Below are 72,089 nucleotides of genomic sequence, written 5' to 3'. Positions count from 1 at the left end.
TTCATCTAAAGGTCGACCAAATAAAGACAGAAATCACCTTCTACAAATCGGCAAAGATGAACACATAATAATGCAAGAAGTTATCGAAAGTGATCCAAAAAAGAACCTGACGAGGTCTTAAGGATTGATAAAATAATAACTCAAAGACTGGCCGACGTTGAGAAGTCGGATCAAGTCAACCCAAGTTATCAGCAAATCCCTGGAAAGAGGTCTGGCCAACCCTATAAAAGAGGAATTGCTATAACTTAGAAGAGATTGACCTAACGAAGTCGGTCTCCTACAAACAAGTTATAAAAGTAATCCCTGGAAGAGACCTGACAAAGGTCCAAAAAAGAAGATTACGAAATAACTTAGAAGAGATCGACCTAACGAAGTCGGTCTCCTACAAACAAGTTATAAAAGTAATCCCTGAAAGAGACCTGACAAAGGTCTAAGAAAGATGATTACAAAATAACTTAGAAGAGATCAACCTAACGAAGTCGGTCTCTTACAAACAAGTTATAAAAGTAATCCCTGAAAGAGACCTGACAAAGGTCCAAGAAAGAGGATTACGAAATAACTTAGAAGAGATCGACCTAACGAAGTCGGTCTCCTACAAACAAGTTATAAAAGTAATCCCTGAAAGAGACCTGACAAAGGTCCAAGAAAGAGGATTACAAAATAACTTAGAAGAGATCGACCTAACGAAGTCGGTCTCCTACAAACAAGTTATAAAAGTAATCCCTGAAAGAGACCTGACAAAGGTCCAAAAAAGAGGATTACAAAATAACTTAGAAGAAATCGACCTAACGAAATCGGTCTCCTACAAAAAAAAACAAGTTATATAAGTAGTCCCTAAAAGAGACCTGACAAGGTCCAAAAAAAGAGAACTACAAAAATAACGGGAAAGAGGACCAACGTAAAGAAATCGGTTATACAAGCGAAAGCAAGAAACCGAGAAACAAGTTGGAACTGCCCATCCACAACCTCGAAAGATCCAACCCACAAGCAACAAGTGCAAAGCAATTCAAAGAGGCCGAAGGCTCCGACATTTTCAAAAAGTGCTAAGACAAGCGCAAACAAGTATGATATGAAATACAACATTATAAAAGCTTCAGGGTCAAGCCCAAAAGCTTAGAAGCTACTTGCTATTTTTCAAAATGAAAGTTGCTAAACAAGCAACCAAAAGAAATACCAACAGTCAGCAAAATATCCAAACTACAAATAAAGAATTTAAAAGCCCACAAGCCGGGCCAACTACACAAATATCCAAAGAGAAATCAGCAAAGATCGGGAGCCTTCCCGACAGCATCAATACGGGGAGAAGGAGGCCGAGTCTGGATAGGCACAGCATCCACAGTTCCATCATCCCGGTTCAGAATCTGGCAATCCGGATCAGACACAACCGGAGGAACTGAAGAGGTCGATACTTTGGCAGAAGATATAGGGGGGAGTTCAACATCATTATCATCCTGGTCATCAGGAACAATCTTACCATCCCTCACAACATTATCCAGGCTGAAGAGAGTAAGGTCGGCCTCGGGAGCAATAATCCGGACCTGCTCTTTCAGGTTCTCATAGGCAGCAGTTACGCTGCCAACAAGATGACCCTGGAGCTCGGAGTAATCAGCTCGGGCGTTCTCCAACTCCTCCTTCAGGCGAATTCCCTCCCGATAGGATGTAACATAGCTGTCTTTATGCCTCTGTGCCGTGTCCTCGGCCAGCCTCACAGAAGCCGCCAGAGAAAGGGAACTCGCATTCTCATTCTTCAGATCCTTTTCCAGTTTGGCTACCTTTACTTCAAGCTCCTCCTTCAGGCCCTGTTCCGTGGGTTACCTGAAACTGGAGGTCAATCTCGGACGAGATCTTCGGTACAGGTCAGAGATGATGTGTCCGGCTGGCTGGTGACGGCCGGAGCTGTTGTGTCCGACTTGTTGGACTGGCTGTACTGCTGATCCTTGGTCACCGGAGGGTGGGGGGTACCTGCAAGAGACTCTGATGCTTAAGTTAGCATGGGTATTAAGCAGGTTTTATGTAGAATCAGAGTATGAGTTATACCTGGGTGCTTCAGTGTATTTATAGTGGTTGTAGAGTGACCTTTCTAGATAAGATAAGTTGGTTATCTTATCTTATCTTATCTTCTGGTGAGGTCAGCTTATCTTCAATGGAACCGCCTTTATCTCTATAGGCTTGGATTGCCTTTGGATTTGGGTCGTGTTCCTCTATTTGGGCCCTTTATTAGGCTCTCCTGTTGATTTGGCCGACCTCTTTGAGAAGAGGTCGGGTAGCCTGACCTGAAGAGGTCGGTCGCTTTGTCGCCAATCATCCCAGGTCGGGTAGCTCGACCCAGGGTATGAACAGTGCCCCTGCTTGAGCTCGGTCTTTTTGTTGAGGTCGAGTCTTTGACTTCGGTCCTTCTCTGACGAAGCCGAACTCAAGCATTTTTTCGATTTCTTCCTTTTGTAGAATCTTTTGAATGTAGAACATTTTTCTCTAAAAGCGCGCGCTTTTATATCAGCGCTTTGTTCTTGGGAACGTGAGAGGGTTTAATACCTTCATTAATTGGTATTAATTGCCCCGTTTTCTCTTGGCTTTTTATTTTGAATTTCTCAATCAAAAATGATTTCTCTTCTTCGCTCTTCTTCGTAACTTCTCCCTTTACTCTCTCATTTTCTGTTTCTTGCCTGGAGTTCGTAGTTCCTTCCCGCAACGTCTGTTCTGCTACTGCTTTCTGTGGAAGAGGGGTGATTTCCAGATTTCTCCTTCCATCTTCGCAGTTTTCCGCTTCGAGGGGTGGCTTTGTTGCTTTTGCTCTTCAGCTTTCTTTCGAGGTTTTCTTCTATTCTCCAGGTTCAATTTTTTTTCTTTTGTTTCTTTATATGTCTATTTTTAGAAAGTTTGATTTTTGCTCAGAGAAAGTTTGGATCTTTCTGCTTTTACTGTGCCTGATTGTTGCGTGTTCTGGAATTTCTTCGTTTTTTGTGCGAATCTTTTTGCTTTTCTTGTTGCTTGAATCTTTTTTAGGGCTTTTGCATGTTGTCGCCGTTTCTGCTTGTGCCTTCGATGATGGTTTTTGCTTGAATCTGAAAAAAGTTGCGTCTTTGATGATTTTCTGCTTGGCATTTTTTATGTTTGACAATATTTTTTGCTGATAGACTGTAGAAAGGTAGTGACTTAGATGACTTTGTGTTTTTACTTCCTTTGTTTTATTTGAAACCTTATTTTCTTGTTTGATGAGTGCCGGGACGTAAGCTGTAGAAATTTTCTGAAACCTTGCTTTGTTACTGCCTCCAAAGGATGCCCCATGACTTTGGTTTGAGTCTTAGGGTTTTCCTTTTCTGTTTGTTCGCCCATATCATATTGGTCGAGTTGTTTTGCCCCTCGTCCGAGATGTTTTTGGTAATCCTGTCTTCTTTTCTTATTGTAGGATTAGTTGGTCTCATGTCTTCTCGTAATAACATTGTAGAGATGTCTTCCCAGGTTCCCGAGGGCATGGCTGATTGGGTGGACTCAATGGTTCTTATGTGTGTCTCTTTGGTTAATTCCGAGTTTTGTGCGCAGCTTAGGCAGTTTCATAGGGTCTGTAGTAATGCTGGTGATGAGAAGAATTATGAACTTGTCCCTCCCTCTTCTGACGAGAGAGTTTGTTTCTCTACTCGGGTTGTTAGAGATCGCCCTTTTTTCTATGCTTATGACTTCTTCTTTGGTCAGCTGGGTATCACCATTCCTTTCACTAAATTTGAGACCAACCTGTTATGGTCATGTAATGTTGCTCCCTCTCAACTTCACCCTAATTCCTGGGGTTTCATAAAAATTTTTCAATTGTTGTGTCATGGTTTTGGTATTCCCGCCTCGCAATCTCTCTTTTTCTATCTATTTGTCTTGACAAAGCCTGGAGTAGTAAAAAAGAAGGCGGCTTGGGTCTCCTTTCGATCTTCCCAGGGAAAGAAGGTCTTTTCCATGTTTGACGAATCGTTTCGTGATTTTAAAAACTACTTTTTCAAGGTCCGAGCTGTTGAAGGAGCTCGGCCCTTTTTTTTGGATGAGAATGATGAGCCCGCCTTTCCCTTGGAATGGCAAAAAGATGTGAGAGTATCCAGATATACGTGGGAAATGTTGGATGAAGCTGAGCGGGCTTTCGTGACTGTCTTGGAAGAACACTGGGGTCAACCTCCCCATCTTGATACAAAGAAATTTTTAACCAATCCCTCTCTTCTTCAAACTGAGCTGGGTATTTTGTGTTCCTGATTTTCCCTTTATTATCTGTTTATATTGCTCGTAAATGCCTTTCTGACTTGCAGCTTAATTTCTTACTGTTGTGTTTTATTTGCAGAGGCAATGAAGAATAATGAATCCATGAAGACTTTTAAAAGAGCACAGAAGGCGACTGCTGCTAAAAATATCTCAGCCAAGGCGGCCAGGGAGGGATCTTCCCAAGTGCGTATGAAGCCGTCCATGCCGAGTTCTCCTGGGGCGAGGAAGGTGATCCCCACTCCCCGAGTTCGTCTGGCTGACCCTCACCCAACTTCTGTCGCTCCTTCTGGCGCTCCTCCCAATAAGAAACAAAAAACAGCTGAGCCTTTCAACCTTGATGCTCCCGACTTTAATGCAATTGAATTTGTGGATCAGCAAATCGGTCCCTATGGTGCCCTTTCCATGGACGATGTGTCCATCCTTCATCATTTGGAATTTATGACCCGAAACAGCGTTAAGATGGCGTATATGGGGGCTGCTCTGTACCGAACTGCTCAGAATCTTCCTCTCCATGCCACTAAGGAATTTATGGAAGAGGCTAAACAGGAGTTCGACCGGATGAAGGGCCTGAAGGAAGAGCTTGAGGTAAAGGTAGCCAAGTTGGAGAAGGATCTGGAGAATGAGAAGGCGAGTTCCCTCTCTCTGGAGGCTTCGGTGAGGCTGGCCGAGGATACGGCTATGAGACATAAGGACAGTTATGTGACATCTTATCGGGAGGTTGTGCGCCTGAGGGAGGAGTTAGAGAATGCCCGAGCTGATTACTCCGAGCTTCAAGGTCATCTTGTTGGCAGCGTAACTGGTGCTTACGAGAACCTGAAGGAACAAGTTCAGGTTATTGCTCCCGAGGCTGACCTTACCCTCTTCAGCCTGGATAACGTTGTCAGGGATGGCAAGATTGTCCCTGATGACGAGGATGATGACGTTGAACCTCCCCATGTGTCCTCTGTCAAAGTGTCGACTTCTTCAGCTTCTCCGGTTGTAGCCGATCCGGATTGCCAGATTCTGAACCGGGAGGATGGAACTGTGGATGCTGTGCCTATTCAGACTCGCCCTCCTTCTCCTTGTCCTGATGCTGCCAAGAAGGCTCCTGATGTTTGTTGATCTCTCTCTGGATATTTATGCAGCTGGCCTGGCTTGTGGGCTTTTAAACTTTTGTTTTGTTAATTGCTAACATTTTCTAGTTTCTTGCCTAGCAACTTTTTCTTTGAAAAACAAAAGTAGCTTGCTAGCCTTTTGAGGTAAATTTTGGTGGCCTCTGAAGCTTTATAACTTTGTAGATTATATCATGCTTTTTGCGCTTGACTTGGTATCTCTTCTGTTCTCTGAGAGTGTTGGAACCTTGCGGCTCGACCTCTTTGGATTGCTTTGTACTTTATTGTTTGTAGCTTGGATCCTTTGAGGTTGTGGGTCCAACTTGCTTTTTCGGTTTTCTCGCTCTTGCTTGTATTTTTAGCACTTCATAACCGATTTCTTTACGTTGGTCCTCTTTTCAGTTATTTCTGTAATCCTCTTTCTTGGACCTTTGTCAGGTCTCTTTCAGGGATTACTTTTATAACTTGGTTTTTGTTGTAGGAGACCGACTTCGTTAGGTCGATCTCTTCTAAGTTATTTTTTGTAATATTCTTTTTTGGACCTTTGTCAGGTCTCTTTCAGGGATTACTTCTATAACTTTTTTGTTGTAGGAGACCCACTTCGTTAGGTCGATCTCTTCTAAGTTATTTTTGTAATCCTCTTTCTTAGACCTTTGTCAGGTCTTTTTCAGGGATTACTTCTATAACTTTTTTGTTGTAGGAGACCGACTTCGTTAGGTCGATCTCTTCTAAGTTATTTTTTGTAATCCTCTTTCTTGGACCTTTGTCAGGTCTCTTTCAGGGATTACTTTTATAACTTTTTCATTTTGGACTGACTTTGTCATGTCGGGCCCTTCTAAGTTAAAGTAATCCTCTTTAATAGGGTTGGCCAGACCTCTTTCCAGGGTTTACTTATAACTTGGGTTGACTTGGTCTGACTTCTTAACGTCGGCCAGTCTTTAAGTTATTATTTAGCAATCCATAAGACCTCATCAGGTTCTTTTCCGGATTGCTTTTGATAACTTCTTACATTATTCTGTGTTCATCTTTGCCGATTTGCAGAAAGTGGTTGTTATCTTTAGATCGTCTTTTGGGTGAATCGCGTTTTTACCTTTATCGGACGGTTATCTTTATCGTGATCGTGCAGTGAAATTGTTTTTCACTTTCTGCCGATCTGTTGCTTTATAATCGGACGATGAATGCTTCAGATTAATGCGTCTTGAAATCTTGTAGAATATCTAAAATATATTTTATTCAAAGGAAAGTGCAAATATACATGTGGGAATTTTTCATCCCTTTAAGTCGGATAGTGTCTAAGTCTCAACTTGGTGCCTCGTTAAAAAACCTTTTCAGGAAAAAGAGTGCATCCAATAATGAGGTCTTTTACTTTTTCTAACTGTAGTACCTTCTTAGGTTGCAGGCGTAGTAGCCCTTCCCAAGTACTTCTACAACTCGGTAGGGTCCTTTCCAGTTAGTTACCAGCTTTCCTTCTCCTGGTCAAGTTGTTCCAATATCATTTCGGATTAGGATGAGATCATTCTCTGCGAAACTTCTCGGCACTACCCTTTGATTATATCTGGAAGCCATTCGACGCTTTAGTGCTTCTTCCCTGATCCGAGCTCTTTCTTGGATTTCAGGTAGTAGGTCAAGCTCTTCCCTCTGAAGTTGGGAGTTTGCTCCCTCATTGTAATGAACCACTCTAGGCGATCCTTCCTCGATCTCCACTGGAATCATTGCTTCTATTCCATATGCTAGCCAGAAGGGGGATTCCTTCGTGGTGGAATGTGGCGTCGTTCGATACGCCCATAGGACTTGTGGAAGCTCTTCTGCCCAAGCTCCTTTTGCATCTTGTAATCTCCGTTTTAACCCAGCCAATATAACTTTGTTGGCGGCTTCGGCCTGTCCATTGGCTTGTGGGTGTTCAATGGAGGTGTACTGGTGCTTTGTATTTAAGTCGGCTACTAGTTTTCTGAAGCCTGCATCTGTGAATTGAGTGTCATTGTCTGTGGTTATTGAATATGGAATCCCAAACCTTGTGACAATGTTTCTATATAAGAATTTCCAGCTTCTTTGGGCATGGCGTTGGCTAGGGGCTCTGCCTCGATCCACTTTGTGAAATAGTCTACCCTTACTATGAGAAATTTAACTTGTCCTGACCCCTGGGGGAAGGGGCCGAGAAGATCGAGTCCCCATTTTGCAAACGGCCAAGGCGAAGTCATGCTGATGAGCTCTTCTGGCGGGGCAATGTGAAAGTTTGCATGTTTCTGACATGGTGGACATGTCTTTACAAATTCTGTAGCTTCTTTCTATAGAGTTGGCCAATAAAATCCCGCCCGGAGTACTTTTTTGGTGAGAGCTCGTGCTCCGAGATGATTACCACAAATGCCGCCGTGTACTTTTTCTAGCACTTTCCTTGTGTTGGAGGTCGGCACGCATTTTAGTAATGGTATTGAGATCTCTCTTTTGTACAGGATGTTGTTTATGATGGTGTAGTACTGTGCCTCCCTTTTTAACCTCTTTGCCTCCTTTTCTTCTGTGGGGAGTGTTCCAGCTTTGAGGTAGTTGATTATGGGGGTCATCCATCCTTGGTCCTGACTTGTTATGGCTAGGACTTTTTCCTCTTTCGAGATTGACGGGTTCTGTAGCATTTCCTGGATGAGGCTTCTATTGTTGCTCCCTGGTTTGGTGCTGGCTAGTTTCGAGAGTGCGTCAGCTCGGGCATTTTGTTCGCGGGGTATGTGGCAGATCTTATATTCCCCGAGTTGTCCGAGTTGTCCCTTGGTTTTATCCAAATACTTTTTCATGGTGGGATCTTTGGCTTGATAGCTTCCTGTTATCTGTGAGGTGACTACTTGTGAGTCACTGTAAATGTTGAGTTTTTGAGCTCCAACCTCTTTAGCCAGCTTCAAACCAGCTAATAACGCTTCATATTCTGCCTGGTTGTTTGAGGCCGGGAACCCGAACTTGAGGGAGAGCTCAACCTGGGTTCCTTGGTTGCTTTCTATTATCACACCTGCACCACTTCCAGTTTTATTTGAAGAACCGTCCATATAGAGATTCCATTCTGTGGGAGTTTCCAGGGCATTTGTGAATTTTGCGATAAAGTCGGCCAGATACTGTGATCTGATGGCCGTCCGAGCTTCATATTGGAGGTCGAACTATGATAACTCAACTGCCCATTGTAAAATTCTGCCTACTAAATCTGTTTTCTGCAGTATTCTTTTTATGGGCTGGTTAGTTCGAACCTTAATGGTGTGAGCATGGAAGTATGGGCGAAGTCGTCGAGATGTTAGGATGAGAGTATAGGCAAATTTTTCTATTTTCTGGTAGTTCAGCTCAGATCCCTGTAGCGCTTTGCTAATGAAGTAGACGGGTTGTTGCCCATTTTCGTCTTCTCTGACTAGTGCTGAGGCTATTGCCCGGCTTCCTACTGCGAGATATAATATGAGCGGTTCTCCTTCTCGTGGTTGAGATAAGATAGGCGGCCATCCTAAGAATTCCTTGAAGTCTTGGAAGGCTTGTTCACATTCTGTCGTCCATTCGAACTGCTTTCCCTTCCTTAAAGTAGCATAGAAGGGGAGAGATCTTATTGCTGCCCCTGCTAAGAATCTGGATAGGGCGGCCAATCTCCCGTTGAGCTGCTGTACTTCTTTGACACAGGTGGGGCTCTTCATGTTGAGTATGGCTTGACATTTATCCGGGTTTGCTTCAATTCCTCTTTGTGTGAGCATGAAACCTAGGAATTTGCCTGCTTCTACTGCAAAGGTGCATTTTGCGGGATTGAGTCGCATGTCGTGCTTCCTTATAGTGTCGAACACTTGAGCCAGGTCAGACAATAATGTATCTTCGCTTTGTGTCTTTATCAACATGTCGTACACATAGACTTCCATGATTTTTCCGATGTGATCTGAGAAGACTTTATTCATTAACCTTTGATAAGTAGCTCCTGCGTTCTTGAGACCGAAAGGCATCACGATGTAGCAGTAATTTGCTTTCGGCATTAAAAACGAGGTCTTTTCTTGATCTGGTGGATACATGGGAATTTGGTTGTATCCCGAGTATGCGTCCATAAACGAGAGGTATCTATATCCGGAGGAAGCATCTACTAGAGCGTCGATACTTGGGAGTGGGTAAGGATCTTTTGGGCAGGCTTTGTTGAGATCAGTGTAATCGGTGCACATTCGCCACTTCCCATTTGATTTTCTCACCAAGACGATGCTGGCTAGCCATAGTGGGTACTTGACTTCTCTTATGAATCCTGCCTCCAGTAGTGCTTGCACCTGTTCTTCCACAACTTGGGATCACTCTGGCCCAAGTTTTCTTCGTCTCTGCTGCACCGGCTGAGATCCTGGATAGACCGCCAACTTGTGGCACATTAGCTTGGGGTCTATACCTAGCATGTATGCGGCTTTCCATGCGAAGAGATCGACATTATCTCGTAAGAATTGTATCAGTAATTCCTTTGAGTCTCCTCTTAGGATCGTTCCGATGTTAGTTGTTTTGTCCGGGGTGTCTCCGATCTGAACTTTCTCTATCTCGCCTTCTGGCTGTGGACGGAGTTCTTCTCGTCGCTGAACTCCGCCAAGCTCAATTGTATGAAACTCTTCTCCTCTGCCTCTGAGGTTTAGACTTTCGTTATAACAGCGGCGTGCCATCTTTTGATCTGCTTTTATCGTGGCTATCCCCTCTGCAGCTGGGAATTTCATGCATAGATGTGGAGTCGAGACTATTGCGCCGAGTTGATTGAGAGTTGTCCGACCTATTAGAGCATTGTAGGCTGAACTTACGTCGACCACAATGTAGTCTATTTTGAGGGTCCTGGATTGATTCCCTTTTCCAAAGGTTGTGTGTAGCGATACGTATCCCAGTGGTTGTACCGGGGTATCTCCTAGTCCGAACAGACTGTTCGGGTATGCTCTAAGTTCCTTTTCTTCTAAGCCGAGTTTGTCGAAGGCTGTTTTGAATAAGATGTCGGCAGAACTCCCTTGGTCTAGTAATGTGCGGTGTAGATTGGCGTTTTCCAGTATGATAGTGATGACCATGGGATCGTCGTGTCCCGAGATGATGCCGGATGCGTCCTCTTTAGTGAATGTTATTGCAGGGATGTCGGGTGCTTCCTCCTTTCCCTTGACATGATATACTTCTTTGAGATGTCTTTTGCGAGATGATTTGGAGATCCCACCTCCTGTGAATCCGCCGTGTATCATGTGGACGTGTCTTTCTGGTGTCTGAGGTGATCGTTCAGTTCGTCCGTCATCTTCGTCCCTTCGTCTCTTTCTTTGGTTCTCATCTCGGGTGGCCAGAAATCGATCTAATTTTTCTTCTCTCACCAATTTTTCTATGATATTTTTTAAGTCAAAGCACTCGTTGGTGGAGTGCCCTCGGACTCGATGGTATTCACAGTATTCATTCCGGTTTCCTCCTCCCCTTTTGCCTTTGAGTGGTCGCGCTGGGGGGATTTTCTCTGTATGACAGACTTCTTTGTATACGTCGACCAGGGATGCCCTGAGAGGAGTGTAATTATGGTATTTTTTTATTTTCTCCCCTTGTCGATCTTCTTTCCTTTTGGATTCCTTGTCTTTATCTCGGTAGGGGGCCCCAGATTTTGAGGTTTCTCCCAACTGAGCGTTTTCTTCCATGTTGTGTATTTTTCTGCTCGCTCCTGTACTTCGTCTAGGGAGGTAGGGTACTTCTTTGATATAGATTGGCTAAAAGGTCCCTCTCGTAGGCCATTGATGAGTCCCATGATGGCAGCCTCTGTTGGTAAGCTTTGTATGTCCATGCATGTTTTGTTGAATCTTTCCATGTAGTTGCGGAGGCTCTCCCGATCTCTTTGCTTGATCCCTAGTAAACTGGGGGCGTGCTTGGGCTTATCTTTCTGGATGGAGGATCTGGCTAGGAATTTTTTGGCCAGGTCGTCAAAGTTTGAGATGGACTTTGGAGGTAGGTTGTCGAACCATCTGATCGCTGTCTTCGTGAGAGTTGTTGGAAAGGCTTTACAGCGAACAGCATCTGAGGCGTCGGTGAGGTACATTCTGCTTCTGAAATTGCTGAGATGGTGGTTGGGATCTGTGGTGCCATCATACAAAGTCATATCCGGGAGTTTGAAGACTTTTGGAACTTTGGTTTTCATAATTTCCCTGGTGAATGGGTCTTGCTCTTTGCGTGAATTTTCGTCTGGGGTGGTCCGAGGAGCTTTTGATTTGATATCGGCTTCTAATTGCTGTAGTTTTTCTTCCAATTCTCGATGTCGCCATACCTCTCTTTGTAGATCCTTTCCGATCTCTCTTTGTTGTTGGGTTTCTTTTTCAAGTTGCTTTAAGCGATCTTGAAGCGCTTCTATTGCTCCCGGATTTGGTGAGTTTTTGTCCCCGTTGGATTCCGGAGTATCTTTCAGTGTAGTATCCGCGTTTTTGCGCGGCGTTCTATCTTCTAGATCTGAATCGTGGTCATTGTCATGGTCGTCCGCCATGGTGATGGGATGACTTCCAGGTTCCCCGGCAACGGCGCCAATGTTCCATGGGTTACCTGAAACTGGAGGTCGATCTCGGACGAGATCTTCGGTACTGGTCGGAGATGACGTGTCCGACTGGCTGGTGGCGGCCGGAGCTGTTGTGTCCGACTTGTTGGATTGGCTGTACTGCTGATCCTTGGTCACCGGAGGGTGGGGGTACCTGCAAGAGACTCCGATGTTTAAGTTAGCATGGGTATTAAGCAAGTTTTATGTAGAATCAGAGTATGAGTTATACCTGGGTGCTCCAGTGTATTTATAGTGGTTGTAGAGTGACCTTTCTAGATAAGATAAGTTAGTTATCTTATCTTATCTTATCTTCTGGTGAGGTCAGCTTATCTTCAATGGAACCGCCTTTATCTTTATAGGCTTTGATTGCCTTTGGATTTGGGTCGTGTTCCTCTATTTGGGCCCTTTATTGGTCTCTCCTGTTGATTTGGCCAACCTCTTTGAGAAGAGGTCGGGTAGCCTGACCTGAAGAAGTCGGTCGCTTTGTCGCCAATCATCCTAGGTCGGGTAGCTCGACCCAGGGTATGAACAGGCCCTTCATCCGATCAAACTCCTGTTTAGCTTCCTCCATAAAAGCTTTAGTGGCATGGAGAGGAAGATTTTGAGCAGTCCGGTATAGGGCAGCCCCTATATATGCCATTCTAACACTGCTTCGAGTTATAAAGTCTAGATGGGCGAAGGATCGACACATCATCCATAGGAAGGGCACCGAAGGGACCAATTTGCTGATCTACAAACTCGATGGCATCAAAATCAGGAGCATCAAGGTTGAAAGGCTCAATTGTTTTTTGCTTCTTGTTAGGAGGAGCACCAGAAGCAGCGGCAGAAGACTGAGGAGGCTCAGCCAGACGAACCCGAGGAGTGGAGATCACCTTCCTCGGCCCAGGAGAACTCGGCACGGGCGACTTCACTTGAAATTGAGAAGATCCCTCTCCGGCCGCCTTGGCCGAGATATTTTGAGCAGCAGTCGCCTTCTTTGCCTTTTTTAAGGCCTTCATGGAATCATTGTTTTTTGACATCTCTGCAAATACAGAAATCAGTCACAATAAAGGATTACAATCATAAGAAGAGGAAGCCAAACTAAGAAAACAAGTACAGAAACAAGTCAGACAAGTACCCAAAACAGTCTGAACCAGGGACGGGTCATTCAAAAACTTTTTTGTATCAAGATGGGGTGGTAACCCCCATAAATCCTCAAGAACAACAACAAAAGCTCGCTCAACCTCATCAAGCATCTCCCAGGTATAACGAGACACCCTCACATCTTTTTGCCACTCTAGAGGAAAAGCAGGCTCATCATTTTCGTCAAGAAAAAAGGGTCGGGCCCCCTCGACAGCACGAACTCTAAAGAAGTAATTCTTAAAGTCCTTAAAAGACTCGTCATACATGGCAAAAACATTATGGCTCTGGGCCGACCTGAAAGAAACCCAGGAAGCTTTCTTTTTGGAGGAACCTCCAGGCTTGATAGAGACAAAAAGATAAAGGAAAAGAGTCTGAAAAGGTGTTACGCCTAACTCTCAGCAAAGCAGCTGAAAAATCTTGATGAAACCCCAGGAATTCGGGTGAAGCTGGGATGGGGCAATGTTACATGACCACAACAAGTCGGTCTCGAAAGCAGTAAAAGGAAAAGTAATGTCCAACTGGCTGAAGAAATATTCATAAGCATAGAAGAAGGGATGCTTCCCCTCGACAGAAGTAGGAAAACAAACCCTCTCGTCAGAGTCGGGAGCTACAAGCTCATAATCCCTCTCCCGGGCACTGCTACCACAAATCCTATGATGTTTCCTCAACTCTACACAAAATTCAGCATCCACGACAGAGACACACATTAAGACAAGGGAGTCCAGCCAATCGGACATTCCCTCGAAAACTTTAGAAGACACCTCTACAACGTTATTGCGAGAAGACATGAGGCCAACTAATCCTACAATAAGAAAAGAAGATTGGATTACTAAAAAACATCTCGGACGAGGGGCAAAACAACTTGACAGACGAACAAACAGAAAAAGGAAAACCCCAAGACTCAAAACCAAAGTCCTGGGGCTTCCTTTGGAGGCAGTAACAAATCAAGGTTTCAGGAAAAATCTACAGTTTACGTCCCAACATTTCTCAAACAAGAAAAGAAGATCTCAAATAGCAAACATTTCGAAGAAAAAAAACACAAAGTCATCGAAGCCACTATCTTCCTACAGTCTATCAGCAAGGAGCATCACCAACATCAAACATGCCAAAGCAGAAATCATCAAAGACACAACCTTTTTTCAGAAATCAAACAAAATCATCACTACAAAGCTTCAAAATCAAAAGCACAAACAGAAACGGTGATAACGTGCAAGCATCAAACAAAGAGGAAAGGCGAAAAGGTTCATACAAAAGACAAAGAAACTCCCAGAACACACATTACAACAAGCAATCTGGCACAACAAAAGCAGAAAGATCTAAACTTTCTCCAAGCAAAATCAAAACTTTCTCAAAATCAGACAAGAAAATGACGCGGAAAAGAGAAAGGAAGAAAAGCCAACCTGAACAAAGAGAGAAGCTGCAAAAGAGATTGAAGATGGAAAGATGGAATCACCCAGAGAATCGCCAAGTGACGCTATCACGCAAGAAAAGGCAAAATGATGCAGACGAAAACAGAAAGTGAGAGAGTGAAGGAAGAAGTTACGAAGAGAGCACGAAGGAGAGAAACCGTTTTTGATCGAAAGATTCAAAATAAAAAACCAAGGGAAACGGGCAATTAAAACCAATTAATGAAGGTATTTAAAGCCTCGCATATTCCCAAGGTCAAAATACTAAATGCAAAAGCGCGCGCTTTCAGAAGAAGCGAAAGAAGAAACGTTCCACATTCAAAAAAGGCTCTACAAAGGAAGGAATCGACAAAATGCTTGAGTTCGGCTTCACTAGAAGGACCGAAGTCAAGGATTCGACCTCAACAAAAAGACCGAGCTCAAGCAGGGGCACTGTTCATACCCTGGGTCGAGCTATCCGACCTGGGATGATTGGAGACAAAGCGACCGACCTCTTCAGGTCAGACTATCCGACTTCTTTACAAAAGAGGTCGGCCAAATCGACAGGAAGGCCCAAGGAGGCCCAAACGAAGGAACGCAGCCCAAACCAAAGGCAACCCAAGCCTACAAAGAGAAGGGCAGTTCCGTTGAAAGATATGTTGACCTCACCCAAAGATAAGATAAGATAAGATAACTAACTTATCTTATCTAAAAAGGTCATTTCTCACCATTATAAATACACTGGAGCACCCAGGTATAACTCATACTCTGATTCTACTAAAAACCTGCTTAATACCCGTGCTAACTTAAGTATCGGAGTCTCTTGTAGGTACCCCCTACCCTTCGATGACCAAGGATCAGAAGTGCAGTCAGTCCAATAAGTCAGACACAACAGCTCCGGCCGCCACCAGCCAGCCGGACACGTTATCTCCGACCAGTACAGAAGATCTCATCCGAGATCGGCCTACAATTTCAGGTAACCCTCGGAACACCTTTTTACCTGTCTAGGGATTTCCTTTCCTTTCTCTGACTTTGAAATGGAGGTCTTGGGCCATTGCTGAGTTGCTCCTACCCAACTCTACCCCAACTCTTGGTGTTTCATGAAAATCTACTAACTCATCAGCCAAGAGCTGGACTTCCTGACTTCTTTAAAGATTTTTTTTCTATCTTTTCCATCTGACCAAACCATTTAGCGCTCAGAATAATAAGCAACAGTGGGTTTTCTTCCGAGCTATTCAGGGACGGAAGGTTTTTTCAATCTTTGATGAATCTTTTCATGATTTTAAAAGCTTCTTCTTCAAAGTCCAAGCTGTGGAGAGTCACCATCCCTTTTTCCTAGAGAAGAACAATTATCCTTGATTTCCTTTATACTGGTTGGAGGTCTCCCCTGTTAAGAAGTATGGCCTGGATGATTTAGACGAGGTTGAGGAGGCCATTGTGGGGTTTTTCCGAGAGGCTTGGGGGAGAGCTCCCAATCTGGATACTAAGAAATTTCTTCTGGGTTCTCCGAGTGTTGTGCGGACCCAACTAGGTAGTTTTTGCTTTTTGTAGTTGTTTTTGAAGGTTTCCCACTTGTGATATTTTTCGATTTGTAAACTGATTGCTTTTATTTCTTCCTTTCAGAAATGGTGAAGAGTGAATCTAGCGCTGCCTATCAGAAGGTCCAAGAGGCTAAGAGGAAGGCTAGGGCCAGAGCTGATGTTGCGAAGGCCGGAGCTACTGGCGTTCCTTCTCCTCCTCCTCATGACTCGGGGACCTCCTCTGGCCCAATTATGGTAACCTCTGCCTCTGCTTCTCCTCTCCCTCCTCCTGCCCTAATCCCCCCAATCCGACCTCTTTCCAAACCTGAGAAAAAGAAACGTAAGATCTCGGAGTCCGGTTCTATTGCTGGAGAGTCCGGCTTCGACGGTCCGAAGTTCATTCGGAAGCACATCTTCCCTCATAGCTAGATTGCTATGGATGATTCTTCCCTTCGAAATCATCTTCAGATTTTGGTTCGCGGAGGGGTTCAGACTGCTGGGGTTTGCACTGGTCTTCTTGATATCTTAGACAAAACTCCTTTGAGTTCTTTGAGTTCTTCCCAAAAAACTGTGGAAGAGCTTTAGGGGAGGATTGTCCTTTATCAAGAAGAGGAGCAAAGGCTTTAAGGGGAGAATACCTGGCTAAAAGAGGAGTTGACCCGGCTTCAGGAGAGGGAGAAGAAGCTTTTGGGTTAGTGTGCCATGGCGGAGGGTCTGAAGGAGAAGGCAAAGCAAAATTATGTCAGGGTTTTCTCTGAAAGAAGGGAAATACTCTTAAAAAAAGAGTACAAAGAAAAGAAGAAAGATTTTGTGCCCAAAGAAAGATGCTTCGTATGCAAGAGACCACACCAAAGAGACCACACCAAATGAATGACTGTCCCAAGCTAAGGACTCTGGCATCCATTGCCAAGAACGAGAGGCTCAATCATAAGTGACTGAATGTGTTAGATCTGTCCAACTCATGAATGATGCGAAGGGTAAAGAGGCAAGTCTTACAAAAAAGAAAGGCTTCATGTATGTCAAAACATTTATCAATAAAAAACCTGTTAATGACTATTATCGACACTGGTGCTACATAAAACTTTATCACTCCTGATGAAGCAACGAGGCTTGGATTGAAAATTACTGAAAAGAATGGTTGGTTCAAACCCGTGAATACCAAGGGTGAACCTTTTAAGGGAGTAGCAAAAGGGGTTGAGATGACTCTTGGTTCTTGGAAGGGCTTTATGGATTTTTTAGTAGAACCCATGGATGATTTCAAGATAGTCATCAGGCTCAACTTGCAAAGGAAGAAAAATATAATATCGATGTCATACTACGACATAGTATGTGTCATGGAGAAAGGGTCTCCATGCAATCTCAAGAACAGATTTAAGAAGGGAAAAATTACATATTTGGCTCTATTACAAGAGGTGTCAATATCTGAAAGAGAAGACATTCCTCCCAAAATCAAGGAAATCCTTGAAGAAAATAAGGATGTGATACCTCCTAAGTTGCCAAAATAACTACCACCTATGAGGAAGGTGGACCACAAGATTGAATTGGAGTCAGAGCAAAGTCGCTTGTCTCAACACCTTATAGGATGGTACCGCCAGAACTTGAGGAGTTGAAGAAGAAACTCAAGAATTTGCTAGATGTTGGATTCATTCGTTCATCGAAGGCACCCTATGACGCACCAGTCCTGTTCCAAAGGAAGCATGATGGTTCATTGAGATTATGCATCGACTATCATGCACTTAACAAGATAACCATCAAGAACAAATACCATATTCCTTTGATAACCGATTTGTTTGATCAACTTGGTATAACCAAGTTATTCTCGAAGTTAGATTTGAGGTCATGTAAGAACCGGCATAACCGTTTTAGTAAAATGATCATTTTTAAGTGCCAGGAGTAGATTCAAAATTTAGAAGTTTTAATTTAAAAATTTAAAGGTGAAATTTGATTTCAATAAATTTTACTGAGTTAGAAAATGTATTATTTTCGAAAAGTTTTTGTAAAAATGCGTACTGGCACTCAAGCCGGTAGTACTGGATCTAGTCTGTCCAGTACCGTGTACTTTAGAAAATAAGATTTTGAAAATTGATTTATTATTTTAAAAGGACAAAAAAAATAATTTAGAATTGAAAACCTGGCACTAACCTTAAAGGTTTTGGCCCAAAGTGGGCCAAATGGACCTAAAGCGCTAACGGGTTGGACCGGGCTCAAGGCCCAACATATATATGCTCATTAAATGAGCATTTCAGCTCATTTCCACCCTAAATTAAGAAAGGGGGCGCAGCATAGAGAAGAGAGGAGAAGAGGGTGATGTTACTATTCATCATCACCTTCCGGGAGCCATAACTTGAGCTACGAAACTCCAATTGACGAGCCGTTTGCGGTCACGCAAAACTCTCATCGAGATCTTCATTTCTATATAAGAAAATCTGGTAAGAACTTAAAGCTCGCTCTCTAGTTTCCTGCCCTAGTTTCTGTGCGTTTTTTGTTATAGTTTTTGAGTAGATTTTGTGGTTTTGGTTTTTTAAGTGATCTCTAGTAGCGGGCAATTGTTGGGATTTGTCCCAATCCTCTTTGAACAAGGTAAAGTTACTCATAAACCCTTGTAGTGATGTATGTTGTAGTTTCTAGTTTTTTATTTTGGTGATATATGTGTTGTTAGTTTGAGTTTTGGTGCTTTTTGGAGTTGTCTTGGCCAAGGTATGGTTTCGATTTCCTTTATGTAATATGTAATGTTTCGTGAACCTTAGGCTAGTTGACCTTAAGATAGGATTGGATGTTTGGGTGTATGTTTAATTGTATGTGATTTTAATGTTTGAAGATAAGTTGTATGGTGGTGATGATGATATAGAGTTTTGGGATGTGGAATATATAAATTTTGATGTTGATTGTTGGTATGTAATGGCTATGAAGGTTCTGAAAATTGGACCAAACCAGTCGGTTCAACTGGGTTAATCAAAAATCAATCAAGTAACCGGTCCGGTTCACCTACAAAATCGTCCTGCAAAAAACCGGTAGAAAACCCGACTGTACCGGCAGTTAACCAGCAAACTGGCCGAACCGACCGAGTTTTAGCTAGTACCGGTTTTCCTCCCCAAGATACGAAACGGCGCCGTTTTGGCGGTGGATTAAAATAAAAAAGATAAAGGGGAAAAAGGGTTGAAGCCTTGGTATGATGGTTTCTCTTCGAACTTCGAAGACTTCCCAACCCTAACTTTCTCAGTTTCTCTTCAACCTTCTTCCTACGCTACCGTCACCTCCAACAAACGCCGTAGGGAAGTATCATCGTCGCGAGTCGTAGGTCACTGTCGCGGGTCAAAGGTCACCGTCGCGGATCAAGGTCAAAGGTCACTGTCGCGGTCGAAGCATCACCGTGTTGGCGTCGTCTGGTCGTCGTTGTGGTCGTCAGCTTGTCGTCGGTACCGAACCTTCACCGTCACCAAAGCGTGGGTCGTCGTCTGGCTCTGACCTTCTGTGCTCTCGGCCTCTCCCGCGGTGAGTACTCAGTAGTCAGTACTCCCATCTTTTCCTTCTTTCAATTAATTTTGTTTATCCAGTGACAAAACTATATGAATCATTGAATTGGACAGATTTAAGTTCATGGTTCTTGTTCTGTTTTTTCAAATCTTTTCCTCCACCATCTTCTCCTCAATCCGCGACTTTCTCTCTCTTAGAGTCGAAGCTGAGCCTTTGTTCCATCCTCTTTTCGTAGAGTTTCTTGGTGTGCGGTGACTTCTCATTGCCGTCTCTGGTTGTGGCAGCATCATAGTACGACAGCAATTCCTTCCTCCCTTCTTCATTTCCATCTTTGACTAGTACTTCAGGTTTTTGCTCTGTTTTCTCTTGCTGTTTTGTTTAGCTTTAATTCTATAGTTTGTTCTACATTAGTTTAGTTGGATTTTTTATTTCTGTTAGTGGATTCTAGGTTGTTGGAATAAGGTAGTTCAGTTTGTAGATTCTAGGTTTGTTGCAAGTTTTGAGAATTGGAAATTTCTTGGTTGGCCGATGCTTTGATTGCTGATATAAGCTTCGTTACTTTTATTTATTATTGTGTTTAGCTGTATTAAGTGTGAAAGTTGTTGAATGGGTAAGCATTGCAGCTGAATTTTGTTTGTTTATGCTAAATTTGTACATTGCGTGCTAGGTGTTCGATTAAATGCCTTTGTGATGCTTTGAGTTTGAATTATATGTTGTAGTTACCATATAGTTTGAACCACTCTTTGTTTAGGCAAATTGTTCAAGAATAATGCACTTTGGGTTGTCTCTTGATGCTTGTTTAAGTTATGAAACTCATGTTTATCCATTGCTCATGGTATTTCTTCGTGCTTGTGCTTGATGTTATTTTTGTCATGAAAACACCTAAATAAGTGGAATGCTCAAACTTCTTGCAATTTAGGTGATTTCATAGACAGAATGCTTTAATTTTGTGAAGTGGTGGTGACTTTTAATGATAAATTATGGATAAGTTATTTTGTGAAATTGTTAAATTTTGAATTTTATTAGTTTAGAAATAATTGAATTTAAATTTTTAAAATTATGTATTGAATTTTTTATAATTTTACTCTATATTTAATTAAATCTGTTCAACTTTGGTTGAACCATTGAACCAGTCAGTCAACCGGTTCGATGATCGGTCTAGTTCTCGCAACCTTGTTTATAATCTTTATTTTTTTTGATATATGAAAGCTCATAAGTGTGTGAAAAATAAGTTAATAAATTTATTTTTGGTTTTTTATATTCTTGATTAGTTACTTTATAAATACATATTTTGTTTCCCTCATTATTGGAATAAAAGTAGTAAGTAGTTTATCCTTATTTGTTACTCGCTTTTATTTATCTCTTAATTCCTTGATTGTATATTTTATTGTTTTCCTTTTAGCATAATTTTCCAAGTTTATCGATGCCCTATCTTTTGGAAATTTAGTTAAATAAAGGGTTAAGTTCGATTTTGGTCCCAACGTAGAGGTCGAAAATCGATTTCGTCCCCAACTTTTTTTTTGCTACAAAATGGTCCCAAAAGTTTTAGTTTGTTTTAAAATCGTCCTTCAGACGAAAATACCCCTCCCTCCCTCCTTCCCTCCGCTCTTCTTCCCCTTCTTCCCCAAAATTATGCAGAAGCACCAGCAGAAACAGAACCAAAAGCAACAACAACAATTAATCAAACAGAAGCAGCAGTAGGACAACAACAACAACAATGAATCACTAACGAATCAACAATGGAATCAAGTAGAAATAGAAGAAGCAGGAGCAGAAACAGAAACAGAACAACAACAACAATAACAATGAAAGAATATAATCAATCAGAATCAGAATCAACCAGAAACAATAATAATAAAAAATCAACAAATATAATAGAAGCAGAATCAAAGAAGAAGAAGAAGAAGAATGGAAGCAGAAGAGCAAAATTCGGTGAGCCACCCGAACGACAACGAGCAACGGCTATCGAGCAAAGAAGAGCAGTGGTGGCGGCGGCGACGGCGAAGACCCTTCCCCTTCTTCTTCCCGAACTCCCCCCCCCCCCCATCTTCTCCCTTCGCATAACCCCTTCCCCCTTTCCCCTTTACTTTATGCATAAAACCCCTCCCCTCTTCTTCTTCAACACCCCTCCCTCCCCCTTCTTCCCTTTCCTCCCCCCTCCCCCCATTTCTCTTCGCATAAACCCCCTTCTTTCTCTCCCCCCGATTCTTTGTATCCCTTTCTTTCCTTTTTTATTTATTTATTTTATATTTATTTTATTTTATAATTTTTTTAATGAGGGATAATTTGGTAATAAAAAAATAAAATTGGTAAAAAAGACGATTTTAAAACAAATTGAAACTTTGGGGACCATTTTGTAGCAAAAAAAAGTTGGGGATGAAATCGATTTTCGGCCTCTACGTTGGGGACCAAAATCGAACTTAACCCTTAAATAAATAATTAGATTGTGTGTATCTTCATTGGAATATGATATATTTTTTCATTGGAAATCTAATTATATAGGAAGTCTACTAAAATCATGATATTTAAACAAAAAGGTGTACTCATTACCTAAGCCTGCCATCCCCTAGATTTATGCATAGACTTTTTTGTTTTGATTCTTGCTTTTATCCTTATACTGACCTCATGTTATTTTTGTTCTCTTCCTCTTCTCTCTCTTTATCTATGCATTAGGTTATGGTTTAGAGGGAGCCGTCTTGATTTACGTATTTTTTTCACACCTCTTTGCTGTATTTCTCTCCTAATATTAGGTTAAGGTATAGGGTTCTAAGTCTGTCCTTCTCATTCTTCGATCTGAGTAGTTGCTCTATTTTATATTTGCTGTATTTCTCTCCTAATATTAAGTTAGGTTATAGGATTTATAGCAGTTTTACTATTTTATTCCATTTTTCCCTTTTTTAGCCCGTTTAAATTCAAACTATTCTCTTGTGTGCTATAACAATGTCCTCTCAAAAAAAGTCTATTCATGCTGTGAGAGACAAGTTAAATGAATTAGATCATTCTAAAAATTCATGTGATGAAGTTGATGAAAGTTAGGAGGTGAGTAATATTAAATTATTTTTTTGAAAGGGTATTGACTTTTATTTTTTGATTCTTTTGACTACGGCTATTTGTAATTATCTCTATAATTTGGTTTCAATTTTCATGCATTTTTTTTAGATTAGGAGTATGTGGTTGGTCTTAAACAATGTTATGTTGAGGAAAGAGGAGTATCTTCCATTGAAGAGGTTGAGAAAATCTTTGATGCTGGAATTTAATGAATCTAATGAGTCTCATGGCTCTAGGGATGAGTCTGCATGTTAAATGAAATGGCTACACATGCCAGTTAACTAGAGCTACTGATTAGGACTAATAGGACATTAGATATTTTGATTGTGTCCATGTAAGTATTTCATATTTTAGGTTGTGATGTAGGAGATATGTGGATTAAGATGTCTGTATGGAATGCTTTGTGCATTTTTATTGGGCTTATTTCTCATGTAATTGATTAAGTATTAGAGTGTAGACACAATATTATTAATCGCTAGGCAAATTAATTGTGCAATCTTTTATGTTTGTAGTTCAGTTATTTCTTTAAAATTCAATAAAGTGAAGTAGCTCCTTTATGATGTTAAAATCCCATTCCACATTTTAGGTTATTGCTTCACCTATTTGCTTTTGGCAAGTGAATGTTTTATAGAATTTAGATGAATGCATGTGCATGTGTGCTTGAATTATTATGCAATTTCTCTATATTCAACAATTTGTAACTGATCCTTTGTTAAATGTCTTTTAGACGGATTTTTTAGGTACATGTTGGCCAAATTAGTTAATTTAGTTTAAGTGACAAAATAGTATATTTTTCGTTTTAACTTTTTATATTGACACTTTCTTTTAATTTTACTAGAGCTCTGTAGAGAATGTTTGATCCATAAAATATTTATTCTGCTTGAGTTGTGAGATTTTGACTTTATTTTTCACATGTTTCACTTTTGCTCTCAGTTCAAGATTGAATTCCTAATCTAAATATATACATCATATATCAATTTTGTGATAAGGATATTATTGATATTTTAATTTTTTTTATCCCATATTAGTAAAATTAAAATTTATTTTCTAAGATATTCTTAGGAAGGCAATATGGATATACTTCATGTTTATTTTATGTTTGCTTTATTATTATATTTCAATTTATGGCACAAACTAGTAATTATAAATTTATAAAATCAGTTGTTAATTACGACGACTATATTTTTCATTTTTTATGTTTATTTAATATTTTGTAGTTTTTGAAATTGAATTAATTAATTTTTGAAACACATGGTTAGGTATATATTAAATATTATGTTGGCATAATTATACCAAAAGAAAAAGATAATTCAAATTTTGAATTGGTATGGCTATAAAAAAAATAATCTTAATAGTTAATTAGTAAAAAAAAAACTCAATAGTTACTTTTATTTTTATATTACAATAAATGTATTTATGTTTTTAAATTTAGTTAAAATTTTTATATTACAATAAATGTATTTATGTTTTTAAACTCAATAATTCACCATAAGAGGCTGATTAGCCCAACATGCCAATTCAATTGGAAGCATGTTTTTGTGTCCTTTAATCCAAACCAATCCTGGATTCTTGTGAAGTAGTAATTTAGCAATTTGCACATTCCCTGAAATGGCAGCCATAGAAAAGGCAGTGTTGCCATCTACCTTGCGAATTTGCATGTCTTCCAGACTCATATGATCTATTAAGTTTTCTACAAAGCTGGTTTGTTCCATGCTCACTGCAATGTGAAGAGCTGTGTCTCCTTGCTTAGTCAAAAGAGAACAGAGCCGAGTAGGATCAGTTATATTATATGTTAAAGCTTTACTCCAATTCCCTGTAATCGCTGCCTTATATATCTGCCTTTTATATGCATCTCTGCAAATTTCAAAACAAATATATCAGAGTTTTGATCAATATTTGAAAACTGCAAAAAAGAATGTGTGTATATATATATATATATACACTGAATTCTTAATAAAAAATTTACAGTATAAAAATGCTTTCTTGCATTATAAGAAGTGATTGATTGAATATGCCAATGAATAATAGATCAAATGGCATAATCTCCTCATACTCATCTAACAGGTTGCAGGTTTGAGTCTTCATATCTTCGGAAAGAAAAAAAGTGATTGATTGAATATTTTTCCGTGATTTAAAATAGAGAAACTCACTAGTACAAATACTAAATTGTCTTTTAACAAATAAATTTTATTCATTTATGTATACAAATTTTAAAAAATATGGATACAAATGGTATTAATTCATGTGTATAAAACTCTAGTAAATATAGGTGTAAAGTGTAAATTATATGCTTTCTGAATACAAAATATCTATAAATAAATGCAAATTATTACTCTAAAAACAATAATATTTACTGATCATATAGCATTGTTCTTTAAAATATTAGTTAAAAAAATGAAGTTATCTTTTGGAATGAAAACAGCCCAGGCGGTTGATAATCGTTCAATAGTTATATAAGGAGTGTAGTTGTTGATATTAGTGATATTATTCAGGGATAATATGGGAACAGCAATCTCTTTGTATAGTCCACCTTAATGTGTTGATCTCTTTCCTTCAAAAACAATTATGAACTGAAAACTTACCATCTGGTCCCCAAAAACTGCGTTCTCTTACATGCTCCGCTTCTTCCGCCACTACAATACCCAGTTCGTCGCAATCTGTTATTCTTGCAAGGTACATAAACACAGGTTATCATGTTCATTGTTATTCATTCAATTATTAAACTTTGAAATTGCATATTAATACGTTGGAACTTAATTGGGACACATTATATACATTACATATGTAAACTTATATGGTTGTGCGGTCTTAAATTATTGACTACTTCGTATTTGACTCTTATCCACTATCAGTTTATTCCCAATATCTTTAATTTAGTGTAATAATAATAATTAAAAGAGATCGTATGTGTGTTACCTGTTATAGCTGCTGATGAGGTAGTACTTGCACCACCGGATATAGACATAACACTTTTATGGGACGTTACTAATGATGATTTAGGCTTTTTTTTTTTTTCTCTTTTAATCGGAGTTTACCATAGAATTAGCATGGTCATTACTACGGATTAGAACATCCATTTATAAGAGAAGGCCATGGACTAATAGTTGTATCCTAATAATTAAGAGTATAGTGGCTTTGATTAAATGTCAAACATCAAGTATAGCATATTCTAAAGTGTTTACTAATTTCTTGATAATCAAGAATGGAATGTTGGAATTTTTGGCAAATTTATTTATTTCTACATGCAACATATATATGACATATGTACTTTTTGACCTTTTTTCTCTGCTTGAAAAGAAGGGAAAGGATTAACAAAAGATTATTTAATTCAAAGATATAGTTCGAACACACTTTTATTGATATAAGTTACATGGGATAAACTAAAAACTTTCGTATGTTATTTTTTTTAATTACAAGAGCAATATGAATTTTAAGAGAATAATTTTTTTTTTATAATTATGAATAAAATCATTTGTTTAAGACTTACTATTTTTAAGACAGTAATTGACAATTACGGAAAATTAAACATCTTATTATTTTTAAGCTGTATTAAATACTCTCATTAATTAATCAAGTTGAATCAAATATGTATCATTTTATTAGTATTTATTTTAAGACTTATGTTATGTTTAGTTTATTTTATTTTATTTTTTTATTATTTTAGATCTAATTATAATTTGATCCATATTATCTTAGTGAATTTATAAATTAGAATTTTAAAAGTAAGAGTTTAAGAGGTATAAAATTTTTAAATTTTGTAGTTACTTTTTTTTATTTGTTATGAATGAAACTTTTTTGAATTTCTTGAGAAACTTAGATGTGAAATTGTGAATAGGAGAGGTAGAATTAATTTCCATTCTTTGATTTTCTTCTTATCCTAAGTTTCATTTTGTATCACTTATGCTTTTGTTGTGAGACGAAGAGACGGTAAAATATGATCTATTAAATTAAAATGATATATATTATTAAGCAATGCTACATGATTAATAAATATTATCATTATTAGTCACAAATAAATTGCACATATATCTACAGAGATTTTGCACACAAAAAGTATATAATTTCTATCTATATTTACCAGAATTTTACATACATGAATTAATATAGCTTACACTCAAATTATTTTAGAATTTACTTACATAAATTAATAAAATATATTTATTAAAAATACTTTAGTATTTATGCTGGTCAAATAATATAATTAAAAACATTAAAAATTGCAGGCTTTTAAGAGTTTCTCATATAACACAATATATAAATACAAAAATGATATGATAATTCAGTAATTAAAGGATGTGTAAAAAATATTCTTTATTTTTAATTGTATGATTTTTTATTTGTATATTTAAAAATTATACTGAAAACTATTCACTTATTTTTATAATAAATAATATTTTTAAATTAAATAATATATTAATTAATTTATACTTATTTTATTATAACATACATTAAATTATTTATTAAAAAAATATTAATATAATAAATATCATAACAATACAAAAGAAAAAGTGAATTGAAAACAAAAATTTTGTGAAAAATTTTGTAGGAATACATTTGATTTAAGAGTAGAATAATAGTTGCCTATCCTTATTTTAATAGATGAGTTTCTTTTAAAATAAAAAAAATAAAAGGTAAGGTCATGTGAATAAAAATTAAAAATAAGAAACATTTAGAATACAATAGAGGAATCTTAACAGAAAAATAGTAATTGATTACGTTAGCTGCAAATCTTAAATTTTCTAGTAATATGGTAAATCAACAGTACATCTAGGATAATATTTGAACTAACATGTTTATGCACATCAGCACGTGTAAATAAGAACCCGGTCATGAATTTTTGTATTGAACAAAAATTGAGGAAAAGATATCATATGAAGAATTTAAAGACGAGGTGGTGATGGATGAAAGGTAAGAAATAAATTTTTTTTTTAAAATTGGTAGAAGAAGAGATAAAGTAGGATGTGAACGAAAGCGCGGAAGAGATGTGGAGAGAGATAGCAGAAGTTATTAGAATAACAGCAAAAAAAAAATTTGGTAAATCTAGAGGATAGAACCAAGAAACAAGGAGTCCTGGTGGTGGAATACAAGTGTATAAAAAAAGATAAAGGCAAAAAGAGTGTGCTTTAAAGAGTGGTCTTTATGCCGCAATGCAGATAATTGAAAAAAATATAAGACGGCTAATAAAGAAACAAAAGTGGCTGTAAGTGAAGTAAGAACAAGAGCATATGAGGGTCTCTACCAATCCTTAGGCACGAAAGAAGGAGAAAATGTATATATAGAATCGCAAAGAGCCGTGAAAGAAGAACGCGAGATTTGGATAAGGTTAAGTGCATAAAGGATAAAGACAGGGAGGTGTTGGCTCAAGAGGAGAAGATCAATAAAAGGTGGAAGAGCTACTTCTACGAGTTATTTAATGAAGGACAGAAGAATCTTCCGAACTTTGGTCGGTTATGCACGAAGGAAGAAGATCAAAACTTCGACTACTATTGAAGGATTTAAGACTTCGAAGTAAAAGAGGCTCTAAAGTGGATGAAAAATGGCAGGGCAGTAGGACCCAATAATATCCCAATTGAAGTTTGGAAGGGTCTTGGAGAGAAAGGCATCAGTTAGTTAACCAAGCTTTTTAATGAGATTTTAAAGTCTAAGAAGATGCCAGATGAGTGGAGAAAGAACACATTGGTATCTATCTATAAGAATAAGGTGGATATACAAAGTTGCGAAAACTATAGAGGGATCAAGCTCATGAGTCATACCATGAAGTTATGGGAAAGGGTGATAGAACGAAGGTTGAGACAAGAGACATAAGTAATAAAGAACTAATTTGATTTTATGTCAGGTAGATCCACCACTGAAGCGATATACCTGTTAAGAAGGATGATAGAGATGTATCGTAGTAATAAAAGGAATCTACATATGATGTTTATTGATTTGGAAATGGCATACAAGAGGTGCAAAGGGAGGTCTTATGGAAGGTTTTAGAAAAGAAGAGAGTAAAGATTATATATATTCGTGCAATTAAAGACATGTATGATGGGGCTACAACTAGTGTGAAGACTCAAGGTGGTGTAACAGAGAAATATTTTATTGGTATATACCAGGGATTATCTTTAAATCCATACATTTTCACATTAGTCTTGAAAATACTCACAGAGCATATCCAAGAGCCTGGGTCATGGTGCATGCTTTTTGCTGATGATATCGTCTTTATGAGAGAGTCAAGCGAAGACCTAAATAAGAAGTTGGATTTATGGAGAAAAGCTCTAAAAATATATAGTCAGTGCATAAACCATAATAAGACAGAATAAATGGAAGATAAATTTGGCCAGCAAAAAAAAAAAAACCCCTAATCGCTTGATGTTTTATATATATATATATATATATATATATGTTTTGTTACTCAATTCATTTTGTGGAAGAGGAACAACCACTTTAATAAAGTTACGGATGAAATTACTATAAAAAAAAAAAAAGTAAAATCCCCAGACAGGCAGACACCAAAGACGTAACATGGGGTCTTATTCAAACAAATTAAAGAGGACCTTATTATTACTTTTAGGAGTATGAATATATATAATTTAAAATAGTACTGTTGTCCAAATAATTCAAAAAGTATGGTATTATGTAACTATATTCTAGATTGATGAAAAAGGGTATGATATGAATAAAAAAGTGAATTTGGTCATCGAATTGATCATAAAACAAAACATATATGCAAAGGATCAAGTGATTTATGTCTATATATTCACATTTCTTATCCTATATTAACTATTTTTGTTTCCCACCAAAACAAATAAGTACTTTTTCTTCTAACTGATGTGATGTCATGTTTGAAAGGATAATGACAGCAATGACTTAGAACACCAGCAACTACACCAAAGAAGAGAATTATGCAGCAGAAAAACAGAAGTCATAGTATTTTGCAGAAAAACAAAAATTGAATTGCTATTAGAAAAATCATACTGAGTAATACTTGGCTAATGCCTTATATACACTTCCTCTACCTCAACAATCTAACCCGAAACTAACATAACAGATTGTACTTCTTTATTAATCTTGTTCTTGAGCATCTTGATTATTTAAAACAAGAGTTACTCTCCTTTACAATTTTCAAGGTTGCTAGTTTTTCATGTGTCACATGATTATAACACGGTTAATTTTAGTAATGGCTGGCAACATATACTCTATCCGCAAGTACCTAATCTGGACCAATCCGTTCAGATAGGGTTGTTTATCTGACCCGCTGCAGGTAAGGTAAAGTACGGTGTGAGTTTGCCTGCAGGTAGGATAGGGTACGGGTTCAGAGTATATCATACCCTACCCTACCTACACCCATAAAATATTATATAATATATATGTAAAAGTTATGTATGTAGTGAAAAAAAGTGAGTGTTAAATTCACAATCTTCCTCTTATAAAAATTTGAAATAACCACTCAACTAGTCGATGATCTTATTATTTGTAATTTTATGTTGGATTTCTTTAAGATTTTATTATTTTTAATTTTAATTTGAACTTAGTTTTTTATTTTCTATTTTATTAATATGTATGAAATTTGGAATGGTTGAATTTAATATTTATTTGAATATTTTTTATTTTTCTGCTAGTAGAGTAGGGTTTAGTACTTTAGGGTGCGAATAGAGTTAGAGTTGAGAGATTTCCAATCCTTGGGTAAAATAGAGTAAAATTTTAAAAAGGTCTTTAACCCGCAGGTAAGGTTAGAGTAGAGTCCAAATTCTACCATACTTTATCCTACCAATTGCCAGCCCTAAAAATACAAGATGGAACTACTTGTAAGACATGTTGTTTTACTCAAATTTTTGTTCCATTGTTAACAACAAATAAATCAACAATTTTCGAGTTTTGTTTCACAATCTTAATTCAAGGAGCGGAAACGACTCCTTTTGTGGGTGTCTCAAAGTCTCAATTGTAGTTTCGAAAGTAAAATTAAAGATAAAAAGGAAAACATACAAGGTGCCGGAGGCAAAGTAAAATGCAGAAATTAAAACAAACAGGAAATTAAAAAGAAGATGAAAGAAGAGACATGAACGTAAAAGAGAAAAAGACGTAAAAGTAAAGAAATTTTATTAATAAAAACTGAAAGAAAGCAAAGTACAAGTGTTTGAGTTCAGAGGAATTACTTAAGATTCCCAATTTTACTCTGTGATGCCAAGGGGTTGAGAGCGTTTTGGGTCTCTAAGTGTTTTCCAAGAAGAACTGAACTGATTACAACGTATTCCTAAAACTCTATTCATAGACCAGCCTAATCTCAATGGGCAGTTACTCCTTGTACACCACTTGCAGAGAATTTGAATTTCATGTAGCTGTTTCCCGCACTTCTTGCTTGATGTAAATTTCAAAATTCAAATAAATAACTAACTATCAAATGATCTAATTTAATCTAAAATAGATATAGATATTATATATAGGAATATTACCAGACAACTAATTATTTATTATTTTTTTTAAATTTTTTTATGAGAATAATATTTTGTCTAACATAATGCCCCCCAAAAATTTTCACTTGAAGTCATATAGGGATTGAAAGTGAAGAAATTTTGTTTTTTATGATAATAAGGAAAGTATATACAAGTGTATGTTTATTTATTTAGTTAATTTTTTTTTATATAAATGATAATAATAAATGATGAAGAATGAAATTTCGGAACACCATCTAGAGAGTACGTATTGTACTCTTTCTCCTTTTTTCATTGTTGTTTTGTTTATTTATTTGAATTGGCTCAACAAAAATGAAATCACTCAGTCCTCTTATATCTTCTTGTGGTACGTGTGAGAAAGATAATACGCTAGTGTTAAACTTTTCTTCAACTCTGTACTCCCCACGTACTTTCCCAAATTTTATCTGTTACGATTGACCTTCTCTGTTCATAAGGGTTTGATTATACCTAATTTTTTTTTAATATTTCAAGTAAGGTTTTACTGTTAGCTCTATCTCTATCTTTTCTTTTCTTTTCCAATATCTTTTCTTTTCTACCTTTTTTGCAAGGTATCCCTTATATTATTTATGACTATGAATGTTCGAATTTTACTCTAAAGAACATTTTTTTTTTAAGAAATAAATGCCTACTAGTAATAGACTTAATAGAATTTCTAAGTCTAAGAAAAAAAAATTTTACATTACTAGTTGAAACTGTCAATGGGGTCTATTCTTTTGTATGAAATAGTCTTGACTTTCAATAGTTAATATCTCCACACTAACATTCTCAATAGTTAATATCTTCGCACTAACATTTCAATAGTCTTGACTCCAAGCGCTAATAGACTCAACAGAATTTCTAAGTCAATTAGGCTCTTGTATTTATGAAGTACATACCCAAATGTCAATAAGAGATTATTTTTTGTCCAAGATTTTCAACCTGATGCTTTGGACATATATTTGTCTCATAAGCTTAATGCTTTACACTGTCAGTAGATTTTGCAATTCAAAGAAATCACAAGGACATGTTAGCTTTTACAAACTGAATTGCAAATATTAATTAGCTCTTCACTTTTTCTTTGACACTTCAATTGGATATTTTTTGTATCCTTAAACATGCGGAATGTTTATCTCATGTATGCCTGGCCTATATACTTTTAAATATTTTCCATTTATTGAAGGAATTCTTCTTCCTGATCCTATTTCAATAATCTTATAGGCATTTCTAGGGTAAACTTTGTCAACTACATAAGGTCCTTCCCAAGTTGGAGACCACTTACCATAAGTTTTCGACTTTCTTTCTATAGGCAAGATTGTTTTCCACACTAAATCTCCAACTGCAAATGTCTTTGCTTTAACACGGCGGTTGTATGATTTTGACATAATCTCTTTTTGTCGAATCACCCGCTCTAAAGCTCTTAACCTTTCGTCATCAAGTTCATTAAGCTCGTCATACAAAGAATTCCAATAATCTACTACTGGCATCTCATCTTGTCTAGCCACCCTTATACTTTGCAGATTAATATCAATTGGCAATACTGCATCATGACCGTAAACTAATTTATACGGGGTGGTTCCAGTAGATCCTCTTGGAGAATTTCGGTAAGCCCAAAGAACTTGACTGATAGTTTGGTGCTAATTTCTTGGCTGCCTTCCAATGTGTTTTTTAATTAATGCAATCAGAATTTTATTCGCTGCCTCCACTTGTCCATTGGCTTGGGCATAATATGGTGTAGAGGAAAGCATTTTTATATCCCTAGATTTGGCGTATTCCATGACCTTTTTCCCAATAAACATGGTTCCTTGATCAGTGGTAATAGACTGAGGAATTCCAAACCTATGCACAATATGCTCCTCAATAAAATCTATTATTTCATTGTGAGTCACCTCCCTTAGAGGGATAGCCTCTACCCATTTAGAGAAATAATCCACACCAACCAAAATGAACTTATGACCTTTAGAAGACGGTGGGTGAATCTGTCCAATAAGATCTAGAGCCCAACCTCTAAATGGCCATGGCTTAATTATAACATGCAGTTCTGACGCTGGAATATGTTGGAGGCTTCCATGTTTTTGGCATTCTTCACAGGACCTAGCATAGTTTGTACAATCTCTTTGAATAGTTGGCCAATATAATCTTCTCCTATTCATCACCCATCTCATCTTTTCCCCTGATTGATGGGCGCCACAAATTCCCTCATGCACTTCAGCAAGAGCCAAGTACGCTTCTTTTTCTCCCAAACATGTCAGGAGGTTCCCATCAACAGACTTCTTAAACAAGACATTACTTATTAGAACATAACTTTGAGCCCTATATTTAAGTTTTTTATCGACACTAAGATTTGGATTTTTTAAATATTCTACAATTGGTACTCTCCAATCTTCTGGGTCTAGTTTTTCTAATGACAACACCTCTCTTTCTCTCAAAGGCATAAATATGTCTTTTATCCTTACCAATTTTTCTAGTGTTGAGGGCTTGATCTTATATCTTGAAGCAATTTGAGCTAATTCATTTGCTTCTTGGTTTAACTCCCTTGGAACATGCCTTATAATGATATTATCAAATTTACTCAACAACTCTGTAGCCACATTGAAATACTTTCTCAAATTTTCACTAACACACCTATATTCGAGTGATACTTGACGGACTACAAGCTGTGAATCCCCAAGTATTTCTACGTTTTTAACTCCTCTTTCTAATAATAATTCCAGTCCCATTATTAATGCTTCATACTCTGCCTCATTGTTGGAACATGAATAATTCAATTCAAAGAGGAATTTACTTGGCTCACCACTTGGAGAAATAATTAAAATTCCTATACCAACACCACCCTTATGGCATGAACCGTCAAAATACAATTTCCAAGGCACCAAACTAATGAAACTCAGTAAGTTCTCGTCAACGTCAATACACGGGTGATCAACCAGGAAATCGGCTAGAACTTGACCCTTAACCGCTCTTGCAGGCACGAAATGCAAAGAAAATTCCGTTAAGGCTAGCATCCATTTTCCTAGTCTACCATGCAATATTGGAGAAGACAACATATATTTAAGAACATCAAACTTAGAAATTACATAAACATTCCTAGGAATTAGGTAGTACTTAAGTTTTAAACAGGAAAAATATAAAGCTAAACAAAGTTTTTCAATTGGAGAATAACGGCTCTCAACATCATTTAGCACTCGACTTAGATAATAAATCACTCTCTCGTTGCCATTCTCATCTTCTTGAGCCAGCATTCCACCAATTGTTACTTTAGAAGCTGACACATAAAGTTTTAGAGGTGCTCCATGCCTTGGAGGTGTCATAATAGGAGGATTAGTCAAATACTGCTTGATGTTGTCAAAAGCTTCTTGATGCTTTGTTTTCCATTGGAACTCTTCCTCTCTTTTCAACTTGATCAGAGGCGCAAAAACCTTGGTTTTTCCTGATAAATTGGAAATGAACCTTCTGAGGTAATTGACCTTCCCTAAAAAAGCTTGCAGCTGCTTTTTGTTAGCTGGAGGAGGAGCCTCTAAGATAGCCTTTGCCTTATTTTTGTCAATTTCAATCCCTTTTTTCTGCACCAAGAAACCAAGAAAATTTCCTGCACTCACACCAAAGGCGCATTTTAAAGGATTCATTTTTAATTTATGCTTTCTCATTCTTTCAAATACTTTCTTTAAATTTTCTAAATGCTCTTGTTTAGCATTTGATTTGACAACCACATCATCAACATAAATTTCCATAAAATTTCCAATAAAATCATGAAAAATTTTATTCATCGCCCTTTGATAAGTTGCACCAGCATTTTTTAACCCAAATGGCATCACAACCCATTCAAAAGTTCCTAAAGCACCTGGACACCTAAATGCTGTTTTTGACACATCTTCCTCAGCTATGTATATTTGATTATAACCTGAATATCCATCCATAAAACTTAATATTTCATGGCCAGCAGTAGAATCTATCAACATATCAACTATAGGCATTGGATATTCATCTTTTGGTGTTGCAGAATTTAAATCTCTAAAATCAATGCAAACCCTTAATTTTCCATTCTTTTTCATGACAGGGACAATATTAGAAATCCAATTGACATACCTTGCTGTTCTTATAAACTTAGCCTTAAGAAGTCTTTCAATCTCTTCTTTAATCTTCTGCACGACTTCAGGGGCAAATCTCCTTGGTGGCTGCTTGACAGGTTTAACATTGGCTTTCAATGGCAATTGATGTTCTACCAATCCACGACTCAAGCCTGGCATCTCTGCATAATCCCATGCAAAATAGTCGCAATATTCCTTCAAAATCTCCACCATTTCTCTTTTGAAATCATCAGGCAGCATCTTGTTCACATATGTTGGTCTAGGATAATCACCGTTACCAATATCTACTTCCTCCAAAGGATCCTGCACTTCAACCTTTTTTACAATGTCAGTACTATTATTTTTTTCAAAACCTAAAGGACCATCATCATATATACAATCATAAGGTACACTGTCAATGCACCCTTCTCTGCCTGCCATATAGGCTGACAGCCGAGCCAGTTGGCTCGTCAAGCTCATCTAAGTTTCTTCTGAGGCCGCATCCGCCCTGGCCTTAGGGACCAAAATAAAACCATTCATATCTATTTTGCACATCTCAATATTTTCAGGATTAAATGCATTGGTGTCAACGGTCAGCGGCTTGACTCCAGGATTATACATCCTGAACTCCACATGCATCTCATCGTAGTAACAAGTACTATTGTCAGCAAGAACTTCTTCCACTCCTCCATCTTCATTCCAGAAAATCAATTTTTGATGTAAAGTTGATGGAATAGCACCCATTCCATGAATCCAATCTCGTCCCAAAAGCAAGTTAAAACCAGCCTTTGAAGGAACCACCACAAATAGAGTTGGCCTATTGACAGAACCAACCTCAATTGACAGCAGAACCACACCTCTAACAGAAGAAGTCTTTCCATTAAAATCTGTCACCCCAATGCTACTTTTAATCAGATCTTTTTCAGTCTTTCCAAGCCTTCCCATCATTCTTTCAGGCATGAGATTAACAGCAGCTCCCCCGTCAACCAAAATCTTATTGACCATCCTTCCGTCAACACGAGCCTTGATGTGCAGTGGACGCAAGTGTTCCTTATCATTTTCAGTAGGCTTCTCAAATAATCCTCCACCACACATATTGTCGTCTAGCAATAAACATTCGCTTCCAGGAAAGACATCATAACAATCATCTTTTAATGACTCTACTTCCTGGACTTGACTATACTCCTCAGGCAGTATTAACACCACAGCTATAGGTTGCTTAACACCAAATATTGCTTCTAAGCTGTCATCAAAACCAGTGTCAAAATTATCAGTAATTAAATCTTCATCCTTTTCTCCCTTGTTTTCAACCATCACCCTCTTCCCAACAAGATTCTTCTTGACATTTTTATTGCACTTAGGGTGATTAGAAGAATTGCCTGTTTCTACAGACTTGGCCATGGTTGGCAAAGGAGGAAAATCTACTCCGTGTCCCTGGTATGGATCCAAAGGAACATACTCAGGCATATTCTCTTTCTGCTCAAAAGTTGTAAAAGGAGAATATTTGGGGATGTTTTGACAATTTGGCCAAGAAGAATAATTAGGAACCTGCTGCATGTTAGGACTATAACAAGAATAAATTGGCTTAGAGGGAATAGGCGCATTTTTTGGAATATATATACTACTTCTGTCTTGTGCATGGTTCATGTTCCATAACTGAGACTCATAGTACCTGGGCTTGAAAGGTCTAGGCTTCACCCATTTGTTTTTTCCTCTTGCAAAAGCAGTAGGTTGATTCTGCACATTTCTCACATTCTGGACCCATTTATTGTTTGAGATTTTGGTGGGAGGAACTCTTGTCTTTTGAGAAAATCCATCAGGTCTTCCATCAATCATGACCATAGTCTTCATCTTCTGGTTGACAGGTTGTACTCCAGTGTTGTTGACGCACTTGTTCAAAGGAGTTTGACCACCCAACTTTTGTTTTCCCTCGGCTATCTTCCGCTTTAGCTCGTTAGTTTCATTCTCTTTTTCAGTAATCTTCTTTCTCAACTCAGCCTTTTCTTTCTCTTCAACTTTGTACTTTTCAAACTCTTTTGCAGCTTCCTTGTCAAAAACAGCATTGCACTTTGGGCACATGGCAATGGTGCTGTCAGATTCTTTAATTCTTAACAAAAAATCTAACAAATCCTCACCAGGACGCGGATAAACTGGCTTCTTATCTTGTTCAAAGACTCTCAGGTCTTTATTTTCATTTTTAGCACTAACCATCGTGGCATCAACTTCTACCATGTTGATTGACAAATCGAATGGCTCAACATAATTTGAGTCAGCAGCAAATGGTTCAGTGTCCACCTTCATAGTAGTTTTATCTTCAAACTTCAGTCTTCCCTCCTCAATTGCTTTTTGTATCAAATCCCTGAAACGGACGCAATTGTTAGTGGTATGAGAAAATACTTGATGAAACTTATAAAATTTCTTATTTTTTATTTCATCAGTTGTAGGCATTTTTTTTCCTTCCGGTAAAATAAGCTGCTTATCTTTTAATAAAACTTCAAATATTTGATCTGCCTTAGAAATATCAAAAGAATAAGTCTTATTTTCAACTTTAGAATAAGAAGAAACTTTTTCCTTTCCTTTAACAGGCTTCAAAGATTTGCATACATAAGGAGGACCCCCACGTAATTCAGCAATATAAATCTCTTTTTCATCTGAATCACTACTATCGGGAAAACAATCAACATATGCAACCTTTTTTGAACCCCTTTTAAAATTTTCTTTTTCTTTCTTAATTTGTTCTATCTGTCTTACTCTCTCAGCTAATTGGGAAAGATCTAAAGTATGTTGATTAACAAGTTTCTTCCTAACTCCGAATTCTAGCCCATTAGTGGCCATTTTGACAACTTCAGATTCTGGAATCGGAGTAAAACATTTATTCCTCATGTTTCTAAATCGCGCCAAATAGGTATCAATGGATTCTCCTTCTGCACGTTTGACAGAGAATAAATCCGTAAGACTAACTTTCAATTCACCTCAGAAAAACTGATCATGAAAATTTCTCTCCAACTGCGCCCAAGAATGAATAGAATTTGGTCTCAAGTTAGAGAACCATGTAAATGCATTTTTTGTTAAAGAAGAAGGAAAGTATCTCATCTTGAGATATTCATTAGAAGCTGCTTCCCCAATTTCAACAGTATATCGAGCAATGTGCTCTATCGTAGATTCATTTTCTTCTCCAGAAAATTTTGTAAGGGATTTTGGAATTTCCCAACCCCTTGGGAGCTCTGCTTGTTGGACACACTCAGGAAAAGCAGACACAAAATATGGCATATTCAAGCAACCAACATTAAATCCCAAACGGTTTAAAACTTGTTCAACATTTCTTGCTAGATTATAATGCCCCCCTAAGTTATTTTGTCTAAGTCTTTCTAACATATCATCAGCATTTTGACCCTGTCTAGGCATATGAACATCATAATTAGGAATTGCTCCACCGTTCTGATTGACATTATCAAATCTTAAACCCAAGTTATCATTTTCTTCTAAATTTACCACAGTAGCAATCCTATTGACTTGCCTATTTAATTGTTCAATTCTAGTGTTTGTATTTTCTAGAAGAGGATTTAAAACTGTCACCATTTGATGAGTTAACATGTTTACTAGATCATGGTGGCTTTCATCCATCTGCTGCCTAATATTTGCTAAAGATCCCACAGTTTGACTAGGTTGATTAACAGGCATTGCTCTTGACATGTCAGGAAATACAGGTCTGGAATTTTCTACCCTAGTGACAGTGGACGTAGTAGAATTAGATGCACTTTTATTTCCTGTATTAATAGCATGTGAAAAATTTTGTTGTGATACGTGTGAACCTGGCACCCCAGAAACAGGTACATTTGACATGCCATATGGATTTTGATCAAGAGGATTTTGAAAAGTTGAGTAGAGAGGCACAGGCAATCCTTGTGTCACCATGGAGGGGACATACCCCGGTGGCAAGCCATATGGCAGCCACCCCATGGTATTTATGTGAGTTGCATTTAACCCTGTATGGGCATGGCCAACGCCATCATGCCTCACTGACATCAAGGTAGGCTCTGCATTTAAAATCACAGGAGAATTTCCGGATTCATTTCCTCTAATCTCATCACTAGAAGTAGAAGAAGATGCTGCAGAAGTATTTGACATATCAACTGACGCTGATTTTCTTGGCTCTGGACGCATGAATTTACCACTACGCAACCACATGCAAATTCAAAACTCTTGATTTTTCTTTTGACAAACTACAATCTATTGACAAGGTCCCACTGGGCGTGCCAATTTGTTTTACTCAAATTTTTGTTCCATTGTTAACAACAAATAAATCAACAATTTTCGAGTTTTGTTTCACAATCTTAATTCAAGGAGCGGAAACGACTCCTTTTGTGGGTGTCTCAAAGTCTCAATTGTAGTTTCGAAAGTAAAATTAAAGATAAAAAGGAAAACATACAAGGTGCCGGAGGCAAAGTAAAATGCAGAAATTAAAACAAACAGGAAATTAAAAAGAAGATGAAAGAAGAGACATGAACGTAAAAGAGAAAAAGACGTAAAAGTAAAAAAATTTTATTAATAAAAACTGAAAGAAAGCAAAGTACAAGTGTTTGAGTTCAGAGGAATTACTTAAGATTCCCAATTTTACTCTGTGATGCCAAGGGGCTGAGAGCGTTTTGGGTCTCTAAGTGTTTTCCAAGAAGAACTGAACTGATTACAACGTATTCCTAAAACTCTATTTATAGACCAGCCTAATCTCAATGGGCAGTTACTCCTTGTACACCACTTGCAGAGAATTTGAATTTCATGTAGCTGTTTTCCGCACTTCTTGCTTGATGTAAATTTCAAAATTCAAATAAATAACTAACTATCAAATGATCTAATTTAATCTAAAATAGATATAGATATTATATATAGGAATATTACTAGACAACTAATTATTTATTATTTTTTTTTTAATTTTCTTATGAGAATAATATTTTGTCTAACACATGTATAATGTAATTTTTAGAGAAAATTAAAGAATGCTAGTTAGGAATTTCCAATAATTGCAGAATATATATATATGAAAAAAAATAAAAAATTTGGCAAAAGAGGTGACAACAACTTTAATGTTTCTAGAAAGAATCGTCTTACAAACATTCTTAATAGCCTTTTTGTTCTACAATGTATTAAGCAACCTAATCAAAGAAACACTACAAGAAACTTTTGGATAGAGACTGATTTTAACGACCAATTTGATCGATTGATCGCTAATGACCAATTTGATTTGGCATTGGTTTGACGGCCTTATTTTAAAATTGGTCACTATTCAGATAATTTCTTATATTGGAATGAGCTCTCAGAAAAGATCATTCTTATGTACCAAAAGACTTATTGGGGTAACAAAATCATAGATCTTACAAGAGAAGACGAGTGGCACAGAAGCAAGTGCAAGTATGAAAATGAAGATCCATTTGGGGAAGAAAGAGAAGATTAAAACACCAGCACAAAGAGCAGTGAAAGTAATGGTGATTATAGAAAGAAAAAGAAACAAACACCCAATTGCAATCTTCCGATGACGAACATTGACCTGGTCAAACATTTTCTGCTTGCGTGGGCTGTGTATAACTGAAGTGAAGAAGAGCATTGAAAAAACAAGGAGGGTTGTTATAACAACGATTGATAGAAGGAATATGATGTACCATGTGGTCTCTTTAAAGATAGGAGTTGGTCCTTGAACAGTGTTGGTCCGAATAGTGAGAGCAGCAGTTACAGCCAATGTGGTAACAAGAGTTCCAATAATCATAAAATTGTTTGCTGTTTCATTCTGTTCTGACATAGCTCTTTCATGAAGCTCTTTGTGTTTCTTATAGAATAGTTCCTCTGGAGTTCGTCCTTTCACATTTTTCATGCTTTTAAATGCACCTGGAACTATGCTTGCCACTTCCTATGTATAATTCAGATCAAAACAAGTTAGTTTAGATTGGATCATTCTTAGTTGCTTTCTGAATCAACCAGTTTATATCCTAAAGTCACTTTATATTTGTTATGGCTTGTTATTCAACTAATAAATTAGCGCAACAATTATAATTTGGAGAAAATTCAGTGCAGTTGTCTTCATATGAAGTTATTAGTTTATTATTAGTGGAAAATTGTTAGATGCTTTAACATATTTGACTAAATTATTATCTAAAGATTCTCAACTAACAACTTCATATGAAAATAATTGCAAGTGATGAGTTTCCACCTTATAATTTACTCTTAGAATTAATGTGTAAATTGACCTGAAACCATCGTTCCTCACTGAGAAGTAGAGAATGACAAGGTGTTCCAAATCTTTCTGGAGCTGAAAGCTTTCCAGCATAGTGAAGAATATTGTTTCCCTTAAAATCAAGGAATTGCACAATAGCATTGGTGTATGCACCCTTGCTTAATATTAATTGGTATGTAGTTACTCGTCGATTTAGAATGGCTATGTGAAGTAAGCTTTGCCCCTTTGAATTCACTTCCATCAACAAATTTGCATTGTATCCAAACATAAATTCCAAAATCATGTCGTTTCCTAATTTTGCTGCATCAAACATTGCTTTTGAAATTCTTGCACACTCAAACTCCTCCCCTTCCATATGCTCAAATACCATACGCACAATGTCTCTATATCCAGCTGCATCACCCTCCAAGGCTAATACAAAAACAAATAATAAATAAAATTAGTTTTCAATTATTAAAAATTAAGTTGGCATAACTTATCCCAAAACTAGTTCAAGATTTAAAAATGATCTCATTCATATTTATATATAAAGACTATCGGATTTTTAATTTTAGACTATGTGAACTTGATACATTACTAATAACTTTTAATTTAAATAGAACTAAATTAGAATGAAAAATGCTAGGTGAATAGCAATGTTTTTTTTTTTTATATTTATTTTATATTTAAACTAATATTGACTAATTCTCCACTAAAATATTAACCTGTAGCATTTTTCATGTAGAATAGTTAAATTAAGATTTGAGAAAACTCACGCAATTTGGCAATGACTTCCAATGCAGTTAGTCCGTCATTGTTTTCGGCCCTGGCAAGTTCTGAATACATATCCAACAATGAAGATGCCACACCTATAATGTCACAGGATTGCCACTTTTGCGTTTTCATAAATATATATTATTAAAAAAAAGTTTAATTATTCTGTCAGTCCTATAATTTTACTAAATTTTTAATTAGATCCCTATATTAGATTTTGTAATTAAAGTTGCGTTTGTTTATAGAAACAGGACACTGAGATAAGGACACTGAGACACAAAATCATGTTTGCCAGAGGAGACATGGACAGAGACAATGTGTACAGAGACACTGAATTAGTGTATTTTGTGTCCATCCTGGCAGGAAGGACACGGAAACACTAATAAGGGACACAACTTATTTTTTATTTTTTTTCGTTACTTTTGTTAATTTTTCATAATTATATTTTTTATTGTTATATTTTTCATCTCAAATTTTTTGAATGAAAAAAAATTAGAATAAATTATATTTTCATAATTTGTTTTAGTTTATCACCAAACAGAATACAAAAACACAAAATTTTGTGTCTCTGTGTCCATCAGTATCTTGTCCTGTCCCGTTCTCAGTGTCTTGTCCTGTCCTGTTCTTAGAAACAAACGTAGCCTAAGTTCTTACGGTGACAAAAATATTAGAATTAATAGAATATTCTGTTAAACAAAACGAATATGTCTAATACTTACTAAATATTTTCTATAGTTTAACAAAATATTCTGTTAATTTCAATGTTTTTGACACAACAGGGATTTAATTACAAAATCGGATATAGTATAGAGACCCAATTATTAAAAAGAAACAAAGTATTGAAATTTTAATAAAACTATAGAGGCTAATAGAGTAAATAAACCTAAAAAAAGAAAGAAAGAACCAACGAGAGTTTGACTTACTATAATTGCTGGTGGTAAGTGCCAAGAAAAACAGCCTAACAATGTCTTCTTCAATGGATAACTGACGGTTCAAATAATCCAGTCGAGTATTTTGAAACAAATAATTCACCATAAGAGGCTGATTAGCCCAACATGCCAATTCAATTGGAAGCATGTTTTTGTGTCCTTTAATCCAAACCAATCCTGGATTCTTGTGAAGTAGTAATTTAGCAATTTGCACATTCCCTGAAATGGCAGCCATAGAAAAGGCAGTGTTGCCATCTACCTTGCGAATTTGCATGTCTTCCAGACTCATATGATCTATTAAGTTTTCTACAAAGCTGGTTTGTTCCATGCTCACTGCAATGTGAAGAGCTGTGTCTCCTTGCTTAGTCAAAAGAGAACAGAGCCGAGTAGGATCAGTTATATTATATGTTAAAGCTTTACTCCAATTCCCTGTAATCGCTGCCTTATATATCTGCCTTTTATATGCATCTGTGCAAATTTCAAAACAAATATATCAGAGTTTTGATCAATATTTGAAAACTGCAAAAAAGAATGTGTATATATTATATATATACACTGAATTCTTAATAAAAAATTTACAGTATAAAAATGCTTTCTTGCATTATAAGAAGCCATTGATTGAATATTTTTCCATGATTTAAAATAGAGAAACTCTTGGAGGCATCAATTTTTAGTATTTTTGGTTATTGTCTCACTAGTACAAATATTAAATTGTCTTTAACAAATAAATTTTATTAATTTATGTGTGTAAATTTTAAAAAATGTGGATACAAACTGTAAACCCTGTTAAATTAGTAGATAATTAGTCAATAAATTAGTTTTTAATAACAAAAATTAGAAATGCGAATATTATATTAAATTATGATAGAACTCATCGAAACGAGAATTTTGACACTAATTTCGAAGAAAAATGTCCAAAATTGGACCAAACGGGCCAAATCGATTGAACCAAGCCCAAACCGGACCCGTAGGCCCAACCGGCCTAGCAATTAAAATAAACCCAAGCCTTTCTCTTCTTCATTTCAGCAGCACGAAGCTGAAAGCTATCCAAGGAAGGAAAGAAGAGAAAATCACCGAAACCCTTACGGTGAACTCCAACTCCGGTAATTTCTCCGTCTGAGCTCTGATCGCTGCACCGTTTGCGGCCACGCATTCACTGCATCGAGCTTTATGTTTTTATCGGAACAATTTCATAGGTAACCTTCTATTTCACCTCAACCTCTTCTTTCCCAATTTTTGAAAAATTAAGTGGAGATATTGAATTTCTTTGTTCTTTGATGTTTTAAGATCCAATTAGCTTGAGAAAAACGTTCACTCTTGCTTATGTGAAGCTTGAGGAAACCATAATTTTATTTTAATTTTACTGAATTTGAGCTTTGAATATTAAATTAGGTATATATGTGTTATAAATGTGTATTAGGTTATGAATAAATAATTGGTGCTTGAAATTGTGAATATTGGAACTTGGAGGGAGCTGAGTCTAGTGTTTATTAAATTTTGGAAGGGTTGTGTTTGTTTTAAATAAGTTGCCTTGATCACTACGAGGAAATTGGCCAAGGTGTGGTTTAGAATTCTTGCATTTAATATGTAAGGTTTTGTGAAAACTTAGGCTAGATGACCATAAGATAGGCTGGAACGAATGTGTATACAATCATTGCTTAACATCTTGTTAATTAGTTGGTTTGGTTGGATGTTTGTGTGAAATTGAATAGCTTGATAATTATGGATTTGAGAATGTAAGTTTATAGTTAATAATGCTTGATGAATTAGTGGTGATTTAGTGAATTTGTTGATGGTTTGGACTATGATTATGGTGATGATTGCTATGGTGATGATGAAGGGTATGTAGTGTTGATTTGGTGGGTTTGAAAGTGTGTAAAATGAGACTTTTGAATTGAAAATGAGGTTTATGAGGTTTTGTTGCACTTTGGTTTTGGACTGAACTTCGGCGGGTTATAACTTGGTTTCTGGAACCCCAAATTGATTTTAATTGGTTTTAAATGAAAATTGGGATCATGAACTTTATGCCGTTCGAAGAACGGAAGAAAAATGATTTGAAACGATTGAGTTATGCCCGTCGAAAATTTTGGTGTGAAATATGTAATTTATATGTGACTATGCAGGAAACTTGTTATGATTCTGCAGCTCTGCTACTGATCTGTTTTTTTAAAAGAACGCACGTCCATGCGTACGCGTGACCAACGCGTATGCGTGGCATGGAATTTCGGCGATGCGTACGCGACTGATGCCATGCACACGCGTAAGGGGTAGTAAGCATGTCCACGCGTACGCGTGACCCACGCGCACGCATGACATAAAGTTTTCACCCACGCGTACGCATGACAAAGGGACGCGCACGTGAGCTGCAGCTTCATACTCCCACACGCACGCGTGAGTCACACGTACGCGTGGCCCTCATTTCAGCAAACATGATTTTCAATGGACTAAACTGTGTTTCAAACCTCTAAACCTCTATTTTCATTCTTTTAGTCATTAATAATAGTATTAAACCTGATATTCGGATGAAGTTAGGAAATGGGGTTAACTTGGAGATGAAGAAAAGCTGAAAAGTGATGAAATGACTATGAAATGTTACAGATGATCATGTATGATATTTGGCTTGAATGATTAAATGATCTGAGGTACGAGATTTCTTAGGTAAAGTACCGCGGCTTGCCACCATGTGTACCAGGTTAAAAACTCGATACTCTGTTGACCCTACGACATAAGGGTGACCGGACACTTATAAATTCCCGGGAATGTTAACCCCCATTGAGCAATATTGATTATTTGAGAAAAAGCTATGCATAGACTCTTGGGGATGCACGTCGAGAGACAGTCGAAGGTCTTCGGACTTGTTGGGTTGCTGAATAACCGACAGATGAGTCTCATCAGCCATAGGACAGGCATGCATCATATGCATTCTACTTGAATTACTTGTTTGTGCATTAATTGAGTGTGCCTAAGTGTACTTGCCATGCTAAATATATATTTGTTACCTGCAATATTTGTAACCTTCTTGTGCTTGCCTCTATCTGTTTATTTGTCTGTGAAATACTGACGGAGATGGAGGTACGGAGGAATGGTAGTATGGAACTTTGATTTAAGGTTAAGTTAAGTTAGGTTTAGATACTCTTAGAAAACCACATTTTATGCCTTTTGTTTAATACTTTAAACTCTATAATCTGAGTGTCGGCATTCTAGGATTGCCTCTGGCATTCCCAGGACCTTATATATTATGTGTGTGGCACCTTTACCATACTAAGAACCTCCGGTTCTCATTCCATACGATGTTGTTGTTTTTCAGATACAGGTCGAGAGGCACCTCGTTAGGCGTCTGGACACCTGAAGCGAAGTGGTTACTGGGTTATTTTGTTGTACAGTGATGAATATATATATTTAGTTTCCTCTTCGCATAACTTAATCTTTTGATCTTCTTAGAGGTTTATGGAGAGACAGGATTTTGTTTATATATGTTTGGGATTTTGGATATGTATGTATATATGTGTAAATATTTTCCGGCCAGCCTTGGCTTCGCGGGCTGAGTTAGGAGCTTGTTATTTTGTATCTTTGGCGCTCTACTCCTACTTTTGTTATCTTATGTTCGATAGTTATGGTTTTCCTAACACGCAGGTTAACTCGTTTCTTGAGCGTTGTGCTTTTATCTCGCGACTTTTGTTTCATCTATTCTTCAAGGCTCCTAGTATATTACAATCTTTCTGTTATTATATGTATACATTTTATTTTAGAGGTCGTAATACCACATCACCTCTATTTTACGACTTAACGTAAAGCTCAGTGTGGTAGGGTGTTACACAAACTGTATTAATTCATATGTGTAAAACTCTAGTAAATATAAATGCAAAGTGTAAATTATGTGTTTTTTGTATGCAAAATGTCTGTATATATAAATACAAATTATTACTTACCAAAATAATAATAATATTTGCTGATCACGTAGCATTGCCCTTTAAAATATTTAGTTAAAAAGAAATGAAGTTATCTTTTAGAATGAAAACAGCCAAGGCTGTTGATAATCGTTCAATCTTTATAGTAATACAAATGGGGAGCTCATATGCTGACGTGGCGCTCATACGTTGAGTCTGGGAGTTTATTTGCTTAGGTGTCGTCACTAGAAATTTTTAGATTTATATTTATAAATTATAAATTATAAATTATTATTTAGTTGTTATTTTCAAATTTTAAATTATTTATTTGGGTTGTTATAGTTAGGTTGTTATTTTTTAAATTTTAAATTTTTTTATTTAGGTTGTTATTTTTTAAATCTTAGCTTGTTTTACTTAGGTTGTTATTTTTTAAATTTTAAATTGTTTTACTTAGGTTGCTATTTTTTAAATTTTAACACTATTTTTTAAAAATTTGTTGATTCTTTTTAGCACGATTTTTTAAATTTTTGTAGATTTTTTTTCAAAAATTGCAGCTACATACGTAAATTTAAATATATTTACGTTAATTAGAATTTTAAAAATTGTTAATATTTTTATTTACTTTATCTGCAAATTTAATTCAAATTTAAATTAAAGTCAATCAAATTTAAAAAATTTTAGCTATGAGTCAACTATAAAAGTATAAGTTATGAGATATGTGTAGCACCACAATTCAAAGTACATCAAGCCCCTTTCTTTACATACATCCAAAATCTAAAATTTCTTTACTTATTCCAATGGATGGTATTCACAAAATCACAGAAATCAAACCTACAATCGACAATTTGTGTGTACGTATACGATTAATACGATTATGGACACTACCAAGTTACGGTAATTCTTCATTGCCATACTCAATTGAGATGGTTTGGCTCGATGAAGACGTGAGTTTTCTACTAATATTTTTTTATTTTATTTTAAATTTATATTATTTATATTTTAAATTTGTTTGTTTATCCCAATCTAATTGTTCTTTGATTTTTGTTTATCAATTCTACGAAAGAAAAATACACGCTTCGGTTAAGAGGGTTCTTGTGTCTCGATTCGTGACAAGGAGGCAAAACAAGTTTTGGAAAAAGAGCTGTGTAGAGATACTTGATTCACTCCTATTGGTAAGTTCTAACCAATATTTATTTCTAAAAATATTAGTGAAGATAATTTTAATGTTAATTTTTATATTATTTATTATTAATATATTATGTAATACCCTGCAGAAATGAGATCTATTGGATACACATACACTTTTACTCAACCTAATTGATAAGACCTTTCTCTTCATTGTTGAAGTTTAAATATCTGATAATCCACATTTTTCGCCTTTTTATAAAGTTAAGAAGATGACTGATAATGTGGACCTCATAAATAAATTCAAAAAGGCTCACCCTATTCAAATTGTGAGTACAGTTATAAGTGTACTTTCTATTAAAAAATAGTTTATTTTTCTCTTCCTTGGTCATTAGTAATATCTAATTTATAAATAATAATTAATAACTAATTATAATTTTAGGATGTTGACTACACCGGTGGTTTGCTTCCAACTTCAAAGGCTTCCTCAATCATTGAAGGGGAGAAAGTAGAAGGTGTTAAGGTATTTGTTCAAAAATGAATTTTTTGTTTGTTTGTTTTCTCAAAGTTAGATCTTTATTTTATTAAAAAAATATTATTGAGATAAAATCAAAGGTGAGAAGGAAGTCTTTAATTTAACGTAGTATTTTGTACAGAATTTGTTGCTTGAATTTTTCAATACAGTTGCGGACAATGATGAATCCGAAGTGTTAAAAAATGCTATTACACCAACCAAGCGACTATCCTCGGAGTCGGAAGATTCGAAGGTGCAAGGAGATACCTCAACTTGCAAGAAAATCAAGATTAAGAATGAAACTTGAGAATTTGGATCACATGTTTTAGAATCTCTTTTAGAGTATATATAATAGAATAATGTCAAGCATATATTTATTTTGGTGAAAACATTGTCTTTTCTTGAGTTGTTATTTTTTTTTTTTTGGTTCTTTTGGATTTTTGTTTGGAATTTAGAATTTTTTTAAATATAAATTGAAGTTATTTGGTTATTACTTATGGTTTAATTTTTAATTCGATTCACACCATTGATATCTGTTAATTTCTAATTTAGTATTTAATGTTATAACGTTATAAATTTCTCATATGAATTATTGTTGATACAATTAAGTTAGTTATTGATTTTAAATGTGTACTTATTTTAAAAAGAAAATCTAATTATAGTTTTTAATTTAAGTATTATATTTAAAATTTTAAATTTAAATTTAAATTTAAATAAATTTTTTTTTTAATTTTCAAGTAAGAAATTGGGTTTGAGAATATTTTTTAAAAATTTTATATAATTTATAAGCTACTATGCTAATTACAAAAGATTATATTAAAGTAAATAGAATTACCAGTCTTATTAAAATGTGAGGTTATTTATACTATTTAAAAAAAATTTTAATTCGATATTTTTCTATATTTAATTCTGTTTCTAATGTTGTCTGACAAAATTGAATTAATTTAGGAAGTTTTATTTAAAAATTTAAAATGTGTACTAACTAATTAAAAAATTCTATTTAAAAATTTAAAATTTGAAATTCTAATACTAATTCCTAATTAAGTGACTTCTTAACCGTTTTGATTTTTAAATTTAAATTTTTTTACTTGCCACATTTATAATTTTTCTCTTTACTCAATTTACATTGTTATCTTTTAAATTGTTTCTGCACAATAGAAGTACTTTTATTTTTTTCTCTTTTTAAATATTTTTTTAAATTTATGTAATTTATAAGGTTATTAATTTTTAGATTATATTTAATTTTATTTATTTTTATCGATAAATAATAGGATTGACACTATTTATCACGAAACTAATAAAATCATTTTTAAATTAACAAATTCCTATATTCCGATGAACAACGAACGTTTAATTAAAAAATTTTATTTAAAAATTTAAATTTTGCACTAACTAATTAGTAAACTCTATTTAAAAATTTGAAATTTGAAATTCTAATATTAATTCCTAATTAAGTGACTTCTTAACCGTTTCGATTTTTAAATTTAATTTTTTTTATTTGTCACATTTATAAATTTTCTCTTTACTCCATTTATATTTTTATTTTTTAGATTGTCTCTGTACAATAATAGAGGTACTTTCATCTTTTTCTCTCTTTTTAATTATAAGCTATTTATTTTCAATTTTTTTATTTAAAAAATAAAAAAATTTAACTATTAGTTGAATTTATTGACTGAGATTAAACTTATATTTATTTGAAAAAAGAAACTTTTGTGAAAAAATATATATTATTTTTCGCAAAATATATTTACGTAATTAAATAAATGAGAATGAAAAGAAAATTAAAGCCACCATTGAAGTTAAACTGACCATTTAGTTATTTATTTATTGAGTAGAGATGCAGAAGAGTGAGGAGGTTGAATTCAATTAGGATAGTTGGTGAAATGGTTGGAAAAAAAATAGAGAAAAAATGAGAACTACATGGATATAAATATATAACAAAACATAATGATTGATTTAGAATTTTTAGTGGAATAGGAATAGAGAAGAAGGAACAAATGTGCGTGGTGGGTCATGAGTATTTTGGCCAAATAAAATCTCATAAAATACAATATTTTTTATACATTATTTAGCTATTGACAAGTAATAAATTATTAGTTTATATTGTCTTCGTAATATTTTACTATATTTGTTTATAAAAAAATTACAGAAAATTCGAGTGATAGTTCCAATGGTGTGCATTTTGAATCAGTGTTGTCGGACATTACAAATAGCAGTATCAATACAGGTTGATCTTTGGATGAATTTTTTTGAAATTTGCTTATGTGAATATGCATTCACTTTATGTATTTTGATGTTCCTACCATTTATTCAATTATAAACTTTAACAGAAAATTGTTCAAAACTAATGTCTCGAATTATCTTATTAGGTGATAACCCAACACCATATTGACCAAGGTCTCCAACTACTAATCCACACTCTGGAGGTGAAAAAGAATAATGTGCCAATATTAATAGTATTAGTAATTTAGATATCACACGTGGAGCATATGATAGCCCATGTCATCAGACAAGTCAACAACAACTTCAACAAACATCAAACAATATCGACCAGTTACAAAGCCAGCGTATGTTAATATGCTTTTATTACTTAAAGACCAAACATTTAATTTTTTAATTGGTCTATTAAAAACAATCTTTGGTATATGCTATATAATTATTATAGATTCATTGGAGCACACAAATCGAATTAGATTGGCCTTCAGTGATGAGATTAACCTTTCATTTGCCTGGAAAGCAAAATATCATCTTTAAAGACGATGATGATCTTGAGAAAATCGTGGAAGAAGAGGAAGAAAAATGTACGATGTTCTTAACATGGATGGAGGCCAATAAAAAATTTGAATTAGGTCAAATTTTGACATATGCTGAGTTTCCAAATCAATTTGTTTATGATAGAGAAGCAAGGGAATGACATCCACGCAAAAGAGGGTATTCTATCGGGAGGTTAAACTATGTTCCATCGGGTACAGGTGATATTTATTATATGAGAATTTTGTTAGCTGTTCAGAGAGGTTGCACAACATATGAGTCTATTAGGACAGTTAATAGAATTACATATTCTAGCTTCCAAGATGCTTGCTATTCCATGGGACTACTGTGCGATGATAGGAAATTCATTACAGCTATTAATGAGGTAGCTGAACTTGCATCTGGTAATCAATTGAGAAAATTATTTGCAATGCTACTGATATCTAATAGCATTAGCAACCCAGAGCGTGTTTGAAATGCAACTTGAACATTATTAGCTGATGGAATACTATATGAGAGGACAAAAATTTTGAAAAATCAAGATATTTTACTATATCTTTTTTTTATATCAAGATTGTATTCTCTTATTATTTTTATTTTTATTAATAATATTAATAGTTTTATTTTGGAATTACTTATTAAATATTTCATAAAACCACCATGTGCTTTTGCTAGGACTAAACATGACTGATGACAAATTGAAAAACCTCTGCCTTATTGAGATTGAGAAGATACTCAACAGCAATGCGAGATCTTTAAGAGACTATCAATCAATGCCATATCCTGAGATGTCTGATGTTCGCCTTTTTCAGAATAAGCTAATAGAGGAGGAGTTAGCATATGACCCAAATGAGTTGACTCATACAAACTTATATACGGAACAAAAGATGACTCATGAGCAAAGGTTAGTATTCGATAAGATACTCAATGCTGTTATTACAGACTCTGGTGGTTTTTACTCCCTTTATGGGCATGGTGGGTGTGGTAAGACATTTATTTGGAATGGACTTTCTTCTACTATTCGATTTAAAGGAAAGATTATTTTAAATATCGCATCCAGTGGAATTGCGTCTTTACTCCTACGTGGTGGCAGAACGGCTCATTCTAGATTTTCAATACCCATTATAATTACTGATGAATCTACTTGCAATATCAAGTATGAAAGTTTGAAGGCTGAGCTGCTCATCCAAATTAGCTTAATAATTTGGGATGAAGCTCCAATGCTCAATAAAATGTGCTTTTAAGCACTTGATCGGACCCTCAGGGATCTTATGTCAGTTACTGATCAACATAAGACACATCAACCATTTGGTGGTAAGGTTGTTGTTCTAGGAGGTGATTTCAGACAGATACTTCCGTTGATTTCGAAAGGGAGTAGACACGATATATTGACATCAGCTATTAACTCATCCCATCTGTGGTCGTTTTGTAAGGTTCTGAAACTGCATACGAACATGAGGCTTCTAATACCTTCTTCAGATCAAGATGACAGTGAAATGAAGAGATTTGCTAATTGGATACTTGATGTTGGAAATGAAAATATTGGTTCTGTTGTTGGTGATGAATCAGAATTTGAAATTCCAGATGATCTATTGATTACAACTACTGATGACCTTCTCTTTCATTTGGTAGACTTTGCATATTCAAATTTGTTGCAAAACATGTCAAATTATAGGTATTTTTAGAGTAGGGCAATTCCTGCACCCACGCTTGAGAGTGTCGAGAAGGTAAACGATTTTGTCTTGACAATATTTCCAGGGATGGAAAAGGAGTATTTGAGTTCTAACACAACATGTCAAGCTGATGAGAATGAAGATGTACAACAAGAGTGGTTCACACCAGAGTTCCTAAATGACATCAAATGTTCGGGACTACCCAATCACAAGTTGACTTTGAAACCAGGAGTCGCTGTAATGCTACTGCGAAACATAGACCGGACTTCAGGTTTTTGCAACGGGACAAGATTAATAGTTAACGAACTTGGCAGCAACATAATTGGAGTGACGGTAGTGACCAGTAGAAATATTGGAGATAAAGTGTACATTCCAATAATGAACTTGATTCCTTCAAATTCAGGGTTGCCATTTAACTTTCAACGGAGACAATTTCCATTAACAGTATGCTTTGCAATGACCATTAACAAGAGTCAGGGTCAATCATTATCACATGTAGGGCTTTACTTGCCAAAATCAGTGTTCACCCATGGACAACTTTATGTTGCTTTGTCAAGAGTTAAGAGTCGCAGTGGCCTCAGGGTTTTAATTCTAGACAAAGACGGCAATCTAAAGTCATCAACAACAAATGTCGTGTTCAAAGAAGTTTTTAATAATATTTAGATAAGAATAATATTATTTTCATTTTAATAGCATGTTATGATTTACACTTTTGTATAAATATTTATTATAGATATAACAAATTTATCTATAACTCTGTTTTCATATTTGAGATGAAATTTGTAACAAAGAGCACAACATTATATGCCAATTGCTTTTCTATGTAAAATTGACATGCTATTATTACATTATTTTTTTCATGTCTCCCTCCTTATGGTTCAAGAATATTATAGACTTTAAACTCTTCTATTTGCTTTTTACTTTGAATAAAGATAAAACAGCATATTCAATATGTTTATTATATAATGACAATGATTGTGTTATACTAAACTCAAAAAATTTATAATTATAAAATATTATTTTTAATTTAACATGTCAAATTTAAATAGCACGATTTAATACTAATAGTTATATAAAGAGTGTAGTTGTTGATATTGGTGATATTATTCAAAGATAATATAGGACTAGCAATCTTTTTGTATGCTCCACTTTAATGTATTGATCTCTTTTTTTCCAAAAAAATTATAAACAGAAAACTTACTATCCAGTCCCCAAAAAATGCGTTCTCCTACGTGCTCCGCTTCTTCCGCCACTACAATACCCAGTTCGTCGCAATCTGTTATTCTTGCAAGGTACATAAACACAGGTTATCATGCTCATTGTTATTCATTCAATTATTAGACTTTGAAATTGCATATTAATACGTTGGAACTTAATTGGAACACATTATATACATTACATATGTAAATTTATATGGTTGCGGTCTTCAATAATTGACTACTTTTATCCACTATCAGTTTATTCCCAACATCTTTAATTTAGTGTAATAATAATTAAAAGAGATCCTATCTATGTTACCTGTTATAGCTGCTGATGAGGTACTACTTGCACCACCGAATATAGACATAACACTTTTATTGGACGTTACTAATGATGATTTTGGCTTCTTTTTTTTTTTTCCTTTTAATCGGTGTTTACCATAGAATTAGTATGGTCATTTCATTACTACGGATTAGAACATCCATTTATAAGAGAAGGCCATGGACTAATAGTTGTATCCTAATAATTAAGAGTATAATGGCTTTGATTAAATGTCAAACATCAAGTATAGCATATTCTAAAGTGTTTACTAATTTCTTGATAATCAAGAATGGAATGTTGGAATTTTTGGCAAATTTATTTATTTCTACATGCAACATATATATGACATATGTACTTTTTGACCTTTTTTCTCTGCTTGAAAAGAAGGGAAAGGATTAACAAAAGATTATTTAATTTAAAGATATAGTTCGAACACATTCTTTTTTATATAAGTTACATGGGATAAACTAAAAACGGTAAAATATATTTTTTGTCCCTGAAATTTGATAAAAGTTTTAAAAATATCCCTAAGTTTTATTTTGTTTTAATTTTGTCCTAAAAGTTTTTGATTTGCATCAAATATACCCCAAACGGCTAATTTTTCAAAAAATTAAATTTAAAACCAATTCAACAACAATTTCATAAGAACAACCTTCAATACAAGCAAATCAAGCATATTTTTTATGCATTATTGTTAGATTGGTCTTAATTTTTTTGAAAATTTAGCCGTTAAGGGTATATTTGACGCAAATCGAAAACTTTTAGGACAAACTTAAAACAAAATAAAACTTAAGGATATTTTTGAAATTTTTGCTAAACTTCAGGAACAAAAAATATACTTTACCCAACTAAAAACTATCATATGTTAATTTTTTTTTCAATTACAAGAGCAATATGAATTTTAAGAGAATTTTTTCTTTTTATAAATAGAACTAAATCATTTGTTCAAGATATGCATATATAAATAATTGGTCAAGACAGTAGTTAACAACTACAAAAAACCAAACATCTTATTATTTCAAGCTGTATTGAATACACTTATTAATTAGTCAAGTTGAATCAAATATACATCACTTTATTAGTATCTATTTTAAGATTTATTTTATATTTAGTTTATTATATTTTACTTTTTATTATTTTAAATCCAATTATAATTTGATCCATATTATCTTAGCGAACTTATGAATTAAAATTTTAAAAATAAGAGACAAGAGGTATTAAAATTTTTAAATTTTGTAATTATTTTTTTATAATAAATAATATTTAATTTTTAAATTGTATAATTTATTAATTAATTTATATTTATTTTATTATACCATACACTGAAATATTTATTAAAAATTATTAATATAATAAATATCATAACAGTACAAAAGAAAAAGTGAATTGAAAAACAATATTTTCTGAAAAATTTTGTAGGAATACATTTGATTTAAGAGCAGAATAATAGTTGCCTATCCTTATTTTAGCAGATGAGTTTCTTTTAAAATAAAAAAAATAAAAGGTAAGGTCATGTGAATAAAATTTAAAAATAAGAAACATTTTGAATACAATAGAGGAATCTTAACAGAAAAATAGTAATTGATTATGTTAGCTGCAAATCTGAGATTTTCTAGTAATATGGTAACATAAACCGTACATCTAGGATAATATTTGAACTAACATGTTCATGCACATCAGCACATGTAAATAAGATTGGGTGAATTTTATAGCATTTATAATTTGGTGTCTAATTTTTATTTAATTTATTTTTTATGATAAATTTTAAATATTTAATAATTATTTATTTTTATATTTTTAAAATTAAATATTAATTTTTGATTTTTTTTATAAGTTAAACAAATATTTTTAAATACCATAACAATCATTATTTGATAAATAAGTGATTGATTATTTGACGTTAAAATAATATTATTTTATTGAGAAAATTTTACTTCTCTCATTGTGAGAGATACTAAAATGACACTTCCTTCTTCTCTATTTATAAAATTTACATTCTCTTTTCTTATAGTTTTTAAAAAACCTTCTCTTTAATTCATTTTAAATTTTTTGTGTTAACTAATATTAACTTTATTCATTTTTCTAGAAAAAATAATTTTTTTTATAAAAATACCTTTTAACAAAAATTTTATTTTTTTTGTGATTAAATTTTGCTTACCAAAATATCCTTTAATAAATTATTTTTTATTGATCAAATTATATTTTTACTAAAAAAATTTAATAATTAAATTATATTTTTCTAAGATACCCTTCAATAATTTTTAATTATTAAATTATGATTTTATCAAAATTTTTGGTTTTGTTAACAATTATTTTTATATTTTATTATTAATTTTCTGATATCAATATATATTATTTTAACATTAAATAAAAAAATCTTATCACTGTTAATATGTATAACAATTAATATATATTGATATCGAAAAATAATCATACTAAGATTTTTTATTTAATATTAAAATATTATATATTGATATCGAAAAGTAATAGTAAAATATAAAAATAATTGTTAACGAAAATTTTGGTAAAATCACAATTTAATAATTAAAAAATTATTCAAGGATATCTTAGAAAAGATAATTTAATTATTAATTTTTTTAAAAAATATTTTGATAAAAATATAATTTAATCAATAAAAAAAATTTATTAAAATATATTTTGGTAAACAAAATTGAATGATAAAAAAGATTTTTTAAAAAAATATTTTGTAAAAAATAATTTATTTTTCTTAAAAAATAAATAAAATTAACATTAGTTAATATAAAATTCAAAATAAATTAAAAAAATTTTTAAAAATTATAAAAAAAAAGGAAGATTCTATTGTTCTTACCAAGAAAATCAACATGTTATGTTGTTCTTATGTGTTAATTGTTGATTGGAGGCTATTTTTTTTAATTAAAAAGAGAAAAGAAAGATTAAATTAAAGTAATATAATAAAAATTTTATTATAATAGTTTATTATAATAATAAAAATTTTGAGAAATTTTTTAAATAAATAAATTAAATATTTTATTTATCAAAATATATTATTATAAGAATATTTATTAATTAATATAATATTATTTATTCCATTTATATTAAAAATAAGATGTATATACATATATTTTATTTACACTATAAATAAAATAAATAAAATAATATAAACAAAATATTAAAAAAGTCTATTAATATCTGAAATAATAATAATAAGTATAAAATTAATTAAAATAATAAATATTTGATATTTTTTATTATAAAATTGTTAAAACATAAACTTAGATGAGTTATGTAAATTGATTTTACTTTTTAAAATAATCCAAAATAAACTATAAATACCATTTTTTAATTAGGACCCTTTTAATTATCCAATAGTCTATCATAAAAATTAAATAGATATATAAGTATCTCATTTACATTTTAAATAAAATTGACTAAAAAAATTTAATACGTATCTCATTTAGATCCTAAAAAAAATTAAATTAAATGTCCTTCTACGACCGTAAGAATTTTAATCAGGTTAGGATTGCTGCATCCATAGCACCATCATGAATAAAAAAAATAAATTATTATTTATTAAAATTGTATTAATTTAATAAAATTAAAAATTATTTATTGTATCATTTCAATAATTTTATCAAATTTAATTGTAATGAATATAAAATTAATTTATATATTTTATGAATTAAAATATTAATGCTTAAATATTTTATATTAAAATTTATAATGATTAATAAAATTATTTAAGTTCAATTATTTTTTATGATAAAAAAATAAAACGAGGACCATATTACATTTGTAAAAATAACAACGCTAAAAAAATTATATAAGATCAATAGTTTAGAGCTAAGTATTAATTTCTCGTAGAGCTTTTTTTTTTGTTTTGTCGTACTTAGGATGTAAACGAGATATATATTAAATTTTTTTTAGTCAATTTTATTTAAAATTATAAATAAAATATTTATATATCTATTTAATTTTCATGATAGATTATTGGATAATTAAAAAGACAGTATTTATAGTTTATTTTATATTATTTTAAAAAGTAAAATCAATTTACATGACTCATCTAAGTTTATGTTTTAACAATTTTATAATAAAAAATATTAAATATTTATTATTTTAATTAATTTTATACTTATTATTATTATTATTATTTCAGACATTAATAGACTTTTTTAATATTTTTTATATTATTTTATTTATTTTTTTTATAGTGTAAACAAAATATATATATATATTTATAATATAAATGAAATAAATAATATTACATTAATTAATAAATATTCCTATAATAATATATTTTGACAAATAAAATATTTAATTAATTTATTTAAAATATTTCTCAAAATTTTTATTATTATAATAAATTATTATAATAAAATTTTTATTATATTACTTTAATTTAATCTTTTTTTTCTCTTTTTTATTTAAAAAAAATAGTCTCCAATCAATAATTAACACATAAGAATAACATAATATGTTGATTTTTTTGATAAGTACCATAGAATTTCTCAAAAAAAAAAAATATGTTTTAGAAATAGAGAGGAGAGTATAATTTTCTTTATTTTATTTGGATAGAACAATAACACAGTAGTACTTAACAACCAACTTATCATCTAGAAGACTAGAAATGAGAGAGGAATTGCGTTGTCTCACTAAAACAGTTAAAGATATTTATTTGATCACAACAGGGTAGGCAGGGATATACAGATATTAGAAAGCGATTATCCCAACACAACACAAGGTACTAGAACACAACACAATAGATTACAAATGTTATGGATGTATTATGTTTGTATTTCTCATATATTTTTATTAAATATGATTAATTTAAAAAATATTTTTTACATCATAGAAAAATGTATTAAAAAAAAAAAAAGAAAAGTTATGCAAATAATGTTATTGTTTGTCGTCGTATCCTGTGTTAACCGGTAGCCACCTCTCTTTAGATTCCAATCTTTCAAAACTCAAGTTTTTATTGTCGTTTTCCTCATCGCCGAAGTTTCTCCTCTTCTCTACACCTCTTTCTTCCCAATTCTCAATTCTCATCCCTTTCATTCAAATTCATTCCCTAACAATGGGTCTTTGGGATTCCCTTCTCAATTGGCTTCGCAGGTATATATATTTATTATACATCTTCTCATTCAATTACATAATTTGTTAATCTTTACATATTCTATGTTCAATTTCATGTGTTTCTTTTTCTCATGATAGGGCTTCGATCTTTGTACATGCTTAGAATTTCATGTTACTTTTATTGATTCACAAGGCCTTAACAGATAGGATAGTGTTTGATTTTATGTTAAGGGGTTACCTTAAGGGTTAGCTCCATGAATGTTCTTACTTATAAGTTCTAACTCTTTGTTTATTTATTTATTGTTCTTTTGCTATTTGTTTTTCAGCTTGTTTTTTAAACAGGAGATGGAGCTTTCCCTTGTAGGCCTTCAGAATGCAGGGAAGACTTCTCTTGTTAATTCAATTGCTGTGAGTTTCATACATTCTGAATTTCATGCCCTGAAAATTCAAATTCAATTCAGTTCAATACAATACAGTTTAGTGAATTAATGGCTGAAATTTTTATTCCTAATATTTGATTTATTTATTTTTTTTACCAGACTGGGGGCTATAGTGAGGACATGATTCCAACTGTGGGTATCTTTCTTCTTTTGTTCATTTTTCAATTGCATGTTTGAATATTCTAAGCACTTTGTTTGTAGTTGTAATAGGACACTAATGTTTTGGTATGAAAACCAGGTTGGGTTCAACATGAGGAAAGTCACCAAGGGGAATGTAACTATAAAGCTTTGGGACCTTGGTGGCCAGAGGAGGTTCAGAACAATGTGGGAGCGTTACTGTCGCGGCGTCTCAGCTATAGTGTATTGTCTCCCTTAATGTTCTCTCTTACTCTTACAGACTTGTACATTCTTGGCACGTATACTTTGATGGCTTTTTATATTGGTTTCGAATCACAAGTTGTGTGTTGTTAGATGAACTTTTGGGTTTAAGGTACTTGATAATATCGATTTTTGAATTTATATGAATTTGTTTAGGCATTAAAATCAAACTTTCTGCAGCATAGGATTTCATTATGGGGATTACTTCCTATTTGTAAGATAAAATACTGCAAATCATGTGGTTTAAGTATTTTTTGCATATGATACAAAGCACCAGAAAATAAAGGGATATGTAGACAATAGGATTCAAAATGAGTGAATGAAAATTAAAGTGTGCTCTAGTGTTATTTTGTAATAGAAAAATGTGATTAAGGAAATAAGACCTGTGGTGTTGGCAACTAAAAAAGCCAAGAACTTAGCTCAATTTTACAGAGATGAGAATGTTAAGTTGGACGAGCGGACACTGTAAACAAGATAGGATTAAGAATGGTTATATAGTAGAGAAAGTTGAAGTATTAAATATTCTGGAAACAGTTGGAAGAATCTCACCTTAGATAATTTGGTTAGTGAGCAGAATATCTATAGAAGCTCTTATAATGAGAGTAGATCAAATAGAAAGTAACTCTGTAGTTTCAGGGTTTAGGATTAAAAGTTAAAACCTTACAATAGGGCACAATAGCATTCGGGATTTCAAACAATGCCTTCATGGTTTCCTTTCCCTAAGAGTTTTTCATCAAAGGGGGGTTAAATTGAAAGTCTACATAATTAATAATGACCTATGTGAAGGGTTAACTATATCCTAAAAGTTTTATTATCAAGAGAAGTTACCTGGGAATGGTTTTGAACAACAGAAAACTCAGTACTTGCTCTTATCAATATCTACTGTTGCCCGTTAACGAAACAAAGATTCTTGTGCATTGTTCTTTTTGTCATGTGTATTAAAGCTCTCTCAATTGATGGATGTGCAAAAACAGGTATGTTGTAGATGCTGCTGACAGAGACAGTGTTCCTATATCTCGAAGCGAGTTGCATGAACTCTTGACGAAACCTTCTCTAGGTGGAATTCCTTTGCTTGTTCTTGGAAATAAAATTGACAAGTCAGAAGCACTCTCCAAGCAAGCATTGGTAGATCAGCTGTGAGTTCAGAGCACTTAAGATATCTTTCCACAAATCAATAATATATCCCTCCCCCCTCCCCCCCCCCCCCCCCCGCTGGGCTCTCTCTCTTTTAGGTTAAGTAAATTTTGGTCCTTGTAAATCAACAATTTATAATGTTAGTCCTTGTAAATCTTCTCGTGGTTTCAGTTCAAAAATTTTTCTAGAAAGAGTGAAAGAAATTGGTCTGTGTTATCATCCCACATACGAATCGATTTCTGGCCTATGATTCAAATTACAAATAACTCTCTAAGTTCATGTCTATGTGAGATGATGAGAGGGACTAATTTCACCCCTGAAAGATTTTGGACCAAAACCACAAAAGAAAGTTTACAGGGACCAAAGATAAATTGCTAATCAAGGATCAAAAACATATTTAACCCCTTTTTTTCTTATGTAAATCTTTTTCTCCATGTGTTCTTTCAGAGAACTTGAGTCAATTAAAGACAGAGAGGTATGCTGCTATATGATCTCATGCAAGGATTCTGTAAACATAGATGTGGTCATTGACTGGCTAATCAAACATTCCAAAACTGCAAAATGATCCGTCTTTTCGATCAATATCTCAATTTTTAGTCATAGATGTTCAAGGGGTTGATGAAGCTTCCTTGTTGAATACATTCCCTTTAGCCTTAGTTGTGGTCCTTTTTTTCCACTATGAGTATTAGTTGTGATACTTTTTTGTTCCCCTCACCATGAATTTAGTTGTGGTTCAAGAAAGAGTGCATGTACTTTGTACAGTAATAAAACTGTCAGATCTCTTACCTGCAATGAACTTATCTTTTCATTAAAACTATGTCTGAATTTTAAATATGGAATGGTAAAATTGCTTTAGTTTTCAAATCCTGTAATTAGGAAGGATCTATGAAGTACGGACACTTTGCTGAGTTGTCGTGTTGGTGTGTCAAACACATTTCAAACATGACATTCATCGACATTCGTCCGACACGTATCTCTGCTGTATTTAACTGTATCTTAATAAAAAATAATTTTTTTTGGACATATTTGGACATACTTAAATACCATCACGTTTCAGCGTGTCAATCTTATTCTTAATATATATTTTTGAAATAAATTTAAAAATAGTATATATTATTATTTATTAAAATAAATAAATATTTTATATAATTAAAATAAAATTAAAAATAATTAAAAATTAATTTATATTATAATATTAATAAAATATCAAATATTATTAAAATTTTTTTAAAAAATATTTTATATTTTATATTTTATATATTATATATTATGTGTCTCTATGCCTTATAAAATTTTAAAATTTATATATCAACCTATTTTGTGTCTGTGTCGTGTCTCCGTGTATGATAGCAAAGGACTTAAGGATACTACATACTAGTTTGAGGTTAGCAATACAGGCAGGATTTAAAAAAACCATAATAGGCTATGGCCCAGAAGAAAGATCCAAATTTTAGATGCTCATTGATATGCCAACGTGGTTTACTGGTAGTTCAGAAAAACAAACATAATAGGCTAAGGCAAAACTTTGCCCCGTTCTCCATAAAAGGAAACATACTAGGACTGAGAATTGTTTAAACAAAAAAAGGGACTGAGAATTGAGACAATTGACATCTATGACTAAATGTATACTATTTAATTTAGATATGGAAGAAGAAATGGTGTAGAATGCAGGAGTGTATAGGGGTTTTATGTAATTGTGGTGTCTCCGATTTTTGGGTATACAAATTAGACCCTCCGATTTGTGTTTAAAAACTTGAAAAAATTTGGGGTATTCCAATTTATGTATTCCAAATTTTTTTAATTTTTTAAATACAAATTGGAAGGTCCGATTACCTTCACCAAAATTTAAATCTTTTTTTCCACACTAATCGGACTGTCCGATTAATAGGTTTAATTTTTTTTACAAAAAAATCGGATTGTCGATTTCTACATTCCTTTATTCCAGAAAAAACTCTCACATCCATGTTTAACACTTACATTCTCCACAACAACGCACAACACACATGCTTCTCGTATCCAAACAAAATGAGTTATAAATTGAAGTTTTGAAATGAACTTTAATCTCTCAAGTTTTTTAATACCTAAATTCGTGATTCAGATATTGATGCTGCTACTTCTCAAATATTTTCTGTGGCTTCAAAATTTAGGGGTGAGCACGGTAGCGAGTACCCAATTACCCGTCCGAACCCAAATCGAACCAATTAAATTGGTTCTGAAACTAATGGATAATTGGGTCCAACCCAAACTAAATCGATAGTTTTTGTTAGTGATTGGTTCGGATATCGGTTTTGGGAGTGCGGAACCCGAACCAACCCGCGAACCCGATCATATATTAATTAAATAAAAAAATAAAAAAATATATATGGCTTTTTTATTAGACAATGATTATTCATTATTAATATATTTGGATTTTAATGAGTTTAGTTTTTAATGTATTTGGTGTTTAACATGTTTGAATTATTTCTATTGATGTTACATGTTTATTGTATTTGTTGAATTTTTAAGATAAAAAATTTGGTTTTTTTTTTATGAATTTCAAATTTATCGGGTACCCAATTATCCGAACTGAACCAACCCGTTCTTAATCGGTTCGGGTACATGTACAAAAAAACACAAATCCAAACCAAACTGAACCAATTACATTTTGATTGGTTTGGTTCTAATTTTACCATAAATCCAAACTAAACCGACCCGTGCTCACTCCTACTCAAATTAATTATATCATAGAGACCTTTCAATATAAATAGAGCTTACATCCTATTTTTAGTGCATAGATAATATGTTAATATAAATATACAATAACAACCATTGTTTAAATAATAATAATATTCAATGATTATTTGATAGGCAGGCATGACTCAAGACCCAGGATCCTGATTGAAAAACCATACGCTTATTATCTTTGTTTAAGAAAGGAAAAAATAAAACAATCATGTGATGGAATATTTGTAATCACTTAAGCTAAGATAATTACTTTTCAAACCAACTGGAACAACCAAGTTTCAACGAATCAAAATTGCATCACAAGCTAAAGCAAGCTAACTAGCTAGCTACATTTCTCTGTTATATACACATGTCTTTTTCTCCTTTTTCTCTCTCGAATGGCTATAATTTCAGATTATGAGTTATAAAGCATAGTTCTTTACAACTAAGTTTCAACAGACCCCCAAGTTTTTTTCAAAAAGCAAACGTTTTTGACGGTCTAAAATTATTCAAAAGAATAATGAATATGTCACTCTAAAAGAAGTGCAACAAAGAACAACATATGTCAATATCCACGAAAAAGAATAAATGCCTTCAAAGTAAAGCACGTAGTAGAAAAAAAATTTCACAATCTATCTTTTTTTTTAACTAATTTTTTATTCGATAGAGTTTAGGCCTAGATCTATCTTGGAATTTGAAGACACCGTCACACAGATGATGTTCAATCCTTAAAGAGAGCCGTAACAGTATCTTTGTGAATTGTGAAGGCTGCTAAATTATTGTTGTTGCTGTTGTTTGCGTTTTTTAACAGGGGGGGGGGGGGGAGAAGAAATAATATTTAAACGAAAGTAAACAAAGCGGTAATTGTTTTCACTGTGGGTGAGGAAAAGCTGAATTTGCGTAAAATGGGATGAAGCAACAAAAAATTTGCCTAATAGGGTAGTATTAAAAAATGGTAAAAATAAAAATAGGGTTAATACTTACTGGTCAAATTAGTATGTGAAAGATGCCATGTTCTTTAAATTCGTTCCGAAAGATTTTATCAATCAAACTTACCAATTAATCATATTTGTCTTTTAGTTATTCAATTAACAATTTTTTTCAACGATTGATGATGTGAAATGTTAATTGATAGATAACACACATGACACCTAATATATCTAATTGGACGTTAATCAAATATGTTTTAAAAATCTATTAATTTAGTCACTAAATAATATTGGGAATAGAGTTTATGTAATTGAAAAAAAGAATTAAATTAATAAATTTTTATAAATATATTTAGAATATTCAATTAGGTATGTCAATTAATATTTATAATATCATTTGTTGATAGAAATTATTAATGGAGTGACTGAATGACAAATATAATTTATTTTTAATCTTTAATAGACTAATTTAATTCAAAAATTTTATAAATTTAAAAAATATCGTATTTTTTAAAAATTAATTTTACTATTAATCCATAAGAATAAGAATAACTCTGATTTTTTGAGGGAGTGTTTACATGTGTCTTAGGAGTCTACTTTCTCTATTTAATATAATATTTCACTTCTTTAAATTGTGCTAGCATGACTGGTTTGGAGTGCAGTGGATAGAGTTGAAATTTTTTGTTTATTTTAAGAGTGATGAAGAGAAAGTGTTGAAATAGCATGAATGTTTGGAATCCATATTATGCAAGGAGACATTGTTTTTGCTAATTCGAATTGAAGGGTGATATAAAATCGGTCTATTTCTGACATCATATCCATAATTAGCGCACTCATCATAGTTAGAAGTTCCAACTCCGTATCAAGGTCACGGTCGATATCGTCACTATCATCAATATCATTATTATCGTCAAAAAGAAAATTCTTAGGCTTGTTATCCATGAACTTGTTCAGAAATACTGTAATGAAAGGAACATAGTGAAAAATGCTTGTATCAAATTTTTAAGTAATATATTTTAGAATAGAAAGGATGACAAATATATACAATTGTCCAAAAGCCCAACTTGTTTGGCAAGCTTTAGGGGTCTCCGATCAACCAGTGGATTTGATGAGTTGGTTCTTACATAATAGCAAACAGCGCCCCTTTAGATTCTTTTCTGGTCTCTGGTGGATTTGGTGTTCGAGAAACAACGAGATCTTTCATCCTCACGAGCATTGGACCACAGACAAGGTGATTGGTATGGCTTTGTCCTTAGAAAAGGAGCTCCGAAATATTTTTGAGTTGCAACGACTATCTATCCCCTCAACCATTAGTGGCTCTTGGATTCCCCCCTCAGTGGGTACCTTTAAGATTAATTGTGATGCTAGCTATCCTGGCAGTGGTGCTCGAGTTGGTTTTGCTTGTGTTAGCAGAGATTGGAAGGGAAGGTGGCAACGAGGCTGTCTGGGAACAATTGAGAGTCGTAGCATTTTGCAAGGAGAGTTGTTTGCTATTTGGAGAGGCTTTCTTTTAGCATGGGACTCGGGACAAAGAGACATTATATGTGAGACAGACTGTGTGGAGGCTTTTACTATTGTCAATAATTTACAAGATTGCTCTGGGTTTACTGATCCTTTGGTGTTAAAAATCCGAGATATCATGTCTTGGAAATGGCGTGTTGATCTTCGGTTGATCTTGAGAGATGCAAATACAGTAGCAGACATCATGGCAAAGACTGCAATGAGGACTATTTCTCCCCAAGTGGAGCTTCCATTGCCTTGGAAGGAGTTTGAGAGTAGTATTCAACGGGACTGCCTTTCTTAAGCAGTTTCTTATTTTTTTTCTTTCTTAATTTTTGTTTTTTTTTTTCTTTTAAGTCACCAAAAAAAAGAATGTAAAATTATCAATTCAAAAATATTTCTCTGACTTTGATTTATAAGTGTGTAACCCAATGAATAAGCCAAGTGGTAAGAGGAACTAAATAATGCTTCTAAATTCTAAAATCTCTCTCATCACAGTCAGTGGCGTATGTTTATGAATGAAATTGAAGGAAACTTCAGTGAGAAATTGATGAAACATCCGCTCTTGTCTTAACTCATTTAGTGAACTGTAAGTACAATATACTTTTGAAGTTCTATAAATAGAATTTAATTTTGATACATTATTAATATAAATTAATTTTTATATGTACATCTAACATCAATAAAAATAACTATTTTTACATTGATATTTGATAGTATAAATTATCATCCAAAAAAAACGAATGTAAATTATACCACTGTAAAAAACGTTTTATATTATACCACTGTAAAAAACGTTTTATATTATCAATTTATCAAATTTAAACTCCATAAAAATAATCATTCCTTTAAATTTTCATGCGAAGATAAATTCAATTAGAAAAATGTTAATGTTAGAGTAAAATGTCAGCACGGCAGAAACAAAAGCAAGACTAAGATATGCAGTTTCCTATAACATCAAAATAATTAGATGAAAGGTCTGATTAGGTTCTGTAAGGGGAAGCGCATTGTATAGGAAAGAATAAGAGTGAATTAGGTAAGAATTAAATTAAATCAGAGCAGAGACGAAGACTATAATTTTATTGAAGAGGAATTTTACAGAGAAAAATACTCTAATTTACATTCCTATTATTTCTATTTATTAATAATTCACACTAACTAATAAAACTATCCTAACTAAACTTCGGATTCACTTTTACTCTTGGAAGTTGGAAGTAATGCTTAATCAAAAGAAAATGATTCAGAATTGAAAAATTAGTAGCTCATCTACTATAGATGACCCACCTTAAGAATATGGGTGGCAGAGCAAATTGTATTAACATAATTTAAAATTTGGCAACATTTATCATGATTATATATGTATTTGTTTATGTAACATTATTCTCACTTTTGAGGAAGATAATTTTCTATTTATACAAGGGTTTAGTGTATATTTTATGAAATATAAAAATAGTTTAATTTTGATATACTAACATGTAAAACATTTTATACAGTCGTGCAATTACATCCATTCTTTTAAATGACTATTCGATAGTTATTTTTACTGTCGGTAGTTATTTACGTGTCATTCGAAATTAGATGCACGTGTAAAACTACTTTACACGACCAGTGCATCAAAATTAAATTCATATAAAGATACCAAATATATTATTACCTAAATTCTGAAATTAATTTATATTTTAAGAACTAGGAAAAAGTCAGTTAAATTTCATCAAACATAAAGAGACGAATATAATTTGCTAAAAGAATTATGACACAACAATCCAACAATAATCAGGAAGAAGTGAAGGAGAAACATATTCTAGATATCCAAACAAAGTATTCACAAGTCACCAAAACAAAAAAAAACACAAAGTATTCACATTTCACACCAAATCCTGTGAAAATAAAAATAAAAATAAATAGATGTCTTTTTTTGAATGTAATGTAAATGAATTTGGGGCTATAGTAACATTGAAACCCCAAAACAAGACTCAAGGCAAATGACAAAAGGGAATTGAGGGGTTAAGACAAAAGGGATCATGAACAACTGGTTCTATGAAAGTTCAATGAATAAACAAACAAACAAACTACAATAATATGGCTATGCCAAAAACAGGCCAATGATGAAATAATGAAGGGTTTCTCTCTTCAATTCTATGTTCAAGCTTGTGGGGGACCAGAATCAACAGAGTAGTACTGTTGTGAAAATTCATTTTTTTCTTCTTCTTCCTCTTTCTCTAAACTAGAACGTGAAATTTCCTGAATCCTGCTTTCAACCACCTCCATTGAAGGTCTCTTGTCGGGGTATTGAGCTGTGCATTCGAGCGCGAGCTGCAAGAGCTTCACCATTTCATCCTCAATGTTCTGGTACCTAAGGAGCTCCACGTCGAAAACCTCAGTGTTCCACTCGTCTTGAACCACCGACTGGACCCATCTTGGGAGGTCTACACCATCTTCATTCAGTGAGGAATGAGTGGGAGCCTTCCCCGTTAGGAGTTCCAAGAGCATTATACCAAAGCTGTAGACGTCTGCCTTTTGTGATACTTTGCGAGAGTCAGTGACCTCTGGGGCGCGATAGCCGGAAATACGGTTGGGTGTGGCGGTCGGGAGAGCAAGATGAGCAAGGCCAAAGTCGGAGACACGAGCTTCAAATGATTTGGTGAGAAGGATATTTGAGGATTTGATGTTTCCATGCGAGGATGTTGGTCCGTGTGAATGTAGGTATGCGACCCCACGAGCAGCGCCAAGGGCAATGGCAGACCTTGTTTCCCAATTCAGGGGAGTCCTGCCGGCGCCATTATTCGCTGTAACATGAAAACCGAAAAGCAAACTATGTCAAATAAGCTGTACCAATACTAAATTCATTCATTTGCATCCAAGTTTTGAAAATTTGCATGTTCATTCAACTTAAAAGTTGCAAAAAGGATCATAAATGTTGATCATTATTCATTGTAACAAGCATGACATCATATCTAAGACCAATGCACATTTGAGGTGAAAGTATTACCATTTAGAAATTAGAACACCACAGGGAGCTTACCAAAGAAATTCCATTGAACTATTTGACATAAAGGGCAGTCCGGTGCACAAGCACCTTGTGTTAGGGAGGAGCCGCACCCAAAGGGTGTAATTTGGGTGCAATTTAGACAGCCTAACTTGATAATTACAAATCAATGGCTGCTTCCATGGCTTGAGCCCGTGACATATAACCAAGCAAAGAAATCACAATTACGAAAATTCAGGATCAGCTAAGATGCACAAAACTTCTGATTTCTCAGAAAATACTTTAGATAATAACTCTTGAAGCAAGATTTCATCTGCCATGTGCAATGGCCACCAAAACCCGTTATGATAACAATCTTGTCACTAACTACAAGCCTTCCTATTCAGAAAAACAAATTAGAAACACAAAGGGACAAATAAAAAGCAACAACTAGTTACACAATGATCTACCCTAAAGTAGACACAACAACAACAGCCGCAATCATTCACTTAACTTGTAAACTAAAGAATCAGCATCATGACACACACAAAGAATAAAATATATACATATAGAATTGAAAGTTGAAACAGTCCAAAAATGACAACAAAGCAAACAAGAAAAAGAAAGAAAAAAAGCACATTCTTTTTTTTTTTAGTTTTACCATGTAATAATGCAGACAAGCTTCCCATTGGCATGTAATCATACACAACAAGCTTCTCATCTTTGCTGAAGTAGTGACCCCTGAGTGGAACCAAATTCTCATGAACCATCTTCCCAACTTGCTCTATCTTCTCCCTGAACTCCCTCTCCGGCAGGGTAACATCCTTCAGGCGCTTCACGGCGACGCTGATCCCCAAATCCATCGTGGCCTTATAGGTGGTTCCGAATGTCCCTTTTCCAAGAACCTCAGCAGAAGCCCTCAGCAACTCTTCAAGATCAAACGGCCTATTCACATCACCAAAGAATACTAAACTTTTTGCACCACCACCATTGCTCTTGCTTTCAACCTTTGAAGCCGCAACGGCCGAGGAACCACTAGCACCACCACCATCTCGTGCCACGTCAGCAACCTCCACACTTTTTGGAGGTGCAGCCGCAGAAACATCCCTGGAATCAGTTTTTCTGGATTTTCTGCATAACAAGAACAAAAGCAGTAGAATCAAAATCGCTCCAATTACAGACCCAATAACAATACCCGCAATTGCACCGCCAGAGAGCTTATTCTTCTTCTTATGGCTCCCTCCTCCACCATTGTTACTACCAGGGCAAGCTTCAAGGGGCTTCCCACAGAGCTCATTCCCGGAAAAAGCGCTTTCATTCAACCCCGAAAACCGCTCCGGAACCGAACCGTTCAACTGATTATTCGACACGTTGAACTGATGCAGAGGCGGAACACTAAGGTCAGGGATGCTCCCAGTGAAGTGATTATTCTCTAAATAGAGAGTATCCAAACGAGTAAGAGAATTGAACTTGGGAGAGATCTCGCCGCTGAAATTGTTCTTCCCCAAATTCAACCTAACCAAATTCTCCATAGAGAACAAGAAATCAGGGATTTGGCCATTGAAGAAGTTCCCCTGAAGATAGAGGTTTCTGAGAGAGGTGAGTTTGGCGAAATCGGAGGGAATGGGACCGGTGAGTGCATTGAATCGGAGAGAGAGGGTCTGAAGCTCAGTGAGGTTACCCAAACCCAATGGAAGGTTCCCTGAGAGACCCATGCCTGGGAGCCTCAACGTTGTTACTCTGTTTCTCTTTTCGTTTTCGCAGAACACACCCGTCCATGAGCATGGATTCTGTTCCGTTTGGTTCCAGAGGAGGGAGCGACCACCAACAGTGGCCCGTAGGGTTAGGAGGGTTGCTCTGTCGGAGGCTAGATCGCCGCCGGAAACAATGGCGGAGGATAACAGGACGAGGAGTGTGGATAGAAACAGAGTGTTGTTCATGGTTTTTTGGTTGGGGAATTGTTGCTGGGTGAATGTTTGTGGGGGTTTGGGTGGGCTATAGTGTCGGCGCCATGGCGGATGTGGCGTTTGGAAGGTGAGAAAAGGGGAAGAAAACGGAGAGAAAGTGAGAGAGAAAAAAGAAAGTGGTGAGAGAGAAAAAACTTTATATAAAGAGAAAGAGAGAGAGTGGCAAGTGGTGGGCGTCACGTATATTATAACATAGACCTCCACCTAGCAGATTTGGCTCCTTTATTCCCTTATTTCCTTCCCGCTTTGTGTTTAACTGTTTTACCCTGTACATATTTACTTTGATTTTTTTCCTTTTTGTTTTTTGAAGTTAGTAGATATTTTGCCTTATAATTAAAATTTTGTGTTTCAATTTTAAGTTTAATTTTAATTTATTTAGTGTACAGGATTTGACAGGTAAGAATTTTATACCATTATTTAATTAGATTTAAGTCAGAGAGTTTTTGAAACCATTAAGACAATCTAGATAAAAAAAATTTGTGTAAAATCAATTTAGATTGGTCTAATAATTAGATTATTAATCTATTTAAATAAATATTAACATTTAAATTTTGTCTTGTACATACATTAATTCATTAGTCAACGATAAATTTTTAAATAAAACTCAAATCTGTAATAGAATAATCTCTAATCTGCTAAAAAAATAAAAAATTTTGCAAAAATTAGAATTATATAACATACTTTAAGCATGTGTTAAATAATTTATTTATTTTTGGAGAGTGAATTTAAAAAAATTTTGAATAAATTCATTCGTGATATACTATTTATATA

At 34.4% G+C, this 72,089-nt stretch overlaps 5 protein-coding genes and 1 long non-coding RNA gene across 6 annotated transcripts; 1 reads left to right on the top strand and 5 right to left on the bottom strand.

Moving 5' to 3' along the window:
- Positions 1 to 23,862: 23,862 nt before the first annotated feature.
- Positions 23,863 to 25,419, bottom strand: LOC148550441 (uncharacterized). The gene is made up of 3 exons (XR_015892368.1): positions 25,289 to 25,419; positions 24,955 to 25,037; positions 23,863 to 24,226 (listed from the first exon to the last, which is right to left on the bottom strand). It is a non-coding gene; the product is annotated as an uncharacterized LOC148550441 (long non-coding RNA).
- A 6,497-nt stretch (positions 25,420 to 31,916) lies between these two features.
- LOC148550440 (uncharacterized) lies at positions 31,917 to 32,291 on the bottom strand. Its single transcript, XM_088494491.1, has one exon. The coding sequence runs from the start codon at positions 32,289 to 32,291 to the stop codon at positions 31,917 to 31,919; it is 375 nt and encodes a 124-aa protein (XP_088350617.1).
- Positions 32,292 to 35,351: 3,060 nt separating this feature from the next.
- LOC148550439 (uncharacterized) lies at positions 35,352 to 37,172 on the bottom strand. The gene has a single exon (XM_088494490.1). It carries the CDS (start codon positions 37,170 to 37,172, stop codon positions 35,352 to 35,354), a length of 1,821 nt encoding a protein of 606 aa, XP_088350616.1.
- A 2,953-nt stretch (positions 37,173 to 40,125) lies between these two features.
- On the bottom strand, positions 40,126 to 54,370 carry LOC107606777 (uncharacterized). The gene is made up of 6 exons (XM_088494149.1): positions 54,245 to 54,370; positions 53,928 to 54,002; positions 42,771 to 43,244; positions 41,850 to 41,942; positions 41,108 to 41,505; positions 40,126 to 40,770 (listed from the first exon to the last, which is right to left on the bottom strand). Exons 1-6 carry the CDS (start codon positions 54,291 to 54,293, stop codon positions 40,183 to 40,185), a joined length of 1,677 nt encoding a protein of 558 aa, XP_088350275.1. The 5' UTR covers positions 54,294 to 54,370; the 3' UTR covers positions 40,126 to 40,182.
- Positions 54,371 to 59,022: 4,652 nt separating this feature from the next.
- LOC107609586 (ADP-ribosylation factor-like protein 8c) lies at positions 59,023 to 62,068 on the top strand. The gene is made up of 6 exons (XM_016311586.3): positions 59,023 to 59,341; positions 59,629 to 59,710; positions 59,842 to 59,874; positions 59,981 to 60,102; positions 61,095 to 61,256; positions 61,702 to 62,068. Exons 1-6 carry the CDS (start codon positions 59,304 to 59,306, stop codon positions 61,817 to 61,819), a joined length of 555 nt encoding a protein of 184 aa, XP_016167072.1. The 5' UTR covers positions 59,023 to 59,303; the 3' UTR covers positions 61,820 to 62,068.
- Positions 62,069 to 68,264: 6,196 nt separating this feature from the next.
- On the bottom strand, positions 68,265 to 71,515 carry LOC107609238 (putative inactive receptor kinase At5g16590). The gene is made up of 2 exons (XM_016311126.3): positions 70,013 to 71,515; positions 68,265 to 69,172 (listed from the first exon to the last, which is right to left on the bottom strand). Exons 1-2 carry the CDS (start codon positions 71,289 to 71,291, stop codon positions 68,529 to 68,531), a joined length of 1,923 nt encoding a protein of 640 aa, XP_016166612.1. The 5' UTR covers positions 71,292 to 71,515; the 3' UTR covers positions 68,265 to 68,528.
- Between the last annotated feature and the right edge of the window lie 574 nt (positions 71,516 to 72,089).

This window comes from Arachis ipaensis, chromosome B7 (genome assembly GCF_059453495.1).
Source record: "Arachis ipaensis isolate K30076 ecotype BB chromosome B7, ASM5945349v1, whole genome shotgun sequence".
Lineage (NCBI taxonomy): Eukaryota > Viridiplantae > Streptophyta > Magnoliopsida > Fabales > Fabaceae > Arachis > Arachis ipaensis.
Note: the sequence above shows the minus strand (reverse complement) of the source record. Positions and strands in the feature narration are given on the sequence as shown.

Coding starts and splice junctions, on each gene's coding strand:
- LOC107606777 (XM_088494149.1), bottom strand. CDS start 54,293: ATGTCTATATTCGGTGGTGCAAGTAGTACCTCATCAGCAGCTATAACA. Junction 43,245..53,927: donor CATTTTTTGGGGACTGGATA/GTAAGTTTTCTG, acceptor AAATTTGCACAG/ATGCATATAAAAGGCAGATA. Junction 40,771..41,107: donor GTGAGGAACGATGGTTTCAG/GTCAATTTACAC, acceptor AATTATACATAG/GAAGTGGCAAGCATAGTTCC.
- LOC148550440 (XM_088494491.1), bottom strand. CDS start 32,291: ATGCCAGTAGTAGATTATTGGAATTCTTTGTATGACGAGCTTAATGAA.
- LOC148550439 (XM_088494490.1), bottom strand. CDS start 37,172: ATGAAGGTGGACACTGAACCATTTGCTGCTGACTCAAATTATGTTGAG.
- LOC107609238 (XM_016311126.3), bottom strand. CDS start 71,291: ATGAACAACACTCTGTTTCTATCCACACTCCTCGTCCTGTTATCCTCC. Junction 69,173..70,012: donor CTTGTCTGCATTATTACATG/GTAAAACTAAAA, acceptor TTCATGTTACAG/CGAATAATGGCGCCGGCAGG.
- LOC107609586 (XM_016311586.3), top strand. CDS start 59,304: ATGGGTCTTTGGGATTCCCTTCTCAATTGGCTTCGCAG. Junction 59,875..59,980: donor GTGAGGACATGATTCCAACT/GTGGGTATCTTT, acceptor TATGAAAACCAG/GTTGGGTTCAACATGAGGAA. Junction 60,103..61,094: donor CGCGGCGTCTCAGCTATAGT/GTATTGTCTCCC, acceptor GTGCAAAAACAG/GTATGTTGTAGATGCTGCTG.